The 72,089-nt window shown below is 41.8% G+C and overlaps 1 protein-coding gene across 1 annotated transcript; it reads left to right on the forward strand.

The window, feature by feature from the left end:
- The first annotated feature begins 11,392 nt into the window (after positions 1-11,392).
- ANKRD50 (ankyrin repeat domain containing 50) lies at positions 11,393-51,489 on the forward strand. The gene is made up of 5 exons (XM_084205255.1): positions 11,393-11,526; positions 12,311-13,595; positions 33,761-33,990; positions 42,762-46,309; positions 48,499-51,489. The coding sequence occupies exons 2-4, from the start codon at positions 13,117-13,119 to the stop codon at positions 46,304-46,306; spliced, it is 4,254 nt and encodes a 1,417-aa protein (XP_084061381.1). The 5' UTR covers positions 11,393-11,526; positions 12,311-13,116; the 3' UTR covers positions 46,307-46,309; positions 48,499-51,489.
- The last annotated feature ends 20,600 nt before the right edge of the window (positions 51,490-72,089 follow it).

The following is a 72,089-nucleotide window of genomic DNA, read 5'->3' on the forward strand; positions in this document are numbered from 1 at the left end:
GGCTCTATAATCAGAACATGAATGTAATTATAGACACACACACACTGCTCTGACTCCGTGCCCATGAGGGCTGCTGCTGCTGTGCTCTCCCTGCGGCACCTGGGGCCAGCTCCCACTTCATGCTGCTTCCTGGGCAGGGAATGGGTTTATCCTGGGATTTTGTCCCATTCTGGAGCTGGAAACACTTTCTGTTCAGCCATAAGCTAAAGAAAAGTCAGGGTTTCTGAAACATTCGGGTTGCATTTTCCTAACTCTGCTTGTGCTTGTCATCCCTGCTCCCTCCCAAAAGCTGTGTATAAAAGCAGGCATTGGATTCAGAGTATTTAGGAATCTGATTTCTGGAGTTGATTGTAATTCTAATAGAGTTAATAATGTCCCTCAGAAAGCCAAATTACCCAACTCATGATTATACATTTATAGGGAGATAACATTGGAGCTGTCAGTCAGCAGCCAGTGATGCTGTATTTATTAAAAATGAACACAGTTTCTGCACTCCTCTGCTTGCCTTTAAGTGGTGGCTGGTTTAGTTTTGTTTTGTTTTGTTTTAACTGCACAGCTTCTACTAATCTACTTCTCATTAACAGCACCAAGGCAAATCTTTTCTTTTCTGCTTTGGCTGGCAGTTTCAGAACTGTCTGTACATACAGTGCAAACAAATTTTGCCTCATTAATACCGACCGCCCACCTCCCGCACATCTGATGAATCCGCCTAATCCACGGCGTTTGAGAAACACCTATTGCCATGGTGTGCTTACATTTCCAGATTAAACAACATCTGATTCCACTGGGAGGGAATTACCTTTCGTGGCAAGGGTGGATCTCATGGAAGGTTTGGAAGAAGCTCCTTAATGAGCTGCTGGGGGATTTAGTGGTGGTAACTCTCTGCTGGGAAGGCAAAACGCCGAAGAACGTAACCAGCCCACGTTTATGGCTCGAAGAAGGAGAAAATGCAAGTGTGAAATTAGTGAAAGAAGATATTGATGGGAGTATGGAGCCTTGCTGGGACCACTGCTGCAGTGCCCACCATCCTTGTGTACTGCTCACACATGACTTGGGTTTATGTCAATAGGATTATAAAGCTGTTGATACACATGAATGCTATTACCTCCAGTAATAAGATGCCGAATTAGTAGTAAAATACTTAATCCTATTCCACTGAATTTAATGCTGTGAATACAATGCAAGAGAAAACACAGACAAGTCTGAACTTCCTTGGAAACAGACATTTAGATATTGACTTTCCTTAAAGGCACCTACTTGACTTCCAGGGATTTCTGAGATCTAGAACACTTGTCAAAGGAGGGAAATTATTATTTTCCTATGATGGCAGTGGCATTAATGAGTGTCTTAACATGGACAGTTAATACAGTGGCTTCATATAGGGCCATAATTCATCATTGTTAATTAGAAAATCGTTGAGTTTATTTTCTATTTTTCTGACAAAACCTGACGGAACTTCTGATAAACGCGGCTTGAATCTGTTTGGTTTGATTTACTGTAAGAATAATAGTGATTAGTGGTGAAAGGGGAAGAGAATAAATAGCTGCTAAAAACTGCAGAAAAACACAGCAGATATGATACTGGAGCCCCAGGCACCAAATGGATTCTTACCCCTTAGAAACACAGATTAATCTGAAAACAGTTGCAAAAGTATTTTAAAATGAGGCTCTCAGCAACGAGATGGAAAAGCTGTTGATGTCATGGATACACTCTGACTTCTAGTGCATGTCTATCTGCTGTACAGGCAGCTTCCTCAGTTATTTTCAGACTACTTTCAATCCTCTCCTTTATAGTAAGATTGTCTTTGCCATGGTGACTAATGACTTTTTCCTACGTTTGTCAAGGTTGATTTTTGCGCTGCCCTTCTGTCTCACTTCACCGAGCCTCTAGTGAGACACTAAAGGTTCCTTCTCACACTGAGAATTATTCCCCAGGCCTTGGATAATATGTGAGACACAGCTTCAAGCATTTCCACCACTGACTGTGTCACCTGAAGGGAAACTTAAACTGCACCAGCAAATACAAAAATCCCTTTAGTCCCAGCACTTCTCCAGCAATTCACACCTGACTCCCACCCAGATAATTTAATCTGTGGAGGCTTCAGAACTCTATTTATCATCTCTCCCTCTTCTCATTTACAAGACAGCTAAAGTTATCTCCACCTCCTTCTGCCTGGGTCCCATTACCCCTTTAATCCATTTAAATCCTTCCATTATTTTTTTTTTCTCTCTGCTAAATCCTCAGCTTCAAGGTCCTGTGTGCCACCCCTGAATGTTTCCAAGAATATTCAGCACTAAAGTACTGGAGTGGTTTTTGCCAAGAGTGAGTAGAAGCTTGCTGACAGTTTATCTTTGGCTTTTTTCCTGCTGCTTATGGCTATGCAGCAAAATGGACTTTGGGCTTTTTTTCCAGTCTTCTTGAAGGTTCAGAATCTCACCTATAAGGAAGTGAATAATGATTGGACTCAATGATCTTAAAGGCCTTTGCCAACCTAAATGAATCAATCTGTGACTGGGTCTAACTGGTAAATTTGTTTAGTTGAATACAGCATTTCAACAATAGACCAGTTTTTGTTTGGGTTTTTTTCCAGAGGAACTGTATCATCAAATTCATGCTTTTTACTCTTTTAACCTCAACTGCATTTGTATTTTTTAGACCTTTTTTCATGAGACTTGTTTCCAAGAGAAAGCTAAAATAGGAAGATCCGTGTTGCTCTACATCTAAATATCCTTTAATCCTTTTGGGCAGTGTACTCCACAAAACAATCTCATAAACCCTCTGCTCCCTCAGCCAGGCCTTTACCTCCTCTCCCAGGTTCCATTTCAATTGTCTGTGTTGTAAGAACCTTAAAAGGATTTTATGAAGATGACACACGCATGGAAACAGCCAGAACCCAAATCCTTTGATCTTGTGTCCTAGATTTTAGATCTCCACAGTTTGGATCTCCACAGCGTGCTCATGCCATAGAGAAAAGGCAGAGAAGGGTGTTGGGCAATGCAAGCCGAGTGGCAGGAGATCAGCTTGTGGAAGATGCTCAGGAATGCACCACCACACTCAGGGCTGATGAAGAGCTCTTCCAAAGCTGTCATCACGTTTGTCTTCCAGGTTCCCTGACACTGACTGGGCCAAACCAAATGCTACTGAAATCCAGACTCCTTTGGAAAAGTCTGCATCCGTCAGTTCAGGGGGGTTTTTCATCCATCACCGAAATATAGGAAATCTGAGGAAGCTGTTCCTGTTATTGATATTACTACTACTATTTTGGCTTATGACATTTCATAGGAACTGCCAACAAATATCCAAACTTAGTTTCTGCCCTGAATCAATTTTATGTACTTTCTGAATCACTCCTGAGTTACCTTTACCTTCTGAAGTGTCAGTAAATCACAAGGCTTATGTGTTTGGTAAGTGCAGAAATAACTGGTTTTCCCACTATGACACACCAAATTCTGTTTTACTCCAAAAACCCCTTTTTTTTCATGTGGGAAAATAGTAAGTGGAAAAGTTAGTTGCTTTGATGCAAGTATGTGTCGAAAGTTTTGAGTTATTTTGCTGTGTTGCATGAGAAAACATAATTTGATTCTTTCCTTTTCATTCCCTTTAAAAAGGGATTTTTTTGGATTCCTAAAAATCCATTAGAATAAACAGTCTGGATGATGAAAAACAGAGCAAGTTTCTTATTTCGGGGAAGGGAATGAAATTCTGCTTATCAAATGACACTAATGACCAAACTAAATTCCCTTCCACACAAAATGCACATGCTGTTTTTCAATCAACATTAATTTGTCTTTCTCATTCTATTTTCAAAGTCTAATGGGACATTTCTAAGGATATATTTTAGCTGCCTCTTCTAGATTCAGAAGATCTGCAATTAATCTAAGCAAACTTATCCAAAATATGCTCTAAAAATTCTTCATCTCACTATGTCTCATCTGTGTTTAGAAATGTGTTAGAAGGGGACTAATCAAGTGGTTTCATAGATGCAGTGAAACAGATTAAAAATCTTTCATATTTACCCCTGTTGATTACAATTTGTCATGAATAATTTTATTTTCTGAGTGTCTACAAGAGTTTAGTAGCCTCAGCCTGGGAAAAAATATGCATTTTATTTATACATAAAAATATAAAGTTTAGATTGCAATTTTTTTTTTAGGATTATGCTGATTACTTGTATTTACTAACTTTGGGAGCACAAAAATAATTCCACAAGCAATGGGGATGACTATTCAACTAGACCTTGGTGGAGCAGTGGAAGATGCTGAAACAGTTTTGCAAAGACCACAGCTGTCCTATGAGGAATTTTGGCAGCAAGGGCCACCAGGACAGCTCTGAACTTGCTCTTTCTGCTCCTGGCTCCTCCAGTGCTCCCACTGAGCTCCTGCAGGTGCTCCATGTTCCTTCAGCCTCCTCATAAGAAAGGAGGATCTGTATTTGCTATTTTGAGCACGCCTTATGCTAAGGAACAAAGATGGGCATGATTGCATTCCATATTATCTTCCAAAGTGCTGATAAGTCTGGGAGCTGAGCTGATAGATAACCCCAAATTTGCATTTGATAGATGTAGTACCCATAGAGGTAAGGTGATGGAAGGCAGAATGCTGCCCTGGCTTCACAGGAAACAGACTGGGTGGGTGAAGTTTGTTTAAAAGGATGGGCAAAATGAAATCAAATCTTCTCACTTCTGAAGTGATGATTTGCAGAGCACCCACAAACTGAGAAGAAAGCCAGCAGTCACTGCTAAGCGACCTGGGCAGCCTGCCTGCCTGCCTAAGGATTGCAGTGGAGTGCCTAAATGCACAAATTTCACAAATAACATGAAACTCTTGAGCCAGGGTAAACTAGATGGAGAGAAAATGTGTTAAAATGACTCATTAGAGTATCACAGTGTGCCTTCTTGCATAAAAGCTTTTGAGCTACTACAGGCCTAGGGCAGAAGTTTGTAAGAGCTTATACAGCAAAAAGTATTTTGGTTATTTATTACTCCTGGTTTAGCCTGAAGAGTTTATGCTGATTCAATAACATCAGTCAAACTTAGCTGGTTGGAGCAAGTTTATGCCTATCTTGTGTTACTGAAGTGGTACAAAATATTTTGGCAAACCTTACTTTAGCTTGCCATTTGACCAGGCATAAGAAAGGAGATAGGAAAGATTTACTATTTTTATTGTACTGATGGAGAAATAGAAGCAGGTAAGGTGACATGAGTTGCTCAAGATCACAGAGCAGGTCAGGGCAAGTGTTCAGACACTGCCTGTAACACAGACTGATGAAAACACTGAGATTATGTGAGAAACATACAACACACACACACACACGCACACACACACACACACACACACACACATATATATATATATATATATACACTTACTTATTTGTACACAAAATTGCCCAAAGTTCACAGCTTATTCATGTGTCACATAAAGCAAACATTTTGTTAGGTTTCACTAGGTTTATACAGAATCTTGTGCCAGCATAACATCCTTCATTATTGTAGTTATTTTGAATATTCACATGAGAATCAGTTGCCTAAGAATGTAACAATTTCTTTCATGCCTGGTCTGAGAATGTTACTGAATATACCTCTGGACCAACTCACATAAAAAGTCTCTTTCATGATTTAGTTTTCTCTTTTGACTTACTGCTATGGATTTTTTTTCTTTCTACTCCACAGACATTTTCATGCCATCACATAACAGCATCTAAATTCTTCCCTTCCCAAGGAACAGACAATTATATTTTCATCCAACAGGACAACTTATCAACTGCAACACCTGTTTTCAAGAATATCACTTGCTTTGGTGTTAATTTTGGCTGGCCTTCTGCATTGTCAACTGTTATTAAATGGAATGGTGATGCTATACCACAATTCATATTGCACAAATATTGGGTAACATGTTACTTCAAGGTAGGAGGAAGCTGAAGCAGATTCATGTTCCTGTACACACAGAAGTATTTAAAATTAGAATGACACAGGCTGGACAGACCCCAGCACTCCAGAGCACTATACCAACATGAATTTCTTGGATACTGAAAGCAGTTGTTTGGGATTTTTTGTTTTGTTTTTTGGTGGTTTTTTTTGTGTAGCTGGCTAAAAATTGCAATGCATTTTGCAGCCACCCAGCTAAACCCAGTAAGTATCAGAGGTTGAGCATCCATTATTAATCAGAAGATTCCTATCTTCCTCTGTGAAGATGCATATTTGTGTGTGTATAAATATTACACATACATATAAAAAAGATGCTGCAGCAAATCTTTAAAGCCAATGCCTGGGTTTTGCTCAAGAGGCATAAAAAGTGCCTTCAAGCCTATTGACTAAATTTAGTGTGCAATTGGGAGGATGGTGCTCTCACATCAGCACAGAGCAAGAAAAAAAAGCTACTCCTGAAGGAATTCAGAGTATTTAGGCTGATCCCCTATTTTGAACAGTCACCTGGCAGAGTGTTTTCCTTGACAGCATAGCAGTGAGGTGTAATGGTACCAACAGGATGATAGCCACACACAGCAGTAGACATAGGCACACCTATAACTATATGTGATACAAATTACACTTTCTAGGCATGGACAGCAGTTCTTTTGAGTGTATCTTAATTCTGTTATAAAGCTGCAAAATGAACATCCACCACTGCTGGGTATTCAATGCACACATGTATTTGTACAGAGGATGAGGATACGTGGATGCAAACCTCCTGCTTTCCCTTTTCTGTGGCTACAGGACAGACCCCAGTCCCTGTGTACCAAGAGACAGAGAATTGCTTTTTCTAAGCCAAAGCACAATAGCCATTCCTCAAACAAAATGCAACTAGATTGTGTTGTGGTGGCAGTTCTGTAATGACCTAGAAATGAATGCTGTCAGCCTGGAAACTGGAACTATTTCCTTTTCAGGGAAAATGTGAATTCAGCTCCCTCCTCTCCTGGCCAACTGTTCCAGCCACCACATGATCCTATCCCAGATCTTTTGTTTCATTTTGTTTCGACTTAGTAATTCTTGCATCCTTTGTTCACAGAGCTCCAGTTTCAATAGATGGGATAGATAGTACTCCTACCCAAATTACCTGGTAATGAGGAAGGGTGAGGAAAGAGCTGAAAGGAACTATTATGCTTCCTGGCTATATTCTTATGTAAAAGAACACTATTACCTTCATCTATTGAAAATCGAAATTGTGAGTGCAAGTCCCTGATAAGTAGGAAAAGAAGAAAAAAAAGCCAAACAAAACCAACCTGCATTATGCTCCTCTTTAAAAAAGGCAAGAAGGAACAAGATGGTCAGCCTCACTCAGTTCCCGAGGAGCTCAGGAAGCACAAAATCTTGGAGTCCATTCCCAAGTATGTGACTAAGTGACCAGGTGACTCTAAAGGATCTAATAATTGGGAATAGGAGCTAACCAACCCTTTGTGAGGCCTTTGACATCCATCCCCTGAAGCATCATTTAGGAGCTGAAGGATTCTGACCCGGGGCAATGGATGACCAGAGATGGATGGATGGATGGATGGATGGATGGATGGATGGATGGATGGATGGATGGATGGATGGATGGATCAGAGACTGAATGTGGCTGCCAGACTGGACACAGGCCACCCACGAACAGGACTTCCAGGTGGTTTTGTGGAGGCATCTTATATGATACTGACAGTCCCAAGTGCATCTCAGCTTAGAGAGACTTTAGGACCAAGACCTGAAACATCAGTATCAGAGGAAGGCTTTTGCCTGAATACTTCATGTGATAAGATTTCCACTATTTTCTTGGGAAATTATATTTTTTTTATGTTCATGTTCCTTTGTTATCCTAAGTCTGCACTATCTTTATTTATCATCAACCTCACTAATTTTACCTGTCAGAGAATGAAAGCATCTGAATTAAAAGATAATGATGCATGAAAATCAGTAACTCCAAAGTTACAAAAGCAGTTAAAATGACTACCCCGTGCTTAAGCAGATAACCACGCCTCGGGCCCACCCTTGCAAAACATTTCTTTCTGGATGTGAATCACTGCCTGCCCAAAGCTCTACCCAAGACAGGAGGAGCTCGGGAGGATGTGCAGCCCGGCTCCGAGCTGGCTGGGACGTGCGTGCACCCCGACCAGGGACTCGCACAGGCTGAGTCATGCACCAGCCACCAGAGAGGGAACAGCGCTCCCAGCTACACACAGAGCCAACCAAAGTTTGTGCTCACACGGGATAGCTCAGATCCTGATGACTCCAAGGATCAGCCTGCCGCTGCCTTTCTCATTGTGATCCTTTCACACCCGAGGAACATCATACTGAAACTGGCGAAATAATCGAAAAGCACGTAGCAGCCTTTCCTCATACTCTGCAAAAAATGTGGCAAATCATTTGGAAAGTACAAAAGATTTTTGCTTAACCCAGCCCCTCAGGTTTTTCCACTGTTACTGCAGACTTCTTAATGTTACAACTTTTTGTTCAATCTTTTCCCTCAAAGTTTCTTCTTTTGTTAGCCTTAAATAGAAAACTGTACTTAAAATCATGCACAACACAAACATCCCATCATTTAAAATCAGGTGCCTCCATGTGGCTCAGATTAACCAGGAAGTTTCCTACAGCTTCAGACCACTGAAACAAAAAGAGTGTTTTAGAGTTGTTGTTTTTTTTTTTCAAAATAGGAAATTTTGCTCTGTTTCATCTTCTTTTAGGCCTTATCTGTCAGCCCTGTAGCCTGCAAGGTTGCAGCCAATTAGATCACGGCTTGTTTGCTATCTGTGTCAAACGAAGTTATACAAAACCACAAAAATAAGGTTTGGTTCTTATCCTGATACTGTCTCATTAACTACAACGTTGCACAATTGTATCAGAAATATCTGACCCTCAGCTATAATAATTCACCAGGATGATGTCATCAGAGCTGTCACCTTAGGTATAGGAGGTACTACACAAATAATCTTGATAACAAAATGCCTCCCTTGCTTTTGAAGGTTGACTTCAGGGTCTTAGTTTCTTGTGTACAGATGAAAGATTGTGGCTGCTCCCCTTCATGACAACCTTGGGGTTTTGACCCTTTGAACTTATTTTTAAGGGTTTTTTTTCTTTTTTCTAAAAAAAAAAGATTTACCATTGAAGGTGTATATGCTGTTGGCTCCTAGTAGCAATTTGAGGGGAGGGTCAGTGCAAGGCCATTCACCTTTAGCTTGTACATAGAAAGTTTTTGAAAGGTCATGCTTTGGACTTTGCAAGATTTTGCCTAATTATACTTTAGGCCTGCCACATTTTTTCCCTAACTTCTGTTCCTCTCTCCTTTCCCCTCTCCTTCTTCCATTTGTAATTCCAGCAAGTATTTCAGACTCCTGATGTCAGCTGTAGGAGTGATTTCCTGAAGGGAAACTTAGCTCAGATGCAGTGCCCACCAGTCAGTTTTAGGGGGTCAATTATTTCGTGTGCTCTGTACCACACTAAAATCAAATTATTGTCATCTGGTTTGGGATGTATGTATTAGCACAGAAAGGTTAATTATATTCACAGTTATTCTCTATAACTCCATCATGCTAAATATCTGCTTTTAGCCAACCATGCTGCTATTCCACCTGCTTCACAATATGCATGCCGGATGTTGTGAAATCTGACAGCACCTTTTCACCCAAATTGGGTTCTCACTTGTGTCTTGGTCATAAGAAAGATGAAGTTGCACTTACCCCTGCATCTCATCATTGTCCAATCTCTTTTTTTTCCTCCTTGGGTCACCTACCAGTCTAATGCTTGTGCCAAGATCTGCTCCTTAACGTGTTGAATCTGCAATTATTTCTTGTGGGTTTTTAACCTTTTTTTCTCTCTGTCAGCTTCTGCTTTTTCTCTAGCCTGCTCAGCAGACTAGAGCTGCAATCCCACCACTCCAACCATTATCTGTCTCTATCCCTTCATTGTTTAAAGAAAAAAAAATGAAAAAAGAAAATATTTTACAGTTCAAAGTCTCTTGAACTTGTATTAGCATTAGTTTTGGAAGTCTTGAGTTTCCACAACATTTCGAAATGGAAAGGTGGTGCAGCTAAGAAGGAAAAAAAACAAGCCTAGAGAAGATTATTTGCCTAAAGTGTAGGGTTAAAAAAACCCAACCAAGTCAGAAAGCTTAAAAAACCCCAAAACAAAACAACCACACAGCATTTTCTTACTACTAATCTTATTTCTGTTTCTCCCCCACTCCCAATTGCTCTGCAAATTTGTAATTCACTGCTTCCAAAGGTTCTTCAAACTCGTTCTACTGGTTTTCAGAAGCAGACAGACTTGTTTTTCTAAGTACAGTTTCTCAGTACACCAACCGAATTTATTTAATTTTTCATTTTGCTCCTGCAAAGAACCCCAGGATGCTCCTTAAAGGGCCCTAAATCAATCATTCCGTTGTATCCTATGGATATATTCAGCGTGCTCTCCACAATGCCGTAATTACCTGGTGTACAAAACCATACAGAGCCGTGCTCAAATGAAGGCACTATTTAGCAACCGTATAGACCTTGACCCTCGATGGAAAAGTGCCTTATCATAACTAAAGCAGCCAGCTGCAAATTTTAATGAAAATCCTTCCCTTGCTCTATCACAGACAAAATACAGGAGGACAGTGGTTGCTTTGTTGTCATGGGTGGAAGGGGCTTCACAAGGGCCTCGTAAAGGTGTCCTGGAGTGAGATCCATTCTGTTTTCTTCCATATCAAAGTTGTCCTGGAGGAAGTTCTACCCTGGTTTCTCCCATATTAAGGTCCCTGGTTCCAAGGGTTTGCAGGGATCCACAAACTGTAAAGCTCAAGGGTCATTTTAACGTGGTCTAAGGGAAGGATGTGCGATGGCCCTTTGGAGCTCTTGGAAACATGATTTTGGGATGTGTGCAAACCCAGAAGCATGCTTGGCAAGGTGGAAAAGGTTCAGAATTGCTGCTACGATCTGGGGAGGCTGTCAGGGTACTGAATGCCAGTTCTGTCTGAAACGGGCCGGTCCGGGGCACGAGCAGGAAAGGCAGCGACAAGATCGAGCTCTGAGGTCCGTGCTTGCCTCGGAAAGCCGACCCAACCGCGGCGTTACTGCCAGGGCCCGTGCCAGCCCGGCGGGGGCAGGGGCTCTCCTCCAGGCAGGACCTTTTCCGCCCAAGCCCCGCGGCCGGGCCGGGCCGTGCCGGCGCCCCGGGCCCGCGGCGGGAGGCGCGGCCGCCCCCTGCAGGGCCGCGCCGGGAGGCGCCGCGGGAGCGGGCGGGACGGGGGCGGCCCCGGGGCCGGCACAAAGCCCGGGGCGGCGGCGAGGGGCACCGCCCGTCTCCCTCCGCCCCGCGCTACTTCGCCCCAGATGTCCCCGCCGCCGGAGGGGAAGGGGGGCGGGCCCAGGCGGGGCCGGGGCGGGCGGAGCGGGGAGCGAGGGAGGCGCCGAGCAGGGAGAGCACCGGGCGGGCTGAGGCAGCCGCGGAGCGGGGTGGCCGCGGCCCTGGCACGGCGGCGCCCGGGGGCGGGAGCCCAGGGGCCGGGCGGAGGAAGAGGAGGGGCGCGGGCAGCGGCGAGAGGAGCCGTCTGGAGCAGCCGCCGCGCCGAGGCGGCCACGGAGGTGAGCGAGCGGCGGGAGGAGGCCCCTGCCCGGCGGGGCTGACACCGGCCCCGGGGCTGGGGGTCCCCGCCGGGCGCGGAGCGGGTGCCCGGGTGGCCGTGCGGAGCCGGGTGTGAGGGCGGCGGGCACGGGGCGTGCGGAGCCGCGCCGGGGGCAGAGCTGAGGAAGGGCTGGGGCGCTCCCCAGCTGCTCGGGGGTTCCCCGGAGGGAGGGGGTCGCGCTGCCGGGCGGCTCCGAGCCGTGGCTGCCCGGGCGGGGCTGAGCCCGGGCCGGCTCAGGCGGTGGCCGGGGTGCGCGGTGCCGGCGGGGCACGGGGCGGCGGCGCGGGGTGTCACGGCGTGACCCCGGGGCTGCCGGGCGCCGCTGCCGCGAACAAAGAAGCGTGCGGGGAGCAGCGCTGCCCTGCTACACAAACTCCCGAAAACGCCCGCAGCCGGCAGGAGGGAAATGGGCTGAGGAGAGGATTCGCTGATGAAGCCTCGCTAGGAGGAATGTTTCTAGGATGGAAGGATGTAGTCGGTTCTCCTCGGGAGAAATGCAAGACTTGCTGTGGTTTTGAGGCCACTGTCATATCTGCTCATTGTTTATTGTTGGGGATTTTTTTTCATGTGGCTGATCACGCCTCGTAACAAATTTTCCGTAAAACGGCTCTCTTGATTAATTCAGCAGTATTAGGAAGAATAAGGAATACGAGCCCTTGACTTTGGTCTTTGTTGTCTGCGTTTGCAGCTGACTGAATTATGACTTGCATGTAGGGTTAAAAGTGCTGTCTCCTTTATTTCAGAGCTCTAGGGGAAGATGTTGTCTCTTCTGACATCTTGCGATTGAGATACCTGAGAACAGGTTCAGTAAGAATCAAGTTCCTGAAGAAGACGCTATGAATGTATTGAAATAAGAAGCTGTAAACATTTTTTTTTTCCCCTTGTCGCCTGTGCTGCATAAGAAACCGTAACGTGAAGCACTTCTCGGACACTCTCCCAGATGTATGAAGTCTGCAAAGCTCGCTGGCCAGACTGGCTGCTGTAGTCAGTGGTACTTGCCACGTTTGTGGTGTGTGTATAGTACTCTGAAGAGAAATCGCTTTTTTTATGAAATTCCCAGAAGGAACATTTTATTATGGACAGCTTTTTCTGTATGTATATCCAGAGAGATTAATGCCTAGAGTTGAAAGGCGTTTAGTATACACTGCAAAGTTGGCTTTCCCTCAGCTGTTCCAGATGTATTGTCTCCCCTGTACGCTGGGAACACACACAACTGCCTGAGCCACAGATGCAGCCATGGAGCTGCGTGAACTTGTGAGCCACACCAGGAGTCTCGCCGAGGGCTGGTCCCAGCCGCCGCTGCACGATGTCAGCTGAGCTGTGATTGAGCCGTGCTGATCCCAGCACAGCACGCAGATGGAGTGACACCCGTCCTGCAGAGGAGAGGCTCCTGAGCTTTACCCTGAGGAAAGGTGCCCGGTTGCCGTCGCCTCTGTCAAGTTCCGCGCGCGAGATTGTCCCGCGCCGGTTGAAGGCGCGTCTCCCCGTTCCTGAGATGCTGAAGATGTGCTGCAGCTTATGACACATCCGAGAGAAGAAGTGTTATAAAATGGCTCAAACCAGCTTGCTGCAGGGAAAGCAGTTCTACTGTAGGGAGTGGGTTTTCCACAAGCTTCAGCACTGCCTCCAGGAGAAAGCTAGCTGTGGCGGCAGTGCTGCCAACAAGCCATCTCTTGTAGCCAATCCTGGGAATAACAGCGGTGTTGTCTCTGGGAAAGGAGCTGCCTGGGGTGTGTTGTTGGTAGGAGGGCCCGGCAGTGGGAAGACAGCCCTGTGCACTGAGTTACTGTGGCCAAGCTCACCTGCAAACCTGCAAAGAGGCTTACATCGCCAGGCCCTGGCCTTCCATTTCTGCAGGGCCCAGGACTCTGACACGCTCTGTGTTGGAGGCTTCATTCGAGGTTTAGTCATACAGATATGCCGCAGTGGACTGATCCAGGGATATGAGGACAAGCTAAGAGATCCTGCCATTCAAAGTCTCTTGCAGCCTGGGGAATGTGAGAGGAACCCTGCTGAAGCGTTTAAAAGGTAAAAGCAAATTAAAAAAAACCCCAACAAAACAGCCCTATTGAAACAAACCCAAAATAAAACAAACAAGAAAAATCTGCTGTTTAGGTCTTCCTTCCAGGGAGCCTAAGATGCAGATAGTTTAAAACATGTTTGTTTCATGGCTTGTTATCTCTATCAGAGCGTGCAGGCTTACCATGGAAAAATCTAACTTTGTCATTATAGCTGACATAAATAAATATTTATTTTTAAAACAAAGTTTATTATTAATAGTAAATTTATTTACATTTGTATGTTAGTACCCTCAGATGTAACTGGAATTTTTGGAAAGACTTGAAAGTAATTGACTTCAGAGTGGAAAATATCTAGTCCATGGTCTCTGTGTGCCATAAAGGTAGAGCAGTTGTCCTTTACAGACCTGGAACAGACCTTACAGGACTCTTGGAAAAGCTTCCAATAACGTGCTCTGTCTAAGAGGAAACTGGGCTAATGGATCTCTGGGTCTGATCCAGCACATCGGTTTTATGTTTGTCTAAAAATATGTGGTAGGAAAATGTCAATTAACTCCTTATGTTTCTTCTCACAATATGCACAGATTGTGTCAAATCTTTATTGCTGTAAGTACTTCAAAGTGTTGATGGAATCAGAAATTGATCAAGAAATTGATCACCCTGCCCCTTAAGAGGTTTGTCAGCTGTCTAAGCTAAATGGAAAAGGAACAGACTTTTTTTCCTAGTGTTCCCTAACAAACCACAGTCTCCTGAGTATATCACTGGTAATTCTGTTTCTGTGAGGACAAGGGTATATGAAAGGATAAATTACATGTACATCCATAGATATACTTAGAACAATGTGCAGTCTTGAGCACAGCCTGTGTCTATTGGTCTTTATTCCTTTGGGTCACAATGAAGGAAAATTCATGAAGGGTAAGGCTTGTCTTCATCAACAGAGCTTCAGTTGAATGTGTTGCCAGCATAAAACTTCTCTGGAATATTGGTTAAACTGATTTTTTTTTTTTTTTGGTACTGTGTAGTGGTGTAACTTTTTGTGGTACTTGAGGGTTTATTGCCTGTTTCCAGTATAAAATTCCTCTCCTCTATTCTTTCTTTCCTGCCTACTAGGATTGTGGAGACAAGTACTGAGGTTGAACTGTGGGGCTTGCTCTCATTGTCATGGTGGTGTAAAAGAGCCTTCTAGTTCTGATGGCTGTTATGTCCTTGCCTGCTGAATAAACAGGATGCATGTCTACATTGTTCTCAGTGTAGTGTCTTAAAACAAATAGTCTAAACCGAGACTAGTTCTGGATTTTTTGTTTGCTGCTAAGTGAATATGCAACTTGTAACAGCTATTAGGGTCCTAATTTCAGAGGTATTAAGCCCTCTTAAATTCTAATGAATAAAAACTGGGTGCAATTAAGTGGCTATAAATGGAATAGCAGACTGGCCATCTAGCTTCAGGCAGTCTTTTAAAATCATGGAAGTGGATTAATCTGGTGTGTAAGAGCCTGTTTATGTTTAAAAGTCTGTTACAGGGAAATCTGACTAATTTAGTACAGCCAAGTTCTCAGTAAGAGCTGGAATCCTTCTTCTTGTGAAAGTGATTGCCTTACTGCACAGAAAAGGAGCTAGGTAAATGTCTTCAGACAAAAATGCAGCCTAGAAATATAAAATATAAGAGATATTTGTTTAGACTGATTTTTATAAACATAGGGTTTAATGATGGGCTGTTTTGAGTAGGTCAGTATACATGGTTCTTGGTTTTGTACTGGGAAAATAAAATAGGCACCAGATCCGGCAATGGTCTTTTCCCTCTCAAATTTTGCAGCACTGATTGTGAACTCCTGTTATTACATTACAAATACTTATGGGGTAGTACAGCAGCTTCAGTCAAGGAGATTTTTCTTTTCGCCCTTCATGTATTCCCTTGCTCCCACTTATCCTGATCTCCTGCTCTCAGAAGCAGCTGTGGTGGCTGGCGTTGGTTCTCCTGTTTCAGATTTAAGGGAGATGAGGTGTTGGAGACAAGGTGCTGTGCTGGGAATATAAGTTTTCAGCACTGTGGCAGGGGACCAGGAGGTGGCTGTTGACAGCGGCATCACGAGCTTGTTCTGCTGGGTGATACAATCTCTGTCCACAAACAAGAGGCACTTGGCCACCCCCTTCCCACCATCAGACACCTCAGTCATTTGTTTGATTGAGCCTTTGCTCCTTTGCTAGTGTATAAACCATGCAGGGAATGTTTTAACAAAACTACAATTTAGGATGTTCCATGGTTTCTAAGACTTGCCACTGAGCACTTCGATCCTCTGCCCCGGTGTGTTCAGAGTTTATGTTAAGTGAAGGTTGTTGTGACGTGAAATGAGTTCTAGGAAGACTTTTCTGTCAGATGATTGCATTTCTCATTGTGTAAAGGTACAGAAGAAACACAAAGTGCTTCATTGATTCTTGCCTTATTTTAGTTTATTCAGTAGAAGAGGAGAAAGATTTTTCTTTAAAGGCACTGTCAAATTTTTGCTCTGCTTTTCACAGCTGCTCCAGACCCAGCCATGTATTCATGGCCTAAAATGGAAAGACTTCTCTTCATAAGTGCTAAACAAGATGATACCACTCTATTTTTGTGCTGATTGTCCTGGAAATACTGAGAAAGAAAAGCTTCTTAATGTCTGGTAACATGCTAGTTTATAAACAATTTGTTTATAGTTTGTTAGCTAAAATGGTGACATGTTTCTCTGAAGGATGTTTCTTAAATAGATTTTCAGCAGTCCTGATGATCTTGATGTGCAATCAGTGACCCTCAGAGTAAAGATGTTTCTCATGCTGTTTAACTGTCGCCTCTTAAAAACTTCTTATGCATTTATAAGCTTTAAATGCCCTAAAAATTCTTTCAGGGGCAGGTCTTGAAATTTGGAAGAACCAGAAGGGCTGAATTATACAGATGTATTTGGAGTTTTGCATTTGTTGCTGCACTGACAGCTGAGAGAAAGAACAGCTACTTACAGCACTTTTCTTATCAGGCACTCAGTGCTGGAGCAGAAAGCAGCTTAAAATGTGAGGGAGAGTGCTGAACCCTCACACTCATATTTTCAGTGAAAGTAAAGCAGAAGGGAAGGAAAAGATATTATAGACACCAGAAGTTAAGAAATTATGTGATAAATAATTTAATTCAAAAGGTCCATTAAGCTCTTATTCCCTGTCAATAGAGAGAAGTTAAATTCTGAATAACCCAAGTTTTGAAATGCTATCTCTAGGGTTGTTTTGGTTTTGCTGCAGCAAGTTTGTGCTTCCAGTGATTTGTTAGGAATACAGGCAGATACCACTTATCCAAGGCCATGAGGGCATAGAGCAACTCTGATATAAGCTGTGGATAATGCTGAGATTTGTGTAAACCAGGCTGGAGAAAGGCATTTCCCTCATGTTCCTGGTTTATGTTTTCCAAACAGAGGAGATGACATGAAACACCTTCAGACAGTAAGGAAAGGCACAGAATTCCCATGTGTTGTGCTGCAGTTGGGATTATTGGTGGGAGGCAGAGCTTACTTCATTCACTGCCCAGAGAGTGTCTGTCACTAGAAGTGTGGGCATGGTTTACCCTGCAGAGCTGATTCTTTTTTGGAGCCATTGCTCTTGAGTTTGAAAAATACCCAAGACCAAGGCTCCTGGGACAGAGAATTTAGAGGTGGAAGGTCTTAAATAACATCATGTTTTTAAACTCCTAGCAAACTCACCTTCAGTGTGTGTTGGTTTGTTACAAACTTAAACCAAACTTTTGAATTTTGCTTGGGTGTGTTGCTGCAATTAATAAATCACCAAAAAAATGGTAAATTTTCACATCTCCCAGCAGGTTGGTACAGGTGGAGCTGCTTTGTTCTCACTCACAGGTGAAATTTCTTTACATCTTCTGGGTGTATTTTCAGGAAATTTCAAATCCTGTGAGACTTCTCACATCCTTAATTCTCACATACCGAATTTTGATCAGTGGTGTCCAAGTGGTTTTTTGCTTGTGAGGTATCCTAACATTTTATTACTAAAATATTTCTCATACAGCTACTTTGATGTAAGAGGATCTAACTGAAAAGGAATGGGAAATGGGAAAAAGAATGAAGCTGTGAATTCAGATTTCCACTTACTACATTGCTAAAGCTGCATTCCCATGCAAGTAGATGTCTCTGATCAATAGAGACCCAAAAGCCCCAGAAATTTAAAAGAAATAAAGCCACAAAACCAAACCAGAAAGAGCTGCTGAACAAATCTATTACTCTTTAAGAGCTTCACAGATGTTTTCTCAAGCTGATGTTACGTCCTCTTTACCAAAAGTGAATATAGGAAAGCAGTACCCCAGAGCTTAAGTATATATGTTATTTTTTTTTTTTCAGAAAGGACACCAGATTCTATGCATGCTGGTGCTAAATTCAGTGCAATGATTCCTTTTTCAGATTCCCAGACTATCAGAGCTTTTCTTCTGTTTCTAACTCCTCATCTCTTTGTGCACAACAGATTTGCCTTGTGATTTAATGTGACCAATAGTGTTCAGTGATGTAAAACGCCAAACAGTTTTATAATTCTTAGAATATGCAAATACCTGTAGACTTGAGTGTAAGAGGTGTGAGAGGTCATGTAAGGTTCTCTGCTGACTGCAAGTTTGAAGCAGGGGTTTATGTTGATTAAATTTGAAAGCCTTGTATGAGTTGTGTGAGTCACTCCCTTGGACAGCGTTAAAGTGCAGCAGGGCCTGTGCCAATTGCTGTTATCTATGTAAAGTTCCTTCTGCCTGCTTGGAGAGCTCCAAAGGGTTGAGCCTCTGGTGTTTTGTCTTTGGCAATGTAATGGAAACCTCATAAAGGGCAGAATTCAGAGGAAAAACCTCTGAGTTTCAGCCAGGGCTAACAAGCATTTCCTTCCCCCAGCGCTTCACCTGTATTGCCTTTCCATGCTACTAAGTTATTTATCTTTTTTTTTCCCTCTTCCCTCAAGAGTCATGTATCATCAGAAAGTTGCAAATGCTAGGTGATAAGAGTTTTTACTCCTATCTAAGTGGTATGGTGGTAACAAGTTTTATTCCAAGTTCTAGATTCTTTGTCTGACAATGTAGAAAAACAGTGGTTTGTTCAGCAAACCTTCTGTGACTTTTGTCTAGGGACTTCCATTCTGCAGTACTGAAATGCATTTTCCTGCTTAGATGAAGGAAAAGATTCAGACATTGAGTTGTAAACGATGACAGATGAAGTGTGAAGTAGCTGTTCATTTTTAGAACTCTTTGTACCATCTTTGAAGTCAGTAATATAATTAAAATTATAATGAATTGTGTAGGCTTTATTGAGCAATTAACTAGTGAGCTTTTTGCTGGTTTGGAGTAGCCTACTCTTAATTGCAAAAATCTGAGTGCATTTTGGAGTAAATTTGAGATGAATTAGGAGTATCCTGACTTTAGTGGGTTTTGATATTGCACCTACAAACTTGGGAATTAACCAAAGTGCTAATTGGGGTGCTTCTACTGCAGTTTGCAGCACCCCAATTCCAAGATTGCTGTGAAAAGGTGAGAGGCAGCACATTGGAGACAGTTAAGGATATCTGAGCTTGGGCTATTGGAAACCCAAAAGCTGCTGGGATTTCTATCAATTTACTCTAGAGGACATTAGTAATTCAGTATTAATCTTTCATAGACGATAAATGACTCAGTTTTTCTCACCCAGGTCTCAGACTGTCTGGGAGTGATCTACTTCTTTTTCTCTGATCTGCTTCCTTCTGGAAAGGGCTGCTGCAGAGCCTTTCCATCTTCTTCCAGAACTTCAGTACAGTTTTGGGAGCTGTAGCTCTCCAGTGGTTGCAAGAAGGGTGTGAGTATATAGATTTTGTCAGGCTGTCTTCATTTTGTAGAGTTATAAATGGTAGAAACAAAGGCAAGGACTAACTGTATCCTGTGTCATGCAAAGAAGGATCTGAATGCATAAGAAATTAATTTACAAGATTCTTTAAAGAAGTAAGTTAAACTTCCAGTGTGTTTGTTATACATTTACCACATGTAAAGTTCAAATGTGCAATTGTCAATTGAGATGGTTGGAAAGGGAGCTCAGAAAAATCAAGTCCAGCATCTCCTTCACCAGACACAAAAAGCTGAAGAAGCTGGCTTCATCTGCTCTTATGCTTCACAGTTCTTCTAGAAAAAAAAAAAATCCATGTGTTACTCTGAGTTGGCTTCTTCTTGCTATAATCCAAGTTTTTTACTACTTAGGGTGTTCTCCAGAAACATGAAGAATAAATTTTTTCTTTCCTTTTTGGGACTGCCTTTTACATCTCTAAATACAGCTTTATTCTCTTTCATCTCAGCCTGAAATTCAATAATTCATTTTGTTAGTGTGTCCTCAGAGGTCACACCTAAGAATGTGGCATTAAAAAATCCCTTACCAAAATAAAAGGGTTCGGTTTCTAAGGGGAATTTTTCTTATCAATGTTTTAGATGTGTAAATAGGCAGCATTCTACTTCTGTACTTGCTCAGATTTTTGTCCATTCATACATCTTTCACTTATGCTTGACTAGAGTCCTGAAGCTAGTTGGACCCTAGCCCAGAAGATCTTGATCGGATAGAAGATTGAATTCTCCTTTTAGTAGGAGTTTTCAGTTAAAAACTATCTCATTACGGTTAAAATCGTGTTGTTTTGTTTATCTGTGATTTATTTAATACTCAGAAATTATGGAGGCAAGATATCAACTGAAAACCATACCAGTTTATGGGTGAGATGAGAAACTATTTCTGTAAGATCATGGCACAAGAGAGTTAAAAAGAATCTGCAAACTCAGCTTGTCTTTCCAGTAGAGTTGCAGAAGGTAAATTTGTTTTTGTGAGAGCATCTTGACTCTGCTGGAACTTCGGAGTATTTATGTGTAACTGGGCCTTTAGACTTTTAACTGGTGCTGGGTTTTATAGGAAACTCTGTGTTCTGGTGTTCTCCAGCCCATTAGAACCGCTGAGCATTGCCTGAAGCTTAAGTACTTTGTGGCATGTTTCTCTTTAGGCTTTTCCCTTAAATCTGTGGAGTTAACGGGTCACATAGCAGCAGTCAGTGTTTCTGCAAGAGCAAGCTGTATGTTCCTCTTTCATAGGATGGAAGCACAGCCTACAGACTGAACATAATACCGTTTAAGGTTTTAACCTTTTCAGATTAAATTACCATAAGAAAGTTTCCCCGAGGCATTTTAATAATGACAACTTACATAGACCTTTTTGTCTTCTACTTCTATAGGCATTAACATTTTGGCTTTAATCAATGTGGCTCAGACTTAAACCTTACAGGTTTTCCTATAAGCTGTTTAGTTAGATGGACCTTCATAGCAATTCTTACTTGTTAATTATTTCCCTTCCCTTCAGTTTTCTGTGCACATGTTCATAGCTTGTGCAAGGGTTTAGGTTTCTTTTCCTGTCTTCTTTTTCAATGAAAAAATGAAAAGGATTTGGTGGATTGTGAAGTAGAAAGGATGTAGTGTCTTATATACTGGGAGAAGATAGTATTGAAATACTGCCTCCTGAAAGCCATGACTTGAAGAGGTTTCAGTTTCTTGTGTGTGATGATGTGTACAGTACACTGGGAATGGTGAGAAATCTTCTGTCTTTCTCCAGGAGCAGGAGTGTTTTCAATAGTTAATGCAAAGACATTTTGTGATTGAAGAATGACTGCTGAAAAAGAAATAATCAGGCAAAAAGGCAGGAGAATAATTGCATTGACCCAAGGGTTGAGTTGCACAGAGGTGTTCAAAGGTATTGCAGAGGAGGTGCTAGATAGAAGGAAGTGGGTAGATTCCTGGTCTGCTTGTTGACATCAAAATGTGAGAACATAGCATGAAAAAAGAACTGAAAATGAGATCATGAAGAGAAGGCAGCTGGGGAAATGTATGTAATGAAGAAATAAAAGGGGCAAAACTATTGCTATCAAATTCCTCTCTCTGTCACATTTGCAGATACCTTAGCACAGACTGAGCGCTGTGCAGGCAGGTAGGAGGTGTCAGACTTTTGGGCTCAGTTGTGGATGCTGCTGTTTAAATTGATGGGAGTGAGAGGAAGGATGGAATAAAGGATCATATGTGATGAGTGGACTTGGAGTCCACAGACCACCAGCAGTGTCTTTTCCTTGGGTTTTTTCCTTTGTCACATCCTAATAAGAGCTGATAGTGCTTATGTGGAGAAGGGAAGGTGGGCACCTTGCATAAGATGCAAGTTGTGTGCTACAGATCTGGGATATTTTAGAACATGAGAGAAGGAAGGGGCCCTGGCAGCACCTTATTTCAGGTTATTTGCAGCATCATGGAGTTGTCCTGGAAGAAAGAGAGCCCTGTTGAGGAGTTCTAGGTCATTTAAGGAAAATATCAGCAGTATAGAGATGACAGTAACAGGCCGGTAGGAATGAACCTCAAGAGGAAAAACTGTTCAGAATGGGATTGCAGCATGATCACCATCTTAGAGCATTAATTAACAAGTCTTGGTTTAACTACATCAGCTCTCCTGCAGTGATAGTGAGCATGATGCACTAAGCTGTCTATCCTTTCTCTACACTCTCCTGGAGCAAAGTTCAGCAGGACATTAGAAAAAAAGCTCAGTTTGTAGGTAAAGTGAAGCTGAACCATGATAAGAGAAATAGAGGATTTTGGATTACCTTAAATGATCAAAGTCTAACTGATGGAAACTTCAGCAGTCAGCAGCACACCACCAAATCTTTTTGTGTTTCTATACTTTTTTTATTAATACCTTCTTTAATTTTAAATTGTGGTTTTCATCCCCAGTAAACAATTTGTGTATGAATAATTGGACGAGAGGAAGAGGAAGTTGTAGTTTCTGTCACTTGTTGTATTGTAGCTAAGGCTAATAAATATGAGGCTACAAAAACAGTTCCAGAGCTAATTACAACAGTGCAGTAAGATTATAGAATCAGGGTTACACAGTGCTAACCTAACAATGTTTCTTGAGGGTGAACTATGGTGACAAGACAGAAAGCATCAATTGGAGTTTTGCAGGCAAAACAGAAAGACTGTATCTGCTTGGGGCTGGGGATGAAAAAACCCAAACCACAAGGTAGCTGATAAGGCCCCAGAGTGATGCATGAGGAACATATGCTGTGAACTGTGCTTTGGGGAGTGTGGGAGAATAATTTTGAATGGGACACACGAAAGCTGCTCCATCTGTTGCCTCTTCAACTAAGTGCAATAAACATTAGGATAGTCCTTTTTACTAAGATGGAAAATAAGATGGATAAAGATATGTGGTAACAAACAGAGTAGGAAAGTTGTCTTAACTGTGCTTGACTAGGAAGGTAAATTCTCAACAGCTTTTCATCTCATATTTGTGCAGAGGATTTTCTCAAGATGAGGTTGGACAGTATAATCCTGCAATCAGTTCAGCAGTGGAAGTGTGAAGTGCTTTATGATGGTGTGCAAGACATGAGGCAGGCAGGTGTGGAACAACTTGATTAGGGAATGATCAAGATTTTAAAATGTCAGTTGTTGATTAGCTTGGTTCTTCCAGGCTGGAAGTTCAAGAGCCCCCTGTTCTGAAGAAGGAGCAGCTTAGTGCTGAAACAGCCACTGCAGCTCCTCTTCTTCCCACTTTCCAATCAGTAATGTTGGGGTTTTTTCCCCCTTTGGAATGCCTGGGATAAATCTAGTTATTTTGGGGGTTGTCACACTAAACTGCAGTAAGGATGGTGACTCTTTATTGTGTGTATTAATCGACTGTATGCTCTTTTATGGTCATGGAATAATAGAACATAGTAAACAAGCATATAGCCTGACAACAGGCACACAATTGAATTTATTCAGTGCAGTTTTCTACCTGCCTCATCTGGGAGGTTTTAGGTTCCTTTTTGTGCTTAGCATTTCTCTCATGCCAGCAAATACAATCATATACCTGGAAAGAAATATCTGTTCCTTCAGTTGTGTTTATGCACTGCATAAATAGAAACAGAAAAAAAAAAGGGATTTTTGTCTATCTCAAATAGAATAGATTTCAGAATATTTGTAGAATAATACCTACAAATTCAAATGCCTGTAAAGCTACAAGAATTTCAACTCTGTTGTGTAGTAATGTATTTAGATGACACAGCTTATAGAAGTTACATTTTTGTTTAACAAAGAATTATTAGTTTTGCTACAACTAGGTAATCAGGTATTTAAGAAGGAAAGCTGAAAAGACTGAATCTATGTGTGTGTGTGTATACATATATATATATATATATATATATATCACTCACTCTATCTTTAATTTCATAAATGATTTAAAACTAACCTTGTAATTTTGATACATTCTGTTGTGTATATAAACTTGGTCATTTTCTTATTGTGGTGCCCCACTCTTGCATGTTGCGTTTCAACCACAGGCTTTTGAATATTTGCAAAGCAAGTTGTTATCTTAACTTTACCTGTATGCAAAATAAGGCAAAGTATAGGCAATTCTCTCATTTCTACTAATGATAGTTTTCAGTGAGTCTGATTTGATGCTTTCATCTCATGCATTTGATCTAAAGTGTACATTCTTTGGCACCTCCTACTTTTTTTTTAAAAAAGAGAGGGATGGATTTGCAGGAAAAAATACCATTGAGAACTTAACTGATGCTTAATAGAAAGAAAAACATTAATTTTTGACCCTAAGTAAAGAGCTTCAAAGCAAAACCTGGTAGATGACAAATTCCAGGAATGCATCTAAATAACAGCAACTTAGACAACAGCTCAAAAACTGGGGATGGAGGAGGAGGGGAGATAGGCTTAGTCATGTAGGTCATGGGACAGACAAAAGATAAGTCAGGGAGTAATCAAATGCCTTAGGTGTCTTCATACTAATGGAAAAAAGGTAAGGGGTGAACAAGTAGAACTGGAAATTTTAGTGTACAGTCAAGATTGAGTTCAGTGCTCTAAAAGATCTGTCAGGATAACTTGTATAACAGGTATGTGTTTAAAAAAAGTAGCTTGTTTTGTACATAACATGCTTGCTTGTAGTTCTAGACTAAAGTAAAGAAATTAAAGCCACTGGGAAATCTGAATAAAATACATGTATCACATGTGGTGATAGCCCTACATGTGGGATTTCTGTTTGAAGGTTTGTTGGTAAGCCTGATCTTCCATGGAGTGTAAATCTAACTATCTATCAGACCACCTTGTGTGTATAACGGTTTACCTGCTTTGTCCAAATAGGGTTTGTGGTAACTCAGAGAGATTCCCTCACCTCAAAACCATGTCTTTTGTAAAATTACAAGTGCTTTACCCTACCAAAGCAGCAAGCTCAAATAAGCTAAGGTGCTTTAAGATAACAAGTGGTGTCATCCATGGCATAGAATTTGGATGATAATGTCTGCAGAGTTAAAAATTTGAATAGCAGATAGGAGATAAGCATCAGCTGGGAAGGCATGGGACAAGCAGGAGTCTGCCAGTGACCATGCTTCTGATGTCAAAGAGGAGAGAATAGTTAGTGGGGAGACGCAAATTAGCTTCAGTCAGATTGGAAAAAATCAGCTGAGGAAGTGAAATCTTTTGGATATAGTGACTGTGAAATGATCTTAAATGCATGTGTTGGGTTAATGGTTGGACTCAAAAGTCTTTTCATAGAATGCTAAATGATTCTATGATTCTTTGCTTAGAAGGGGAGGAGGTAGACAAACTAAAAAGGATGGAGATGTTCACCATCTCAGATTTGTGAGTAAGATCTGATGAAGGCAAGTATAATGAAAGCAAGGAACTGGCTGGGAAGAGCACTGAGGTCTCAAAGCACTGTATTAAATGTCTGGTTCAGTGAAACTGAGCTCCTCCTCACTCATGTGTTACACTGCAGCAGGAAGGGGCAGGAAGAAAATAGAGCAGCCACTAAATGTGAAAGTGAAAGAGTCATGTAAAAATGAGAGCAAGACTGCAAGTTCAAGGTGCATTGATTATGTTTCCTGTGAGGTATGTTTTACAAGAAGTAACTCCACTTATGTTAGCAGAAAAAAAACAATATCCACCACGTGTTGGTCTGCTATTACCTGGGGAAAAAAAACTGATAACAGTGGGAAAGCTAAAATGTCAATGCTCCTATATATTGCCCTTTCTTTAAAAACAGTCATTTTGCAGTCAGCTAACATAATTAAAAGTAGCAAGAAATAGGTAAAATCAAAGAAAAATATAGCCCAGGCCAAAACCCTCAAACAGCTATCCGACACAGAATAGGTGAGATGTTCTCAAACTGTTACTGATTGTCTGCAAGGAGAGGTTTTCTTTATCAAGATTGCTGAAAATTCAGAGTTGAAAGAAAAATTTGTGTATTTAGTGCCTTGATTTAAGAAGGGTATAAAAGGTGTGGGGAATTAGAAATGTGTCAGTCGAGATGAAAAATGCCAGAAGAAATAATCAGACAAACTATTTGCAGACAGCTGGGAGATAACAAAGAGGTGAAAAACAACTAGCATGGTATGACATGGTTTGGTTTTGATAAATTTAATCTAATGTCTGTTTGGAAGAGTCACAAGACTGGTGGATAAGAGAGAACCATAAATGCCAACTTGTCTGCAGGAAGGCTTTACTTGCATGGGACTGGTGCAAACAGGCCATGTGCAAGGTAGAACTATATTTGACTACGTGGAATAAGAGATTAGCAACTGTACTTCATTATCAGTACTCCACTTTCAAACTGACACAGCACATCAAGTTGGTTTCATACCAACTTTTTCCTGTGGGGTTTTTTTTTTTTCTTTTCAATCTGTTCCTTCATTCTGTCAGGTGACTAGAGAGAAATGGTTTATAAATTTTGGGTACTACTGGCTTCCTTGTAATCACCCTGGTGTTATCTGTGGGGCAGAAATTATGGGGCAGGAAGTACAAGGTTTGAATTGCAGAAAAGCAGGTAAAGGTTAGACACAGGAGGAGAAAACTTCCCAGTTTCAAGAATATTGAAGCACTGGAATAGATTGCTTAGGGAGACTACTGATTTGTGAAAATTTTCAGGAGTGCCTAGGCTTGTATCTCAGGAATGGCAGATACAGAGCTGATCCTGCTGAAGGCGTGGCAGTGGACTAGGTGACCTCTCTATCACTGTAAAACAGAACTGAGAGTTTGTTTTGAATACATTGATTTGTTTTGTTTGTTTTTTCTTTATATTACATGTTTGGGGAAAATCATTTCATTGTCTTGTGTGCTGTTCCCCTCTTTGCCCTTGGGGACACAGATTTTTTGTATGTCAGACTCGGCATAATTTAGAATGTATATTCCATTTAAAATCCAGTCATCCTGCTCCTGGTAGCAGGGAATGATTTTCAGCCACAGTTGTCTGTCCTTTATAATAGCCAAGTTGTTTGCAAACTGTTATGGGCAGTCCACTATTACACCAAAATATTTGCTCTTAAGGCTTCTATTTTCTGAGGTCTCAGGTAAATTCCCAAGTAGATCTCCTGGCTGTGCTTTATAGCCAAAAATCACCTCTGTGTTTGTGTGAGACTGTAGGAGGGCTCTAATCAATTCCCAGGGTCCAGCATAGCCTGTTTCTGTGGGACCAGTGGCGCTGGTCCCACCATCAGCTCTGCTTTTGTCTGGCCTGATGCCCTAGAGCTGGCTTTTGTGCTCTCCTGCTGGGGCTGCAAGTCTGCCTTACAATTGCAGATAAAATCCAGGTTGCTACAAGACATTGCAAAATCAGGTATTGAGTTGCACAAGACTTGCCTGCTGTTTCTAATTCACCACTTCTGAAAAGGCCAGACCCTCGATTTACATCTGTGTACTTCACCTGGAGCTTTCCCAATAGGTGATTCTCAGGGTGGGTTTTGTTTGGTTTGTTTTTTTTCTCTTCTGCTTTCTGCCCCTTCCTTCATAGGATTAACCATGGTTCGGTAGAATTGTTAGAGCCAGTTTGTCTTCCTGTGCAACCTGCAAATAAATAATTTACTAGAAAGAATAATCTGTATTACACTGTAGCCCAGGAGTGTGCCTTAATTCCAGTATTACACTTAGTCAGAAAGTGATAATCAGCTGCAGTGCGCTTTATCTCGTTGAGAAAGTACAGAACAAGTACCTCGATAACCAGATCACATCTGTCAGTGTGTACACAGGTGTGGCCACATCCAACTGGGTCACTTCACTTTTGCCTTATGGGTTCTATTTTGCAGATTTGTTAAAGTGTGGAATTGTTCTGTGCTTCACAGCCCTTGTATTTCATCAATATTCCCAGTTAGTTAAGGGTCCCGTGTGTCTGTTTTTCTGGATGTTATTACCAGTATGAGCAGCTGGGCAATTAGTAAGAAGGAAAGGCCTGTATTCCACATGTATATAGTGCCAAGAGTTTGGGTGGTGATATACAGAAAGCAGCTATTGATTTGATCATTAATTTCCCTTTTAATCATTAGCCAGAATGCATTATAAGGCAGGTAAACAACCCGTTTACTGTAAGTCATCCATAAGATGTAAATGCCTTGTCACAGGACAAAATGAAACTCACTCTCTACAAACAGTGCTACAAGCAATTTGTAAGGATGCTCTGGTTTTTCTTTCTGTGTGAATACAGCTGCTAAAAGTACTTGGAAAGAGGGTAATATTTCATCAGCTGAACAGCAGGAATTGTCAATTCTATTAGAAGTTAAATTCACCTTTTCTTTTTTTATTGCGACCTGTGCCCCAAATGCAGTTTGGAAAACAAAAGAGAAAAATGCAGCTATTGGTGTAAGTCTGTCTTTGCTGAAGCTTCTAACAGTCTTTAACAGCTTTATCTTCACTGGCTCCGTGCTTTTACATGCAAATTGAGAACTGGGAGTGGTGGGGACAGACAGCTTTAATGGATTATGCTCCCTGCTAACCAACCCCTGGATTATTACAATATACAAATGAACATGTGTCTGTAAGCATAGAAGCAAGCTCTGGTGTTTGCCATCACTTGTGAGAATTTTACAAGTGGAGATGATTACAAAATACTTGGAGTTCTGCATTTTGTTTTCTATTTTTAGGCATTTAGAAGCTTTAGGTTTACTCCATGAGTGGTGGAAGTAGTGAAAACCCTACTGTATAGATCGGTGCCCTTGGGTACCTCTGTCCTGAGGCGTCCTGCAATGGCCTGAGCTCCCCTCTGTAGTGTCTGTACAGCAGAATTCCTTCCCCTTTCCCTGGCATGCAGCTCCTCCAGCTCTTAACTGCCCTACAGAGCCTTCTCCTTGCCTGCCTGTTCCCCAGCAGTGGCTGGGCACAGCAGAGCTTCTGCTGCATCTCATTTGGAGGCAGCAGCATCAGGTTTCCCCTCAGTGGTTAGGGTTTTTGCTAGGTCTCAGCGTGTGATTTTTAGGCAAAAATCCCACTGCTTCTTACGTTGCTGGCAAAAATTACTACAACATTATGTAAATATAGTTGGCTTATTTACAGTCTCACTGTGCACTTTAGTTTCAGTTTTTGCCAATGCAACATAAATGGAAGTAAGTTTCTTAAAAATCACATTGTGAAGGGCTGTGATATATCATTTTGTAAACCACTTAAAAGAAGGAAGATGCTTGTTAGCTTTTCTGAAGATTGAGATGAGTGCTTGGAGAATTATTTTGTTATACACCAGGTATTGTTAAGCTCTTTATATGTAAATACATAATCACAGAGAAATCGATCCAATATATATAGAGGGCATATTCCTGATCAATATGCAGGGTTTAGGAATATGACAAATAACTGGTGAATTTCTTCAAGGAATCTGGTGTAGAAAGATGGGAAAAAGCAGGGGGAGGCTGTGTGTGGAGTAACAATGTTGTCTGTTTTTTTACGAATTTTCTTTGGAAAGAACAGAGTTTGTAAATTCCTGATGCAGACCTCTGGGATGGTGCTTCTCAGGAATACAAATTGGAAATACTGAGATACAATCCCTTGGGAGGTGTCCCAAAAAGCACTTTGTTAAAACATTGTTACACTGTTTGGAAAAGGAAAGGGAAGGGCTCAGTACTAGTAGTAGTAGTAGTACAGCAGATTTCCAAGTATGTAATTTCTGTCATAAAATTTGAAGTGTGTCGTGCTTTGCTAAAAGTAGCAGCACTTGGAGTCTGACAAATCAGGGGTAGTGGTTGTGTTTTTCTTTGGTTGGTTTTGTTTTTTTGTTTTTTTAGCCCTGTGGCTTCTGGCCTGCTTAGGAGATGATTTTTGTACACTTGTTCTGTGTGTTTGTCAGCAGAGAATGCTGGCAGCTGGGTAGAGAAACAGGAGCCCTTCTAGGATGCTACGCTCCTAATTTAAGTTGGACATAGCTTTTTTTATACACCAGAGACAGTCAAATATGAGGAACACATTATGATTTCTTTTGCCCTTAGAGCCAGTCATTAATTGCTATTTGGCAATGTGTTTGTTTTATTCTTTTTTTCTCTTTTTTAAATAAGTATGTGCACTCCACTGTGACTCTTTTCAGCTTTTGTGGACAGAGCCACTGTCTTTCTCCTCTGTTCTGTTGTGTCTTTGTGTTTTTGTGGATCCAATCAAAATCTCAAGGCCAGCCATAAACAGAACTTCAGCATAGCCTGTATATATTCCTTCCATGTGTGGAAAATCATGTTTGCATGGGTTCAGTCAACTCAGTAGCAATCCTGAAGAATTCTATGGGATGGCTCATTGTTCTGAGGAATTCTTGTTTGCTGCAGAGCATGTAAAACATCTTTGCTGTGCATAAGTAAGTCATTAGGTTGCCATTAAAATGAATTCCATCTTTTAAAATACCTAATTGTGCTGTTTTCTCTGGAGATCTTGTATTTTTACAAATATCCAGGTTGACTTGGGGCTTTTCTGATGATCACCACTTCTATAAATATACTAAATATAAAAGTTGTAAAGATAAAGCTGTTACCCTTTGAGAAGGTAAAGAAAATCAACTTCCAATCTTTTGAGAGGCACTCTGCAATTAAGCAATCTGTTACAACAATCTGTAGATGAATCACCCTTGAGGGAAGTGCTTTAAAGACCTTGTTAATTCCGTGTTGATTTATGTTATTTTCCTGTGTAATCAAGAAATGGTAGGGGAGAGGAATTACTAAGTCATGTTTTGGAGGCAAACACAGACTCCTAGGATGGTGTAGAAAGACTTTTGAGACCACTGACCCAGTACTGCCCAGTCCACCACTAAACCATGTCTTGGGAGAAGGGACTGACTTGGGGCGGGTTCACTCAGCGCCCCCATCCAGATCAGCGATAAAGACGCGAAACAGAACGGGCCCCAAAGCTGAGCCCAGGTAATGCCACTTGTGACCTGCCCCCAGCTGGCTTTAACTCCCTTCCCCACCTCTCTTTAGACTCCACCATCTAGCCAGTTTGTCCAGGAGGGTGATGAGGGTGACGCTGGCAGAGGCTTTACTGAAGTCTGGGTAAACAACATCCGCAGCCTTGCCCTCATCCCCTGAGCAGGTCACCCTGTCCTAGAAGGAGATCAGGTTGGTCAGGCAGGACCTGCCTTTCCTAGCCCTGTGCTGTCTGGGGCTGATCCCCTGGCTGTCACATAATGGGACTTCTGGCACATCAGCACAGCACTTCCCAAAAAGTTTCACTGTTATGTTCCTTGGCATCCGCTCTGAACTCGTGATGTAAAGTGTCTCAGAAGAACAGAATTTTATCAAACAGTTTCAAAGGGCACTTAAAGAGAGAGCCTGATCAATATCTTGTTAATGCCACACTTTTATTAATATTGCTCTAAGCTGGGAGAAGTCATTGTGCCTCATTTCTTATGTGCATATATTTTTCCTAGTGGAATTTAAATTATGTTAAGATTCAGAAGTACAAGTTTTGTGAAGTGGAAAGAAGCAGAGCACAGGGAGACAAGGGGCTGTGGAATCACATTTTGTGGAGCAGTTCCAATATGCTAGGACTCGTCTGCCTGGGAAAAAAACAGCTCAGAGAGGCTGTGGTACAAATGGCATAGACAGTGGGAATATGACATTACTGCTCACTGCCCCTCCCAGTCAGAAGCTGAAGGATATCAAATGGAACAAGGACATTTTGGGTTTTAAACCACAAAAGGAAGGGTTATTTCATGCAGTGTGCAGCTAAGCTGTAGGCAGCCTTGCTGTTGTGAGTGCCAGAGCCTTAAACCAGTTCGTGCAAGACTTGGACAGACCCGTGGAAGGAAGTGTGGTCAGTTAAGGGATGTTAAATGCAAAGACTGAATCTCAGAAAGTCCCTGGAAGCAGTGGTGGCTGAGAATAATGGTAAAATTTGGTCTTCTAGTGCTTGCCCAGTGCTTACATTATTCCTTAGACATCTGCTTCCAGCCCTGTTTGGAGGCAGAGTGATTTGGGAATCCTTCCCAAACAAGACTGTTTGCTATTCTTGGTGGTGTTCCCAACAGGTAAAAACTGACACAAGAATGTTTCTAGATGCTTCTAAGGTATTTCGTAGGCATTTCGTTAGGGTCACGTGGATTTTAAGTGAGATTTTTAATTTAAGATAACCATTACCATTTCTTCATATCTTATAGTAAATAACCTTCATTCTCCAAAAGTAATTTCATACAGAGAACTATGTGAGAAGAAAATTAGTTTTGATAGGGAAAGAAGTGTTGCAGGAAAAATGCCTTGACACAAATAGCTGAGGGGGCAAGGCAGCATTTTGGTGGGGGAGGGGGTGGAAAATGTGATCATTTCCAACTGCCTCCTTTCATTGTGGGATTGGCATCACTTGGGAAAGTAATTTTAACCTCATGGCTACTTTGACTTCCTGTTCTGTAAATTGGTAGCTGCTTAACTTCCCAGCCTAGTGGGCAGTGATTTCAGTTGGAAGTCAGGCATCCTCTGAAGGAGTATCTAGCTGGGGAATTACCAGAGTTCCAGAAGTCTGTGCTTCTGAAAAAAAAGGGGGGGAGGCCCTGTTTTAAAATCCATGTAATACTGAATCTTTTTAGATCACAAGTATTCTGTACTTCCTTTTTATACCTCTGAAGAAATTTCCCCCCTAGTCTGTTCTGCTTGATTCTGCTGTTACTGTCAGACTGTGAAAAGTGCACCACTGTTTCCATTTTGCTTTTTTCTCTGTCAGAAAACCAGAAAATAACAAACCTTCCCCTAACAGGGCTTATGAATAATTTCTGAAGTGGGTTAAATTCTTGCATTAACAGGCAGGATTTTCCTGTATTCCCATTTGAATGCTTGGTAGGTCATAATGTGTTGACCAAAGTCTTCTGAAGGTAAATTTGTTCAGTAAAATAAATGAAAAAAGGTTATTATGGTCTTGAGTAAAACAAAAAATACATATGATGGGCATGCCTTCTGGACATGTGCAAACAGCAAATTTACAAGAGAGTAAACTGTCAGAAATGTACTTTTCTCACCTCATTTCATTTTCCAAATCCTTGTACTATAAAGTCAAAGTTTACTTGCCGAGTGTATTTAAAGATAATTTAGTCAGTGAAACTTACAGGCCTAAATCACTATGAAGTTTCCCACAAAATAGTAGTGTAGTGTGGAAATACTGAATGGATGCATGATGGTTATGTAGTGCTATTTAAAGATACATGTAAATGCAATGAGGTATATTTTTAAGAACCACCTGCTAAAGAGAGCAACAGTAGATGCAAATTTAAAATTTTTAGCCACACAATCAGAGATGTGTTGTTAGAGCTGCATCCCAAGGATGCAGATAATCCTTTCCCAGCAATAGGAGCTTGGCAACTTCAATATAAATAAAAGCTAATACATCAAAGTCACTACCGAATGCCTCCGTCTGCTACTGATTTGCATTTTATTTGTGAAGGTATGGCAGAAATTCTGTTCTTTGTAATTGTGTTATTCATTCTGACTTGAACTCTTTGAGCTTTGATATTTCATGTGTCTTTCAGATTTTTGTTTCATGACCAGCTATTGTTCACTATTGGTTTCTGATAAGCAGTAGCAACAGCTTTGGCGTAGACAAGAGTAGTGAAGTTCTTAAGCTTTAGGCCAAGTAGCTTCTTAGTGAAGCAACGTTTTTCCAAGTCTTCTAATTAGCCTTGAACACTATTACATAATTTTAAAGTATTGTTATAGATTAGAAGGTCATGAGAAAGTAATGGTGCCTAAGCAAGAACTACATCACTACCTGCCTGTTGAAAGTATTTCTTTTAGTTTAGTCTACTTCAATATTTTTCATGGTAACTATTTTTAAAAAGCAACTTTGCATTTTAAGTTGATCATAACTTAGTCCTGGATGCCTATGACAGTCAATGTATTGTTAAATGCATTTAAAACACCAATTTTGTGCTGTGTTCCTTCCAGGTGCATTCTGCTGCCTCTCTTGGGAATGAAGCCCCCTCAGCAGAGCCTCTTCATGCTGGTGGACTCGGTGGACGAGGGTTGTAACGTTTCTGAGGGTGAACAGACTTCCACAAGTTTGTCTGGGACAATAGCAGAGATTTTAGCCAGCCACTTCGAGTTCTTCCCTCCCTGGCTGCTCCTCCTGTGTTCTGCCCGCAAGCAGAGTAAAGCTGTTACAAAAATGTTTACAGGTGAGCACGGGAATTGTTTGGGACCTGTACCTAGGATGTTGTATTGACCAGGCCCTGGGGATGGTGGGAAGCACTCCTGCATGCTTAGTTTTAAAAAAAATGACAATAGCAAAAATAGTAATTGTAAAAAACACACATCCCTGTGTGGTATTTTCGGGGTCCTCCGTGGCAGGAAGGAAATGATGAATCTGAATGCATGTTATTAGAAGGCTAATTTACTATTTTATGATATGATGTTATATTAAAGAATGCTATACTAAAACTATACTAAAGAATAAAGGATACAGACAAAAGGCTAAACAATATACTAATTAAAAACTCGTGACTCTCCAGAGTCCTGACCCAGCTGGGCTGTGGTTGGTCATTAAGTCACAACAATTCACATATTGGATAAACAATCTCCAACCACATTCCAAAGCAGCAAAACACAGGAGAAGCAAATGAGATAATATTGTTTTCCTTTTTTTCTGAGGCTTCTCAGCTTCCCAGGAGAGAAATCCTGGCAAAGAGATTTTTCAGAAAATATGATGGTGACATCCCTGTTTCCCAAGGACTATGGAACGCTTAAATCAGCCAAGAATTTTAGAGTTAAATTTTATCTTTGCAAAGCATCCATGTTCTCTTCAGTGTCTTGAATTTTCCTCTTGCTTTGCTCGTTTTAGGAAGCTTCAAACAGCATAGGTGATGTGTAAGTGCAGAAGTATTTCAGCTGCATGCACCCATTCCTTACAAACTCAGAAGGTTTTCCTTTCATCTGCCATTAAAATCTCTCCCCATGTTTGCAGAAAGTGGGTAATAATCTCTGAGGGTGAAATTGGAGAGAGGAACAATGTAGATGTGGATTCTTGGACTGTGCTTTTGGCAAAGGTTGCACAGTAAAAAAACTTTCTACAGCTTCTTCATCCAGGCTTTACTGTGTCGTGAGAACATTTCTTCACTATAATGACATTGTTACTGGAAGTTCTCTGAAATTTAATAAAAGGCAATATCTGGACTGGATTCCAGGCCTATGTATAAAGCCTGTGTGTATTAAGAACACAATTAGGACAAAAAATGTGATTATAGAACTTAGACCCATAGGCTTGCTCGTTTCCACAGTGGCAGAAGGTCAATGGGATAATTGCACTTTGGAATGAAGTACTATATTAATCAGAGGCAGACATGAAGACTGGTATTTGGGAGTATGTGACAACTAAAAGAAACTTTGGGGTGGCTTCACAGGGTTCCTTCAGGCATTCATATGGGAATACTTTTGTCAGAGTTTGGCTGATTAGATATCTTGTTATTGCCAAAAAGCCAGACAAGACTTTCTCACAACAGTCCTTTTTCTTTCCCTTGGATCATACAATGTTTCAGGCTAGCCCTAAAAAATTGCTGTTGTCTTTTAAGTATATTTCCAGATGGAATTCCTGACAGGAAAAATCAGCAGAACTAATGGATATGCCTTTAAAATAAATTTAATTCCAGTGAGTTAATTTTTCATTTCCACAGAGTATGACTTGATGAATAGCATAAAGGAAATTGGGGTGTGATACTATAATCCCATCTTCACTATGGAAAAGGTACAGCAAAGAAAGAATTGGGTATAAATTGAGAAGAAATTTTAGGGTCTATTTGGAGGCAGTTGTGGTTTAGCCACTATGAAAGGAAAATGTGACATTACAGCCAATGTGCTGGCTGCCCATTTAATTCACTGTTGGAGGATTTTCCTGTTACCAGCCAATATTCAGGTTTGTAGAAGGTGTAGTGAGGATATGAGGAGCATGCTGAAGCTTCTGTTAACTTCAGAAACTATGCAACTTGGTGTTGTAAAACTGCAAATAATGTGGATTTCTTTTTGGGTTTTGGCCTGCAAAGGATTGACTGACATTAACTCTTCTACTGGGACAAACTCTTCTCCTCCTTTGTGATGTTTCATTGTTTACTTTTAGCTAAGCCAGTTTTTAAAGCTATTTATATTTAGTTGGTGGGCAGGCAGGAATGGAGATCAACAGTAAGTATTTGGACCAAATAAAAATTAGTTGCACTGTAACTTGGTGACAGATTGGGATCCTTTCAGAATTGATGAAGAAAATGTGTCCCATCTGTAGTTTTTACTGTTAAAAAAGTTTGGAGTTTGGTATGAAATATACACGGACCAGTGTTAATTTGTTTGCAGTGAGTTTGTACCTGTTTTGACTTAAAATTTTCATTCAGTGAAAAATTCTTCTGAATCTGTCTGACAAATAGGTTTAGCTCTCATGTCAGCAAAGTCTTCTCAATGACTGGAAGCAGGCTTGCTGCAGTGGCCTTCTCCTGATGATGCTCTTTTTTGGGTATGCAGTACAGATGGGAGTTGTGCAAGCAGCTCCTGAGCCAAAAATAGTGATGACATGGAAGAGAGAGTCCAGTCTTTCTCACCCACTGTCATCCTGAGGCTGCCAGTGATGAATAATCATCCCTAGCACTCTTAAGAATGAGAAAAGGAGGAGGGGTGTTTGTTCTGGTCCTCTTTGTTCTTTCACTTCTGGTGGCAACTTATTTATGACAACTGAATAGCCGTGCCTGCATCTGCTGCAGCTTGTGCTCTGGGCCCTTCTGTATTCCCAGATTCTGTAGTAGCACAATGTGCTATGGATTTTTTCCCCTTGCTCAGATTCTCAGCTTTCATTAATTAAAAAAAAAAAAAAGTAAAAAAAAAAAAGTTTTGCCTCTTGTGGCTACAGAGACAACCTCAGAAATATGAACCAAATGTGAGATGATGCCTGGCTGAGTCTGCAGTCACCCTCCACAGTGAGCAAATGCCAAAAAAGGAGTTTAAAAAGGAGAGGGACAGATAACTGCCTTCTCTTCATAGGCTCTGTCACCAACTGCCACATGCTGCCTGCTTGCTTTTCCTAATGGCTTTTCCCCTAAATTTAGCAATTCTGTCTTGCACCCATAGTTATCCACGTTGTCTCCCACATCATCATTTATTATTTGACTCCAAGTATGGGCCCTCAAGCAGCTACATCAACATAGCCTTTCCAACATGAAAGTGGCACAGAACAAAAAATGTACCCCCAAAAGAAAAATTTCTTTCATTTTTAGCTAATGAGTTAATTGTAATGCTTCTTCTAAAATGAGACTAAATCTTGAAAGCATAGGAGTCGTGCTTACAAAACTAATTTCCTGTTTTGAAAATCCCTCATATTAGTTGGAGAACTTGAGGCATTTTAAAATCAGGCAATTTTACATAGATAAGTTGGAGTGGACAGCAGATAATTTCTCATTAACAGCATAAAGGTAAATCGGTAAAAATGCATATGTGCAAATGGTTTTAAAAGGCTTCTTTTTAATAGGCATTTACCTAATTTCTTCCTTTTTTTGTTAGACACATAAATCAAGTATCTGTGGCATGTGGCTTGATTATACCCCTCAGTTCAACACTGACATTCTTCTGAAGAATTCCTTCTCATGCATGAGGCATGAGGGCACCAGTGCAGCACAACCTGTGCAGGGTCACATCTCAGGGAGCCATAGTTCTCATGAAGTTAATGGCAAATACCAGAAAGATGCTGGAAAATTCAATAAAAAAACAAAAGTGGAGGTGAAAGGGTTCAGTTAAGCCTCAGAGGCAACTTTTAAGTTCCATTCACCCACTTGTCCATAGGCAGGAACTGACAATGTCATCCATTTTTCACTCATCCTTTTATTCGTTATTCAGTTCCAGACAGACAGGAACTTTTAGGAGTTGGTGTTTTTCCGAATTTGTTCTTGATTGGAAGTCTCAGGAACATGTCTTTCTTATGTTTCTACTGTTTCCTGGTCTGAATAGATGTGGAGGGTTGTTTTCCTTACAGCCTTTCCAAAAAAAAAATTTAAAAATTAGCAAAATTGTGAATTTTTTAGAGAAATCTGTAAAAAATCACATTGCAGCGTCTCTCAGAAACCTCACTGTTTGGTGATTACAGCTACTAAGTTCATTCTATTGCTGAATCCCCAAACTAAATCAGTTGCCAGATTTGAAGCTGAGCCTTTCTGCCATTCCAGAAAACAAATGGCATGAGACTACTTCAGGAGAGATTGCTTACAAAATAAAAAAATCTAAGTTGTCCTCTAATTTTTCATTGTAGATTGGGATTTACTTGGGTGATTTCATGTTTCTTTGAAGTCTTTATGGGAGTTGTATTCTTACTGTAAAAGATAAACTATATATTTATGTGGTTGTAAAATTTACTTTTATAATATTGAAGCTTTGAAAAAGTTTATTTCTTGTTTAGGTTTGGGGTTTGGAAAGAAAAATTCTTTAGAATGCTTGGGAAAATACAGGGAGCTTTTAATTACTGTGTCCTTTCTTTTCATTACCACTTTGAAAGCATTGTACTAGGGAATTTCATATTTCCTTGTAAAAAGTTGTGTGTGAACTTGGAGTTTAATTGCCTTGTAATTAAAGAGGGAAGACTAAATTGTTTTAAATGGACTATTACCTGTAGATCTAATTAAATAAACTTCTGTGCAGTGACACAGACCAGTGAGAGCAGCAGATTTCAACCTCAGTGTCTCGTAGCACCTGCAGAAGAGGCAGAGGAATTTGTAATGCACAATATACTGCAAATGCACTAAAAGCTCAGTGTGCTGCCTGAGTCTCCAGGTGCCCTTTACTCTGCTGGATAAGTTATTCTTTTTGAGCAGGTGTGCTTAAATGGCCACAGAAGTACCTAATTCAGCAGCATAAATTATTAATGTCAAATTACTGCCATGTTTGTAATAATTTGGATTTCTCTAAAGCTTACAATTCAGTTAAATACATTAAAATGCATTTTAGACTTCTGTTATGTGCTTATGTAAATCCATTTCTAGATATGAAAGTGGAAGGATATTTTTAAGTATTGAAACTTGCTAGTTAATAGCTTTTTTACTATTAAAGTATGAAAAGGTTGACATGCTATAAAAGTATATATAACCAAGATACTTTTTTCCCCCTTTTGAATGGCCCTAGATCTTGCCAAGGAATACATTTGGAACAGATTTGTTTACAGAACTGCCAGAAATGTAATAAATTAGAACAATCCATATTAGAGCTCCCATTGGGTTTAAAGTGATGTTTGAAAAATTTTAACAATGCAAGAAGCAGGGTCGTGGGACTGCAAGTTCTGTCTACTGTAACTTCTGTTTTGCTGAGCTTAAGTAGTTCATGGGAATGCATCTGAAACAAAATGAGCTTTCTCTTAATATTTTGGTATTTCTTGTCCATGAAAGTGACTTATTGTATGGGGCAGGGTTGAAAAGCAAGTTTGCAGGAGCTTTGTTTGGAAATGTGAAATGACTTCATTTAGGCAGATATTTGGGGGATAAAACATAGCTTTGTTTTCCTTCTTCAAGCTAGCAACATAAAATTCAGACTTTAAAAAATTCAGTTCTATCTATAAGGCTTCTTTTGAATTGTTTGCTTATTATAGTATGGCCTGATGCAGTGGTTAAAATTAACATGCTGTTTTATGTCAAAAGTCTGTTACAATGGCAGTTTGTTAATCCCAGCCCTTAAAGGGGGTTTCATCCTGGGATGTGTGGAGGTCTGTATGAGTGTAGTGTGCTTCTTGCTATCCAAGCTTACTTTCAGATACAATTTATAGGATCTCATTAGCAATGAATGTATGGAAATACTGCAAAAAAGGGGGGGAAAAGCTATTTTTTGCTTCCATAAACATGTGGCAAATCAAATAGCTTAAAACTGCTCTGAAGCCTTCTGAAATTTATTTACCTGTCTGAAGTGCTTAGATATTTGGTGTATCTCAGGTAAGAACAGATCAGGGTAATATTTTTTAGCTCTAGTATGGAATAAAGTAATCAGAGCATCTTGGAATGTTTTGTGCTGGAAGAGACCTTAAAGACCATCTCATTCCAGCCCCTTGCCATGGGCAGGGACACCTTCCAGTGTCCCAGGTTATTCAAAGCCCCATCCAACCTGGCCTTGAACACTTCCAGGAATGGAGCATCCACAGCTTCTTTGGGTACTGATACCTCAATTAAAGGGGGAAAAAATGCAAAACACACAAACCCTTCCTTTTTTTATTTTTTTATTTGGAGGGCTTAGGGGTTTTTTTGTTCACTTTCCCACTCATTTTGGGAAGCAGAATGAAAATTGTTTTTCAAAGAATGCAAGACAGGCAAGAGGCTTGTTTTTGAAGCAGGGATACAGAGACTGAGACAGAGGCGCTTAAACAGTTATCACTGCAAGTTTTCTTGGGAAGGCTGGGAGTCAGGGGAGGTGAAGTGTAATCATTAGTCAGGCAACACTGAACATCAGCTGAAATCTCAGGATTGCTGTTGTGCCAGTCCATCGGGAGTTTTCTCATCACAGGGAAATGAAATCCACTACTGAAAAAACAAACAGTGTAAAAATAAAACTAGCTTACATTTGCAGGTATATATTGGAAGGCAGGATGTGGGCATGGGATTAATGTGAGAGGTTGGGGATTTTGTGAGCAGGGTCACTTAGGTCTAAAGACATAGAGAATGATTTTGCAGAGCTCCCTGCCTGTTCTTGTTCAGCCAAGAAAGAAGGGACAGATCTGTGTGAGGCAAAGCAGGGCAGTTCACAGGAAGGTGAGTGAGCAGGGTGGTTGTGTTTGCTCCAGATTGAGCAAAACAGAACTGTTCCCTCTGCACCCATGAGCCAGGCAAAGGGACACTTGTCCCTAATTACAGTTCCTGGGATGCATGTGACCGTGGGTCCATGCACCAAGCAATGGCTTTGGTGTTATTTTTTCACTTCTGTGTCTTCTGAAGAATCCTGACCTAGAAACAGCCTTTCACTTCAAGTGGGAGCTTGGGATCTGCAGAATCACAGGGCACTGTCTGCTCTTACTCAGCAAAGTTTTTTATTTGGGTTGCATACAAGAATTAAGGTTTCACAAAGTTACATGCAGAATATTTTAATAAAATACATAGTAAAGCAATGAATTATGCCATCCTACAGGTCAAGTAAGGACATCAGTTGAATTTGTGGCACATTATGGTGGATAAAGCTGTTTCTGTGTTTCCTTTTAGAGCCAAAAAAAAAAAAAAGTCTCTGGAATGGAGAAAGATTTTCTTCTTCCTGGCCTTTTGATTAAAAATCTTCAAGTAGTCAGTCTTGCTTGTGTAGTCTTATCCTCTGAACTGACGGTGCAAGCGTCCTCTCCAGTGATTTCATTTCATGGAGAAGCATGATTTTGTTTTAGGTATTCTATTGGTTCAGTCCTGTCTGTAGTGCTTCCATAATTACTAAGGGAAGCAGAAATATTTTAGTAACACTTCCATAGTTGGCCTCTCTGTTCTCATCTGTGGTGTTTGTATAGTGCTCATGTAGACTAAACAATTAACAGAGTGACCTTAACAGGATGTTCAGAACCTCTGCTGAAGCCAGTGGGTAGCAAAAACCACAGCTCTGTTACCAGCTGAATTTGCTGTCAGAACAACCTCACAGACTGAGCGGTTTGGTCCACAGAGTGTTTAAATACAATAAAAACACAGATCTAAAAGCAGCATCCTTCAGAGGCTCACTTAAAATTATTTTTTTCTGTGGAGATGGGGCCAGGATTGAATTGAACACATTGATCTATGGTTGCTTTTCCTTCAGTATAATTTAGAGATGAGTAACTTAGCTGTGGTTTGAAGAGCAGAGTTGTTTTGTGTCTGACTAGCTGAGCTGGCTGCAAGGAAGGGATCACAAGCTGTCCCTGCAGAAGTGAGGTGCAGCTCCTGCCTGAAACGCAGTCCCTGGAGCTGCTGCCTCCGTGACCTCTGTGGTTTTCCCGTAACTTCCGCAAGAGCAGCGTTCAAACACGCGGTGTGTCATTAATCAGGGGGAAGGTCCTCATCAAGTGCTTACCTTGGCCCTACCAGAGCAAATGTTTGAAATGGCAGAGGCAGCCCTGTATCCACACAGCTCTGCCTGGGTTCAGCCCCATTCCTGAGAGCCTTACAGCCGTTAAGGCAGCGCAGGGAACCTCCCTGCACGTGCTGCTGGGAATGGTGTCCCTTTCCTTGAGTGGGCAGGGGGCAGACACAGTCTGTGTGCATGAAATAATGTCCCTTTTTCCTCTAAAGAGTAAACTGGCTGGAAAAACAAAGAGATATGACTCTGAGAGAACCTATGTCTTTGTACAATGAGTCACCTACCAGAGAACCAGGGTGTCTATCTAGCACTCAGTCCTCACTTGCAAAAAGTAGGTAATTTCATTGTGGTCTAAAGATGTTTAAAACTATTTTTTAGTGTCTCTCCTGTATCATAAAAGCTTTTAAAAGAAGCTGTGATGGTCAAGTTAGTGATTTATATACATTTAATCATGCATATGCAGCAGGTGTGAATACCCACTTCTGTAATTAAATAAACATAATAATTGTCTTAAGCTAAATAGCTGAAAATTGCTTAGAATTCCATTGTTAACCACGCTGGAGAAGGCATTGTTCCTTTAATAATATAATAATACTTAACAATCTTATTTCAGTTGCAGTTTTGATGGTTTTGCTTAGGTGTTTAGTATTGTCCAAGGCAGACACACAATGCCTAATTCAGAGTGATTTTCAATATTATTTTTGTTAATAGCACATATTTTTTCTTATAGTAGATGATGATAACAGTGCATCTAATTACCAAAGTTTTCTGCTGTTATAATTAATTTATATTCACTGTATTTAGAGGGGAAATTATTTTATTGTGGGTGTTCCCCTCCCAAAAATGTCTTGGCTTTTATTTACTCTTCTTTCAACACTGAGTTAAGCAGAACTGGATCAGAAATAATTACAACTTTCTCTCCTCTCAACAGGTTTTCGAAAAATAAGCCTGGATGACCTCCGAAAGGCTTACATTGTGAAAGATGTGCAGCAATATATTCTGCATCGTTTGGACCAGGAAGAAGCCCTGAGACAGCACCTCACAAAGGAAACAGCAGAAATGCTGAATCAGCTTCACATCAAAAGCAGCGGTTGCTTTTTGTATTTGGAACGTGTCCTAGATGGAGTTGTGGAGAATTTTATCATGTTGCGGGAGATCCGTGATATTCCAGGAACATTAAATGGCCTCTACCTTTGGCTCTGTCAGAGACTTTTTGTGAGAAAACAGTTTGCAAAGATCCAGCCCATCCTTAATGTAATTCTTGCAGCCTGCAGGCCCTTGACCACCACGGAATTGTATCACGCGGTGTGGACCAAAAACATGACGCTGACGATGGAGGACTTTCAACGCAAATTGGATGTCCTGTCCAAAGTCCTTATCGATGGCCTTGGAAATACAAAAATCTTGTTCCATTACAGTTTTGCAGAGTGGTTGCTGGATGTAAAGCACTGTACACAGAAATACTTGTGTAACGCCGCAGAGGGACACAGAATGCTGGCCATGAGTTACACCTGCCGGGCAAAGGATTTAACGCCGTTAGAAGCTCAAGAGTTTGCGTTGCATCTCATTAATTCTAATTTACAGTTGGAGACTTCAGAGCTGGCTTTGTGGATGATCTGGAATGGCACACCTGTCAAAGACTCCCTGTCGACCTTAATTCCTAAAGAGCAAGAGGTGCTACAGCTACTGGTAAAGGCCGGTGCTCACGTCAACAGCGAAGACGACCGCACGTCTTGCATCGTCCGGCAGGCCCTGGAGAGGGAGGACTCCATCCGCACCTTGTTGGACAACGGAGCGTCCGTGAACCAGTGCGATTCTAACGGGAGAACGCTGCTGGCCAACGCGGCCTACAGCGGCAACCTCGACGTGGTCAACCTGCTGGTGTCGAGGGGAGCGGATCTGGAGATCGAAGACGCCCACGGGCAGACAGCGCTGACCTTGGCGTCTCGGCAGGGCCACACCAAGGTGGTCAACTGCCTCATCGGCTGCGGGGCCAACGTCAACCACACGGACCACGACGGCTGGACGGCGCTGCGCTCGGCGGCCTGGGGAGGGCACACGGAGGTGGTGTCCGCGCTCCTCTACGCCGGGGTCAAGGTGGACTGCGCCGATGCCGACAGCCGGACGGCGCTGAGAGCGGCGGCGTGGGGAGGGCACGAAGATATCGTGCTGAACCTGCTCCAGCACGGGGCCGAAGTGAATAAAGCCGACAACGAGGGCAGGACGGCTCTGATCGCGGCTGCCTACATGGGGCACAAGGAGATCGTGGAGCACCTGCTGGACCACGGCGCGGAGGTGAACCACGAGGACGTGGACGGGAGGACGGCGCTGTCCGTGGCCGCGCTCTGCGTGCCGGCCAGTAAGGGCCACGCCTCGGTGGTCAGCCTCCTCATCGACCGCGGCGCTGAAGTCGACCACTGCGACAAGGACGGCATGACTCCGCTGCTGGTGGCCGCCTATGAGGGACACGTGGATGTGGTTGATCTGCTCCTGGAAGGAGGAGCTGACGTTGATCACACGGACAACAACGGCCGGACGCCGCTTCTGGCGGCAGCCTCCATGGGCCACGCCTCAGTGGTGAATACTCTCCTGTTTTGGGGAGCAGCTGTTGACAGCATTGACAGTGAAGGTAGAACAGTCCTGAGCATAGCATCTGCGCAGGGCAATGTTGAAGTAGTACGGACTCTGCTGGACAGGGGGCTGGATGAAAATCACAGAGATGATGCAGGCTGGACGCCTTTGCACATGGCAGCTTTTGAAGGTCACAGGTTGATCTGTGAAGCTCTTATAGAACAAGGTGCTAGAACAAATGAAATTGATAATGATGGACGGATACCTTTCATATTAGCTGCGCAGGAAGGTCACTATGATTGTGTGCAGATGTTACTGGAAAATAAATCCAACATTGATCAGAGAGGCTATGATGGGAGAAATGCTCTCCGGGTTGCTGCCTTAGAAGGTCACAGAGATATAGTCGAGCTACTGCTCAGCCATGGAGCAGATGTGAACTACAAAGACGCTGATGGCCGGCCGACGCTTTATATCCTAGCATTAGAAAACCAGCTTACAATGGCTGAGTACTTTTTAGAAAATGGTGCAAACGTCGAAGCCAGCGATGCTGAAGGAAGAACAGCACTCCATGTTTCCTGCTGGCAGGGCCATTTGGAGATGGTGCAGGTGCTGATAACGTACCACGCTGACGTGAACGCTGCAGATAATGAGAAGAGATCCGCTTTGCAGTCTGCTGCATGGCAAGGCCACGTGAAGGTCGTGCAGCTTCTCATCGAGCATGGTGCTCTGGTTGACCACACTTGTAATCAAGGTGCTACTGGACTCTGCATTGCAGCCCAAGAGGGGCACATTGACGTTGTCCAGATCTTACTGGAGCATGGTGCTGATCCCAATCACGCTGACCAATTTGGGCGCACTGCTATGCGGGTTGCAGCCAAAAATGGACACTCCCAGATTATCAAATTACTGGAAAAATATGGTGCATCGACTCTGAATGGTTGTACTCCGTCTCCAGTCCACACAATGGAGCAGAAACCCTTACAATCAGTCTCCTCTAAAATGCAGTCCTTAACCATGAAGTCCAATAGTTCAGGGAGTACTGGAGGAGACATGCAGCCTGGGATGCGGGGATTATCCAATGGGCCTGCTCACGCCTTCAGTTCTCCTTCGGAGTCTCCCGATTCTACGGTTGACCGTCAGAAGTCATCTTTATCAAATAATTCCCTGAAAAGCTCCAAAAATTCCTCTCTCCGCACCACATCCTCGACAGCCACCGCTCAGACGGTGCCCATCGATAGTTTCCACAGCCTGTCGTTCACGGAGCAAATCCAGCAGCATTCCCTGCCACGCAGCAGAAGCAGGCAGTCCATTGTTTCCCCTTCTTCCACAACTCATTCCCTAAGTCAAAATCACAATTCACCCAGCAGCGAGTTTGAATGGAGCCAAGTGAAACCTAGCTTGAAATCAACTAAAGCGAACAAAGGGGGCAAAACAGACAACTCCAGCAAGTCTGGGTCAGCTGGAAAAAAAATGAAGCAGAGTAGTTCCTCCCAACCCAAAGTGCTAGAGTATGAAATGACTCAGTTTGATAAACGAGTACCTATTGCCAAGTCCGGCACAAGCATGCCACTGAAATCAATGCCTCCAGAGCCACAGTGCAAGATTTTGGTCCCTCCAGCTCAGCAAGAAGTTGGTCGATCTCAGCAGCAGTTCCTGATTCACCAACAGAGTGGGGAGCAGAAGAAGAGAAATGGCATCATGACAAATCCAAATTACCATCTTCAGAGCAATCAGGTTTTTCTCGGCAGGGTTTCTGTCCCACGAACGGTGCAGGACAGAGGGCATCAGGATGTGTTGGAAGGCTATCCCCCCGCAGAGACAGAACTCAGCCTTAAGCAAGCCTTAAAACTTCAGATTGAAGGTAGCGACCCAAGCTTCAACTACAAGAAGGAAACACCATTGTAAAAGGTAACTTACCCAGTCACAGAGGAGCCAAATGCCTGCATTTCATTTAAAATGTGCTAAAATTCCATTTTATTATCATTTACCATCGTAATTGCTTATGTGATGGATGTTAAAATCTTAACCTGTCAAGTATTTCCTTCGCTGTCATTTAAAAGCACCAGCCATAGAGGAATTGGATCACTGTCGTGTTGTCTGTTGAATTCAGTTGCTCAAATTGTGCCCCACTGTCTTTGATAATTGAGTTTCACATAGCACTGATTTGGAATTTCATCTTCAAATGTAAGGACAGATGAGAATTTCAGTTCATTATATTTTCAGATAGAGTCTTATTTCATTATTTACGAAAACGCTCCTCAGAAAGTTTCTGAAGGTTCTTAAAAGTTATGGGCAACCACTTTTCTGAATGTGGATTTCAATTATGAAGCATAAAATACCATTCTTTGATTTTATATTTCTGTTACTGTAAATGTAATCCTATAAAAGAGGTGGCTTTTCTTAGTGCAAGATAATGATCTATGTTATGCTACCAATTTTCTGACCACTCTATTGTTCTGAATCAGTGGAGGTCATTTAGATATCTCACCTCCTCTCCAATACTGAATTTTAAGCTGAAAAAGTAATAATAAGTCTGTTTTTCAAACATGAATTTTCAGTGAGTCAGCTAAAATAGTTCTATTTTTCTCCCTCTTCCTGTTGAGATGTATGTTTTTTAGGGTATTTGGAATGTGTTAATAGGTTTTCTATTGGAATTTCAGAGAAGCAGAATAAGGGGTTTGCCCACCTCTTATCACTTGCTCATTTATTTTTGAAAACATTTTTTTGTGTGTGAATGCAGCATTTTGGACAGCTCAGGCTGCTGCTCCTTAGAACAAAAATATTCTTGCCAGTTCTGACTCAGTTCTGTTGCAGGTCATCAGAGACAGAGTGTTTCTAGGACAGTTGCAGGTGGTGCAGAATCCACACATGGAAGGTTTTCAGCTGTCAAAAACACATAAACAAGTGTTTTCCCAAAATGTTCTGGAATTTGGTTTTAATGGAATATACCTGTAGATACAGCTGAGGTCCCTGGAGAATTGCAGAGCAATAGAATATTGTGCAGGACACTGTTGGGCTGGCATTTTGGTTCAGTTAAAATGTTTGAAACAATACAGTGTTTCAGAAACATCTGCGCTGCAGCCTGCACATTTGTAAAATGCAAATTTTACCAAAGGGTCAGATGAGCCGTGAGGCAGGACAGCAGGAAGAGGCATAGAGAGGAACCATCAGCTGGGAGAGAAAAGTCCTTAAATCTTCATAAAAATTACAAGGACTTCAGATTCCCACAGTAGTACATCATGCCCAAACAGGAGCAGAATTTATTTGTAATTTTTTTCTGCTTCTGTAAAACTTTAAAACGTGTAATTAAGGATTGTATTTCCTAACTCTTACGTGCCTCCACCTGACGTTCATCGCTTGCTTTCATGTTATACTTTATTGTAAATCCACTGCATGGTTCTGATGTGTTCATCTGACCTGACCTGTCATCAAAAGACTGGTTTTGGTGAATTTTTCCATCTTCCTTTATTTTAAAATATGAACAGCATATAAAGAAATCTGAACATTCCACATGTAATACTAAAATTTGGCTTTGCTTTGTGTGGAACAAATGGTGTGTTACTGAAAATTCAGGGTTTCTCTCAGTGAAGTTCTTGGTTTTGCAAATGGCTAAAAAATGAGGTGTGGATAGCCAAATGGTTCCTTTTGCTTTTCTCTTAACACTTTCCAGAGCGTCACTTTAAAGATGGGAGTTTAGAACAATTCTGTGTGGATTATGAATTGCTTGGTGCAGGCTATAATTTGCCTGCTCTTTAGCCAAATCTCAAGCAGAAAAATGGGTAATTTCTCTGACTGGTGTATAAATGAGTCACCTGTGGGGAATCACATCAGAAATACTCCATGGGAGCATCACAGAAATGGCTTTCCTTCCCTGGCTGCTGCTTCCCAGCCTTTCCAGGAAGCTTGTAGGGGCTTGGGATGGCAGAGGGCACGGGGAATCAATCACAGGACTGGGGTTAGGCAGGAAGCACTTTTCCTCATCAGGTTGTTGCTGTGTGCTTTTGACTTTAATTAGGGATGATACAGCTCCATTTCTGACAGTGCTCTTTGTGTTACAGACTATTTCAAAGCTCAGTGTTTTTATTTTATGCTTCCAGGCCAATTCCATGATGCTGTGAACAGAAGCGCTTCTGCTCCCGATGATTTATCAGCTGGCTGGGATGAAAGCAAACAGTGCTTGTTTAGTCCACCTAGAAATTAAAGAATGTGATTCCTACAGTTCAGTTACCTTAATTACTGTAACGTGCCTACATTTTCAGGCTGCCTTCTCAGTATAACCCTCTGTGCTTCGAAATTTTATTTTGTGTACTTTGTATTTAATACACAGAATGAGCACTTTTTTTAATTGCAGAAAGATATATGCTGTATTTCCCTGACCACAGCTGAAAATGGTAAGAACAAGGAATTGTGATTTCCTATTCCAGATCGCTTGGTAGAGGTGCATGTGCCACAGTAAACTGTGTTATGGAAAAGGCAGTGCTTTTTGTATTTATTTTTCTGTGGCTAAAGAAAACAAGCAACGAGTTTGTCACATTTGCATTGTTGTCACGTATTGTCAGTTCCCCATGTACTTCAAAAGGTTCCCTCCAGAATTACAAGTCTTGTAACAGTATTTTATAAATACTGTACTTGTGTGTTCTGTCTGTGTAATTGCTGTTCAGTGGTGGCAAAGAAGTTGGACTGCAACCACCCGCAGTGTCTTTGGGATTTTTAAGAGGCAAAAATCTACTCTCTGGTACTACAGCACCAAATCTGGATGGCAGACTGGGACCACTGAAAGCAATAGGCAAATTTTGGACACTTGGTCTTCAATAGGCTGTGTTATTGCTACGGTGATGAGGTAACTAATATGGGTATGTCCGAGGTGCTAAAAGGTCTGATCCTGCTTTCTCGTATATCTCAATACGTTAGGAACAGCTTTTTCTCTTTTCCAAGGTAAAGGACTATTTTTGGGAATGTCAGTAAAGCAAACCATGGGAAATACAGACCCTTTGTGAGCAAGGCTGAGAGAATACCCAGCAGGAGTGCAGTGGAAAAGCACAGCGACAGCGTTGCCTGGGGAGTACAGAGATGGCTGAGTTAGCCCTGTCCTGAGACAATAACTCCTTAAAGCACAAATTTGTATGAATGTGGTTACTGCTTCATGGGGATTAGGTAGAGCCAGCGTGTCTCTGTACCTGGAGCACGGTGAATCAGCAGTCAGGAGAGCCCATCCATGGATAGTGGAAAGCTGGTTTCCTGCTCTTACAGCAGAAGTACAATACTGTGTGAAAGAGAGCAAAGTCAAGGTCATTGTTGTGGAAGTGAGCAGTGTGAGTTTTCCCTTTGAATGTGCACATCTTACTTGCACAGTTCTGCAAGTGATAAAATGAAACAAGTGGGTTCTTTTCTCCTACAAATGCAAGCTATATTCTACTATATTCACCATTACACAGCCTTGCTCTTTAGAAAATAAGCCTATTTTTGTATGCAAGTGTTTCTTCTAAAGACTTGGGTTTCATCTTTTTCATACTCTAATTCTGATCATTCCAGAAATAAGATGATGGAGAGCTGAGGTTATTTTTCGTAGATGAATAATTAGATCCTTAAACTTTGATGAATGGCCCCTGGATGTAGATGTAGTGCATATTCTGAGGCACTGAAGGGCTCCATGTCTGGTTATTATGATCAACTGTCATCAGAATACTTTTTTGCTTTTAAATCTTGCACCTCCATTCTTACTTGCTTTTTCCTAAATGTCAGAAAAGAATCTTTTATAGTCAGGCATTCAGCATATAGTAAAATTAGATGTTAGAAGCTGACACACGGCAATATGGATTATTCTGAATGTTTCATGTATTGAATTTCTTGTCCCTGTGGGACAATTATAAAATAAACATAACAGGAGTCTGGCAGAATGGCCTTAAGAGGGTTAGTGGTTTAGAAAAGAGAAAGTACCAAAATGTTCTCAGCAAACTTGTTCCAAACCTCAAGTGTGGTACATTTGCAATACTGTGCAAGAATACGACTTTCCTTAGTGATTAGATGTATGTTTTGTTCTGTGGAAAGAGATCTCTGAATGCCAACATTTTTTCTACTGACCTTGACTGTCATTGGGATTATATTTATTTAATTTTATTGTGTTGTTATTAGTTGCACCTTGTGGACAGAGGACGTAAAAATATGGCAAATTTCACAAGGGGCCACAACTTACAGATAGTCTGGTGGGTTTTGTGTGAATAGTATTTACATTTGAAACAGTCACTGGGGAAACCCTCTCTCCAAATGAGCAGAAAGTAGACCTGTCAAAAATGTTTTCAGAATGACAATTCTGCCACATTTGAATATCCCTTTGGAACGGGGCAGGAATTGCTTTAAATCATCTATTTTCTCAGATGGTCTGTGTAATTCCACATTGCTGTTGCGTGCGATTTTTAGCTTCACCATTTGTGAGGGGTTTGTGTGCCAAGCAAAGTCGCTGTTCCCCCATTGTTCCCTCTGCCTGCCCTTTCCCATCTGTAAATGGAGTGGAGGTGAGCAGAGAGGTGCAGCTGTGACTCAGCACGGCTCCTTCTGCCAGGGCAGGAGTTCTCACCACCCAAAGAAACCTGAATAAAACAGGAATCCTGTTTCTCTTCATCCCATTTCGCTGGTCCCTCCAAGGTCATCTCCACGAGACATGCAAAATTCTTGATGGGAGAGCTGGGGAAAAAGACTGTTTTGTGGACCTGGATATCAATACTGTGTGCATGTGGAAAAACTCATCTGGAGAGAAATGCATTAAGAGATACACAATTGGCACAATTGATGCATTTTTGTCTTCTCTGTGATCAGTATTGAAAACATTACCATTTCTTTAAAACTAAAAAGGTGTTTTCCCTCCTCAGTTAATCTGCTATGCAAATGTCTGTTAGCTTAATATTTCCCATCTGAACTCCTCAGTTAACTTGGTTTGCAGATAGACTGTTTTTTCCTGGAGTGGGTTGTAAATAGCCTTTAATGTACATTGAATGAATTTCACATTGTAAAATTTTTATTTTATTCCTTGTATTATATTAAGCGAAAATCCCTGTGTATATTAAAGTGCATAATAAATATATTTGCTTTTCAGCAGACATCTAACTGTTTTAATTTTTCTACCTCATTTCCTGGGACATTTCAGAAAAAGGTTATTAAACTTGATTAACTTTCATGTAGTACTAAATGAAGCGTGATGTGTGTTTCCAGTAAGCAGCCCAGGCTAGCCAACCTCAGACCCTGGCATTAATTCCTATGGCTTTGAGCACATGCAGGAGAAGATTTGCTGCATGTCCTTCTGTTTAGAGTGACCATTATATACTGCAAATACCACAAGGGCCAATAAATTAACTATTTCAGTTGCTGTAAGTTCTTAACAAGTTCAAATGGGTTTGTTAATAATCACCTTGGTGAGTATTTCTCTATAGTACTTTCAGCTTAAGGAAGAGCTCTCTTACTTAGAGTGGCTACTCCTTTTTCATGAATGTATTAGTAGAAAAGATAGAGGAGGGAAGTTTTCTGGTCCCTGCAATAATGCCCTTTGTCTCTGTGATCTTGTTTCAGTTCTTCAGATTGTAGAGCCACCATGATTTCTCTGCAGAGGGTTTTGAGTGTGCAGGAGGAGTTTGGCAGTGCCTTCTGCAAATGATGCTTCAGCTTTACCCCCCAGGTATTCTGGTTCACACAGATCCCAGCAGCAGATACACACAGCTCAGCTGATTCCTAAGATTAGGTGAATGGCAAAATTGTCATTATCTGCTGACTTGTTTTTCTGTGGATTTCTGTTGTTTCTCACAGCAATTATAGACCCTGTTTTGTTAAGTTGTTAGTCTGAAATAACAAAGTATGAGATGCGTTAATTCAGTGGTTATTTTTCATTGAGGCAAAGAATTTTCACTGAATTAATCTTTGAATAAGTTTTATTATGTACTAGAGACAAACATTTTCTTCAGATAAGCACTGTAATAATATTTAAATAAAATTACTTAACACCTGTTTTAAATCTCTCATTCTATGGAATACACAGAATCACATTAAATAATGCTTCACCTCTTCTGAGATCCCTGCTACAATTTGGCTTGTGTATTACATGTATTTTCTGCAAGAAAGCTGAGATTGGTTGGCACAGCAAACTAAAGCCTTTCAGTTGGAGGCCCTTGGAGAGACAGCAATGAGAGTTTGGCCTTGATCTAAATCCTAATCATCTTGTGCTACAAAGACTCACAGAAACAGGGTATGGGGCTCCATATCCTGTTGGCAAAGATCTAGTAGGCAAATCATTTTGATAAAGAAGTCTCCAAATGTGTATGTAGGCAATATAAACAGATTGACCTTTAGAATTAAAATGTAATTTGCTGATTGTGGGGACAGAATAAGGCATTGGAGTCTGGTTGTTTGTTTGTTTTGGTTTTTTATTTCCCCCAATAACTTTTTTAATGTAGCAACTTTTAAGCCTGCATCTCCTAGGGAAAAAGTTGTTTTGAAATATTAAGATAAGTCATAAATTTCTCTCCTCTTAGAGTTAAGGCTGTGAGCAGAGCCATTGTGTGCTTGTTATGTCTTGGTAAACATTAGGGAATCTCAGAGGGGACTTTAAAACTCAAAACTTTATCCATAAATGACAAAGACAGAGTGGACATTTATTATGATTTATTCTGTCATTATCCATTATGCTGGCTATCCAGTTCACATTGTGTTTTCCCCAAGAAAAAAACATTCCAGTCTTGCTCCAGCTTTAATAATAGTGTGATAATTCTGTTGCTGTTTTTTTTTCATACTGCTCTCACGAAAGGTGTTACTATTCGCCAGTAAATCCCAAAGCACTTGACAGAAAACACAGAAGAAATACTGAGATGAGGATGCATTTGCTCTGTCAGTCACTGAACAGGCTCAAAACAACGTCAGGAAAAGCCCCTGGGCCTCTCCCAGCACTAGGCAATTCTGCTGCCTTGAATAACCTGTTGTCTGGCATTAACTCATCTCCTGCTTTTTTTCTTTTTTTCCTGTTGCTTTTTTTAGTTGCTTTTTGTGCATTTGCAGTGCAGCTCGCTGGAGGCTGTCCATGCAGCTGGGTGCTGCCAGCTCCAGCTCCTGGCTGGCGGCTGGAGCTGTGGGAGAGGAGTCAGCTCCACTCTGGATGGAGGCTGCTCTGCCAGCAGATTCCTGCCTGGTTGGGCTGGGGACCAGGGACCACCTCTCTGCGTCTGGCCCGTGCTGAGCAGCGTGGCACGGGGGGAGAGCCTGCCAAACTCTCTGGAGTTGAGCTCATTTCTCCTACTGCAATCAGAGCTTTCAAAAAAGAAAAAAAAAATAGGAAAAAACCAGGCTTGTCCAGGAGCCTTGTTGACAGGTGAGAGCTCTGTGCAAGGCAGTACTGAGCATGCATCCAAGCCTTTGTGTCCTTGTGCCAGTTTTCTGCTAAGGTAACACTCTGAATTGAAGGGGAGATAAAGCAGTCTGAATGTTTCTGTCTGTGCTAACGTTTCACATCTCCCCTGTGCCTTGGTTAGCTGTCAGTCTGCTGATGAATTAATGGGGATGCCTGCTTCTGAAGGCTGTCATTTGATGGTATTCATGGTGTGGAGAGACAAGATCCTTCTACAGGCACAGTGCTCAAAGCAGAGGAGTTTTTCAGAAGCTGAGTAGGACCGAGTTGTATACTTTCCCTTCCAGCTGGACTTTTCCCTACAGGAGCAGGAGCAAAAAGCACCTGGACCAGTGATGTACAAGGTTTAGTTGCATGAGAAGAAAGGGAGGAAAGGTTCACGTCATCTCTGAAGCCTTCAAAATGCAGCTCACTCTTTGCCACGTCTAAAAACTTCACTGCTAAAGCAAATCTTGAGATGATTAGAGGGTGTATAATTGAGAGTCCTCATTTGGCTGCCAGAGCTGTTCACTGCAGACCCAGAGCGAGGCCGAAGCGCATTCGCTCCAACTCGGTTGCAGTGTTGGCCCTGGTAACACCGTGGTTAATTCACTCTGCTTGTGCTGAGATTTCCCACAAGAGCACTGGATGCAGTTGTTTTCGAAATGCTTTTGCTAATTACTTTTTTTAACATGTGAAATTAATATGAACAGAATTATTCAGGGACATTCTTATTTACATGGGGTCGAGACTTCAGCAGTTCCAGTCCACTTCCGTAGTAGTATTTGAAGAGTGTGGTTCCCTTCACCTGAGGAAAGGTAGCAAAATCTGTGCCTAAATTGATACTAAAGCACTTCTTGGCTCACACTGCTGGCTCATTTCCATCCAGCCTATTTTCTAAAAAGGGTAAGTCTTTCCTCTTTGCCAGGATGGGATGATGGATTTAGGAACAGCCATTTCAGGACACACCAGAAATTCATCCAGCCCTGCAATCTCTCATTAGCAATGACCAATATCAGATGTGAATAGAAAAGTACAACAACAGGGTACGTTTTCAATGATTTATTTCCCCTGAATGTTCTCTAGCTGTTTGCGGTTCTGGGATTTCCCAAACCAGAGACAGTGTTTTCATCATTAATATTTTCTGTGTCAATCAGTGCTTACTAAACCAGGAACAATTGGCTGAGATTGAAAAAGTGCACTGTAATTTATAAATAATATTTGTTCTTTAAGGGTAAGACCACTGGACAATCAGCTACTGAACACAAGTTTTAAGCTGTGAGTAGATTGATACCTAGGTCTTTATATGTCCAAAAGAATTTGGTCTGGAATAAATGTGGAGCAGTTCATATGAGCATTATACAATGCAGAAATTGAAGATACTGTTTGAAGCATAAGGATTTCCTTGCATCTGCTGAAAACCTGTTTTGCAACAAACTAGAAGGAGCATTTCTATGCCCCAGATCCGTGTAGGGAAGTCAGTTGATCTTTTTGCATGGAGACAAGACGATCCCAAGAACGTCAGAGTTATTCTTCCCTTATTAACAACATGAACAAACTTGAATACTGATTCACCACTTCTCCAGCTCATAGCCAAAGCCATCAGATGCTGGTAATGGGGAATGCACACTCTCAAAAATGAGTGCTTTCCAGATTAACAGTGGGCACAAAGGAGAGCACAGGTGCAGGATGTATTTCCATGGTGCTGCTCGGCAGTGCCACTGTGCAGCACGGCAGGAACCAGGTGAAAAGGAAAATTACTGCAGCAGATGTACTCCCTCCTGTTTTTCCTAAGCTCCCAGGTTGCCAAACCCCCAGAATAAAGCACTTTCCCTGAAGAAATAATGACTGTGTTTGCCTTTTCAATCTGTTTTCATTTAACTCTGGGATTTTCACAGATCACATAGACAGTGACTAGAAGTTGCCAAGTAGTGTTGAGCTGCTTTAAACTTGATATTCCCCACACTCCTAATCTTCTCCTTCAGGAACAAAACAGGTTTCCACAACTTAGGTAACACCATGGTCGAAGTATTCCTTGGCTCCTCCAGTTTTCCCACTCTGGCAGGACCGCTAGGCTGTGGGCCCCGTGCCTCACATGGAAAAACCAGTCTCAATTAAGTCTGCTCTGTTCTCATTTAGGCATCCTAATTATCAGGGGGTGGGGTGGTGCTGAGCGTGGAGATGGACAGAGGACGGATGTGGAAAAGAGGCTTGGTCTGTACACGTATGTTTGTTACATCCCAGGGGAAAGCATGGAATGCCTGTCTGAACACCCAGCTCCACGGTGGGCAGCCCTGGCTAACCAGAGAGCTGCCCTTCCAGAGCCAGTGAGAGGTGAGACTGGGAATCAAAGCCTTCAAAATCACACCAGGGGTGTGTCATTTTTGGCACATCAGAAGAGGGGCTGTCAGGGCAAGAGCTATACTAGAAAGGCTGTCCTCGGGGTGGATACAGCACGGGATATGAGGAATGGAAGCTTCACCTTGTGAGAAGAGAGCCTTGCTCATCTGCCCAAGAGATTGCTACAGAAGAGGGCCTGCGAAGTTAGGCGTGATCTGAAGAGCAAGTTAGCAACAGAATGTATTCATCTTCCTCCTAATGCAGGCGGGGCTGTCCCCTGCTTGGGAACAGCTGGTAGGAGGACTTTGGATGTCAGGGCGCTGCCCTAGCCTCAGGGTGGAAAGCGGGCTGGCACAGCGTGACCCTCCCTTCAGAGGAGGCCTTTAATCCGTGCATGTATTAGTTTGGAATTACATAAGGCTATTTAAGCGTGTTTCTTCCATTCTGGGGACGTTTGCATTTGGGGTCTGTTGTGCAATTAAGGCAGCAGTAGCTGGTTGTGTGCAGCTCTGCTGGGGCTGCAGTGTGGCCGCTGCATCCAGAGCTGGAGCTTCCATGGGGATAACTCCAGCCACCACCCGGAATGACAGCTGCCAGCAGGCTTGGCTCCCCTGGGAACAAGCTGAGGGCTATTCAAACAGCTTGAATCTCTCTCCAAACATGAAATGCAGCCAGGTTATGACACACAGTTCATCCTCTGTTAGTTGAGATTAATCAGGGAGTCTCCAGGTACACTCCCTCTACCATCAGCGCTGCGGGATGTGCGTGGGAATGCCGAGCGCACACATCCACACAGAGGCAGCAGGATTATTGGCCCCAAGGCAGCGCTGGCTTTTCCTGACCTGTGCTGGCTCCTACAGGGCACATTCATGCAGGCAGCAGGAGGTGGTTAAAGCCAGCACTGCATCCTTGGAGGCAGCGCCAAGTGGAGAGACCCCGCGTGTCTCAGCCCAGAGCTGCGATCAGCACAGTGCCCATCTCCACCTTCTTCCCGAGGAGGTGGGCTCACCTTCTTGGCAGGATTCCCCCTCCAGCACCAGGTTCAGAACAACATCTCTGCTCATTTTCCATAACCTCTTTAATCCCCAAAAACTGTTCAGACTGAAGTTTACTGAAGTATAGTGAGAATTGGTTTAGTTTAAGGTAATCCAAATGGAGCATGATGGAATAAATAGTTCTTCACTCACTGTTGCTATTTCATCTGGCAGTGGGTGAACAACTGGCTAAAAGAGGAAACCTACTTCACACAGCAAGAATTTCCATATTGCTTTTAAAAATTAGTTAAATAAAATGAAAGAAAGCAACCCTGAGTCCCTTTCCTCCCAGCAGACTGCAGCATCTCAGAAAGAACAATGCAATATCATGTGTGAAAATGCAGGCATAACTCCCAAATGCCTTCCCTATCTCTGTTTTTATTGCTTCAATAGCAGCTTATGAAACATTAGTGCAAAAAGACTCAAAGCATGAGTCTGAAAAGAGGCAGAGAACAATAAAGTAAATCCCATGGGAACAACTGTCACTGTCCTTCAGCATTCCATTGTTCAGTGTATAGGACCAGAATGTCAGTCATTTATCACTTATTGATCACTTTAATGCTAGGCATTAGTATAAGAGTTCTGTGGCTGAAATTCCACTGAAAGAACAGTGTTTTATTGCCCAGTTCAAAACCCATGAAAAAACACTCCCAGAAACATTTATGATTGCATTTAATCTGTGACAAATCACAGCGGAATACGGTTTGGCCAGTCCTTGGCTTTAACCAGATGCAGAGGGATCCAGGCTTCTCCATTGTACAAGAAAATGACTCACTTATTCCTCTTTCATCCTAGGGGACAGATGAAAAACTGATTGCAGGCTTTCTTGCCACTATCCTTTTTTTGCTCTTGGACCAGTCCTGTGCTCAAGCTGGGTTTAAGAAAAATAAAAGATGTTTAGGTCTAAGAGATTAAATATGCTTTGGCTGTAGCCATGAGTTAGTCCCAGCTGTGGCAATGTGCTAAACTTGTGCTGTATCTCAATCCTGAGGCATGGTGACAGGGAAAAACCTTGAGCATTTGCCCCATCCCATTTTTATGCTGTTTTTCCTCCACTGGCTTTGCAGACTTTCATAACCACAAGACACTGGAGATTGTGCTGGCAAATTGCAATATAGATTTAAAACATATCTATATATATACACACTCTCTTTTCAAAATCCTTACTTCCAATGGAAGTTTGGCCCCGTGAAATGATGTTTATAGTACAGTATTTTGATGACTATAAATGCTGTTGAGACTCAGAGCCCAATACAGCTGCAGTCATTACAAACTCAGAGAAATTGTTTTCAGGCTCGTGCCAACAAATTGTGATTAATTTCTTTGTTGTGGTGCAAGCTGGTTTCTGAACACGTTCCCCATTAGCTCTGTGAGCAGCCTGTGCAGTCACTGGCACGCTCCACAGGGCTCATCCATCCCTCCCTTCCACATCACTGCCTGCAAAATGCAGTGGGCAAAGCCCTGCCTGCCTTCCTTCCCTCTGTCTTTACCTCCAAACTAGAAACTGCTTCTTTTTTAACTCCTCTGAGGAGGCATTTGGGACCAGCAAAGATGAGGGTACTGCTGTCTTTTATAGCAATTACATATATAATTATATACATAATATATACATTTTTTATTATACATTGCTGTATATATGAAAATAGCAGCAGTTCATCTAAATTGAAACTCTTCTGTGGAAAGAAGACTCAGTGTCAGCTCCAATTTAAATTTTCTGCAAAGTTTGAAATCACTGAAAGCGTTTTCTTTTGCAATTTTGTTACTTCCGTTTTTTAAAGTAAAACTTACAGAAGGAAAAGGCAGGCATAAAATGGGGGGCTTGAGATGAGCAGGCAGCATTTTTCAGCTGATTTGGTGCAGTCTCTGGGTCATGGTGGCTTTCAGGTGTTGAGACTAAAGTCTTTAAACACAAAAAGTTTAATCTTCACCCAGCTTTAATTCTCCAGTCTTTTCACCACAGGAGCTTGTGAATCTGCCATGTGCCAGGCTTTCCAAAGTGTAGGTTTTTGCCTGCTTTTAACTTGTTTTATTCATCAAAAACACTTGGAAGTATGAGCAAGCATATTCCAGTCTCTCATGCTCTGCTTCCTGGCTTCCCTCTGGCTGCCATCCCTCAGGGACATGGGAAGAGGCACAGACACGACTTGTCTTTGTGGGGAGCAGTGGTGAGGCTCAAAAGCAGGTGAGATGGCACCAGGGAGCGTGGGGGAGGAAGCTCATTTCCTCCTCTGGCATATTTTTCCCTTGATTTAATCATTCCAAGCACCCTATGGATCTAAAACCTGAGCACGGGCGTCTTATCTGCTGAGGTGTAACATTTCAGAGCTTCTGCTCAGAATAAACAAAATGAGGCATGTGTGCTTTCACAGAATATATTAGTTCATATTTTTGGAGCACTTTTGGTCCAACTGAAGGGAGTCAGGTTCATGGTCATAAAAAACACGTGGGCCTGGAATCTGGTATGTCCAACAGGCAGGGATCATAAATCCTGATGCCTTGTCCAGGAACAAAGCTACAAGGGGAGGTCATACACATTGAAGGGAGAGGTTTTTAGGATGAGGATGGTGAAACAGGTTGCCCAGAGTGGTGGTGGAGGCCTCGTCCCTGGAAACATTCAAGACTTGGTTAGATGGGGCCCTGAGCAACCTGAGCTAATTGAGGATGTTCCTCTCATTGCAGGGGGGTTAGTCCTTTCCAACCCACACCATTCTGTGATTCTGTAATCTCAGATTGCCCAGAAAACCCATCAGGTTTATAATCCTCAGGTATAACCAAATTTCCTTCACACTTAGAGTAGCTTCATTGATGTTAACTTTAGATTGGGGCAGTTGGAGTCACCAGGGGTGAGGAAAAGAAAGGTGATCTCTATTTGTAGGAAGATGTTATGGTGAACTGTGCTGAGCTGATTAATAGGAACAGAAAAAATGCCTTTGTTCTTCCATAAGAGTGGATAAATATGTTTCTTTTACTCACAGCAAACTGTTTGGAGCTGACTAGAGGAGATGAAGTAGCTGCTGTGTGATCTCACTCTCCGTGGGTCAGGACTTACACTCCACTGTCTTAAAACCTCCATCAGCAGCAGCTTCTGAACAGTTAACGAGCCTGGTAGAGGATCACACAAATTTGGCATCTAAGGCAGCTTTAATCAGCCTGAAAGTCATGTTGTACAGAGCTTTTGGTGCTGTTATTTACTGCACTACAGTCATTCCTCTCTTCCTTAGAGCCACAGCTCTGCCCAAAGTCATATCATCTACTGCTGTGATCAGATTTCACAAGTTAAGCAGAGTCACACCAGATCTGTAGGTGATGTAAAAAATCCCTTAAAAATACTTCTAGTGCTGCAGGCAAAGGCATCTGAGTCTCAGCTGGATGCCTGTGCTGCTTCTTGGGGGTCTCTCTTGAGGGATTAAAAGATATTTTTTGCACACAGCACGACTGCAATATGAAGGAAGAAGGGTGCAGGAAATGCTCCTTCTCTTTTCTGTCTTTTTAATCCCTTTCTACTTTTGTCCTCCTGTTGTCCCCATGCCTTGTGAATGAAAACTTTCTCCTGGGGGCAGGGGTTTGTGGTGGTGCTTCCCCAGAACTGATAAGGTGCTTCTCTACCTCCCTGCTGGTGCTTCTGCACTCCTCACCACCAGCTTTTTGACAGCCAGAAACGTCACTACTAAACCAAACCTAGTTGCTAATGATGTTGTTATTATTGTTGTTATTATTATTACTATTATTATTACTATTATTATTCTTGTTGTTAATATTTTAGCTAGGGGAACAAAAGTGTCTTTCTCCCTAGCAGAAGGAATCTAGCAGAGGTTCCTTGAGTACTCAGGACCTGCAGAAAATGATAGTTCACATCCTCCTGTATCCTTCTTTTATTAAAGCAAGTGTTAAAGCTAATTATATAGACCCCAGGGCAATTGCTGGCTCCATTCAGACACAATGAGTGTTAATGAGAACGATGCCTTTTTTTTTAATTCACCATAAAACAAGGCCTGTTGCCTCCAGCTCTCTGCTGCATAAACCCTGGGATGTATTTTTATATCTTTCCATTTGGTTTAGCATTGTCTTGCAGAGAGTGTTTGACAATAACCTTTAATTTGAGGAGATGCTGCTGCACACAGTAATTAAGGCAGCCAGTTGGGTGTTGGGGTTTTTTTTATTTTATTATTATTAAAAAAAAAAAAAGGGCAATAAACCATCAGCAGAATCTTTTTAAAGACCAGGAGACCTCCTCCTTGTTAAGGTGTTTAGAAAGGATGTCTCCTAGAGCTTTTTTCCTTGAGAAAATAACCTTCTTTTTAAAATCTATTAAATATATCAAGGTATTCTATACATTGTCTTCTTAAAGGTGACTTCCTAAGGTTTTGCTGATGTAACAAAAACAAAACTGGGAAGTGTTTTGATTGTAGCTGAGCTCAAATTTCATTTTGAAGGGGAAAGAAGCCTTTTAATTATTTCTGAAATAATTGCTTGTGATAATACAATCTCCTTTGTAATGTTTAGACAGACATAGTTTCTATATAAATAGAGACATTTAATGTAAGAGTAACCTAATCTTTGTTTTGAGCACTGTGATACTTCAAGCCCTATTATAGGATCAAAAGGTTTTCATATCAGCAGATAGCTGTTAAAAAAAACAATTTTCATGATAATTGAAGGCCTAATTAGTTAGTTTGTAATGCTTAACTAATATCTTTACTACTTCAAGACTTTCTAAGAGAGACAATTGCTATGCCAATTTAAGCTAAAGGAACTCATAAAATATGAATTTGAAAGGGCGGCTTAAAAACAAAAAGTAAAGGTTCTATTATTAAAAAAAAAAAGAAACCTTTTTAAATTGAGCTAAATTAGAATGTACTTTCAGCTTTAGAGGTTCTGAGAGTGGCAGTAACTGCATCAATGGATTTCCACACAAACCACAGAGGAGAGCAGTAATTGTGGCTCTTGTTTTACAGAGAGGAAAGTTAAAGAGGGGAGGAGGAGGTGCTGCAGAGGGCATCCCGTCCAGATGCCAAGGAATGGCCAAGTTCTCACCCTGTCAGTCTGGAAAAGAGGATATCAATGTGATACTTCCATTTATTTTGCAGCCAGGGGCTTGTTCCATCCCTGAGGATTATCAGTGGTTCTGACAAGAGCAAACAAATAAAAGGGATGACATTTGCTGTCACTAGGATGCTGTCGGGGTGGAGAACAAGGGAAGATGTGAGATTTATGGCATGGAAACCAAAATCCAGGCAAAGTTTTCAGCTTTGTTTTATCAGTGCTGCTCAACATTACACTCTCTACCGTGCATCACCTGCTTTCTCCAAAACAAGCTCATCCTCATGATGGAGATATGAACTTGTGGAAAACCACAAACCTTTTCTGCAAACACTTTTATTTGTAGGGTTCTCTAACAGAACCATGGAACATTTTGGGTTGGAAGGGACCTCAAACATCATCCAGTTCTGGGCGGGGAATGTGAGCTGCATAAGTACCAGGTGAAAAAATAAATCATCTTCAAACGTACTTCAAGAGGGCTTTGTGGACTGCTAGGAAAATGGTTTTAAGCCTTAAAGCTTCAGCTATCTTCAGGATTATACATCTCTGATGGGACTTCTGGTCAGTGGCTTAATGGTTACAGTGTACTCTGTCAGGGATTATGGACTCCCATGTGCATGGTGCTAAATTGCTTGTGCCTTGGTTTCGCAGAGGGAAAAAAGCTCTGACATTGCACCAGCTACTTTAGATAGAGTCATAACAGCTCATGCCAGCCAGCTCAGAGCCATTGTGCAGGAAAAATGGAAAATGGGATGGTTTAGATGGGATAGCAGAGCACTGAAGAGAACTAGGCACAGCAATTATGATATATGTATTTTTAATTAAATTTCATAGATTTTAAATGTCGTTCCAAGTGGGGAGAATTCCCAAGGCTACCAATCATTTTGCACCACTTATAATATCCGTAAAGTGCTGCTGCCTTTCATCAAGTCACTAAGAAAAAGAAAAAAAGAAAAAAAAATCCCTGAGCAAAATGTGGAAGATTTATAGCTCTGGAAAAGTTTGCAAGAATGACAGTGTTGATATCCAAACTTTTGGCACTGTTTGCTGCTCATTTAATCTTTCTGCTTTAATCTCAGCAAATGAAATCGACTTAAAACCTCTGATTTTTGTTACTCTCCAAGCTAATTCTAGGGCCAAAAAAAAAATATAAATCTGTGATGAATATGCCTGAAGGATAATGGAAATTGCTGTGCTTGGTGTTTGCATTAGTGTAGGGTGTGCTTTGTAGTATATATGCAAAAGTGCTACTGCTTTATCATCATATGTGATCTTCTGCTATAATACTTCCCTAGTGTTTCTGTTTGTATTTAATTTCTCCTTGATATCTGTAGACTACAACTTTCCAGTGGCAATATCCTGGTAAAGAAAAGCCCAGGGATATATTTCTACTGAGCAAAACCTCTGAAAAGAAAGAGAAAACAGGTAAAGTCCCCCCACAAGAAACAGCTCCTCTAGAAGGTTCTGCTATTGGAGATATATAATTACCTAATCACTCCCATCCTGGTATGAAGCATATAATTAGCTGATATCCTCCCTCCTCTTGAAAGAGAACAAATGCTGCATATATTCAATTAGAAAATTATTAAATAAAGTTTTGCTGGAGCTCAGTGCAAGGAGGAACCTGAAGGACTCAGATATTTCCTCTCAGTATCTCATCACCGAAGACAATCACATCCATTGTACCTTCTCAGTTGCTCAAAGCAAGGGCTCCAGCAACCCAGGGAGGCAAAATATGAATCAATAAAAATTGTTGTGTAAATAAGCTGGCAGACAATGCCAATGAGAATGCATTTTAAATAATAAAGGTAGGAATGACTCCTGTTCACCTCTGAACCTGAGCTTTGCTTTAACATGGCCAAGAAAAACTACCTGAGCAAGTTCCATGGCCTCTTTAACAACAGTCATTAGACAGTGTTGTTTGAATGGAGCTATGAGAGCATTGTGGGAAGGCTACAATAACTGTTAAAAGCTAATAATTAATGAATCATTATATACCTCAGATGTGCAGTAACTGTGACTCTGGCAAGTATCAATTTAGAACTTAACCGTAGCAAGATTGAACTTAATGGAAAAACTATTGAAGTAAGAATGTGAAATCTTCAGGAAAATAATGCTATCATGTGCAGTGAAGACTGCAGAGGCTCTAGCTTCTAACCTCTTCCCTGGCTTCCCCATATCTGAAAGAGATCTTTTGTTAAGTCAATTAGGGAAATTAAATTATAAGTTAAAGAGAACTGCAGGAGAAAATAGTCTTTGTAAGTCATTTATACATATGTGATAGACAAAAAAATATGAGAAAATTTGAGCAATTATAATTCCATGCACTTTGCTAAGCAGCTGCAGCTGTGGTGAGCTTCCATTCACTTATGGAGGTACAGCTAGTTAAAATGCCAGCTCCACACTGCATTTCCACGGATGAGCAAGCCTAGCCCTGGGTGTTTGTGCACAGCCCCTCTGTAGGTGCACAGGTGGTGCTAATTGGGAGCATCATCCCTAATTGGGCACAGCTGTGAGCAGCAGGTGAGCAGCATTGAAGGTAACGAGTGCCCAGGGCACTGACCAACCACCAAAGGGAGCAGAGGGCACACAGGTGCAGGGCATCAGCGTGAGGGGATAAAAGGCTGGGCTGAAGGACAAGAAGGGCGGATGCCTGCAGCCTTCTGATGTGGCAGGATGGTCTCTGTGTGGGCTGAAGCCTTCTGGAATTCTGTGGAACTCTGTGTGTTGTGGCCACCTCAAGTGTGCCATGTGCTGCCACTGACCAGCTGGGAATACTGGGAAGCCAAATCACCTCTTCCAGCCTTGGCTGCTCTTGGTACCAGACATGTAAGTCACAAGTGGCTTGATTTGTTTCAGGGGTCATTTGTGGGGAAGAGGAATGCAGAAGGGCTTGTGTTTCTAAAACTGTTATTTTATAATAGATAAAGTAATATATAATTCAAACCACTGCTTTGGGACTGCTCTTCTAGGCATGCATGTACATCCTGACCATTGGATTTGTTTAATTGCTGTGTATTTCTGTGAAAGTAATCTATGTTATGCGTTTTGTGACAAGTGCCTTTCTGTTCTGATCATTCTACCCTAAGTGCACAAGGGGCTTTCTTTACCACGTCTACATTACAATCTCAGTTGTAAAATAGAGTTTTGGGGTTTTTTTCTCCCATTCAGATTAGATAAATAAGGCAGAAGGAAGGAATGTTGTGACTGCACTATAGACTTTTTTCCCCCAGGCAGATGTATCCATTTCATGTTTTAGTAAGAGATACAGTAGTTTTCATGTGGATTATAATCTAGATGGTTTTATCTGGTCTTGAAGGCATCTGTTGGACTTTGTCAGCTGTGTGCCACAATTACTTGCTGTTTTATTTCTGTTAGCTGTTTTAAGATACAGATATTGCTCAGATGCTGTCTCTGAACCTTGGTGTAGGTTCACAGTTTGTGTGATTGGGAGTGGCTGATGGGCTGCAGGTGTGAGCAGCAGGTGAGCAGCATTGAAGGTAACGAGTGCCCAGGGCACTGACCAACCACCAAAGGGAGCAGAGGGCACACAGGTGCAGGGCATCAGCGTGAGGGGATAAAAGGCTGGGCTGAGGGGATCCAAGGTTGGGCTGAGGGGACGTGAGGGGATCCAAGGTTGGGCTGAGGGGACGTGAGGGGATCCAAGTGAGGGGATCCGAGGCTGGGCTGAAGGGATGTGAGGGGATCCAAGGTTGGGCTGAGGGGATCACTGCGAGGGGCTCCGAGGTTGGTCTGAGGGACGTGAGGGGATAAAAGGCTGGGCTGAGGGGACACGGGGCGTCAATGCTTGCGGCCTTCTGAAGCGACGGGATGTTTCTCCGTGAGGGCAGGTGCCCGGAGCCTTCTGAGGGGGTAAGTTGTGACTCTGGGTCAATGATGTGACTCTGTTTGGGTGAATGTTTGAAGCTTTTCTGAAACCCTGTGGTGACACTCTGCACGTCATGCCCATCTCGGCCGTGGTACGTGCCATGACGCAAATCCATCTCCGTAATCCTGAGTCGGCCATGTAGGCCGCAAGAGTTGTTTTTCCATGATCACGGTTATTTTTTTCCCTGAATCTGGCTTTGGTTTTCCTGGCTGTGTGCATGGAGTGTTATTGCTGACAAAAGCTGTCTCTCTGAATGGTTTGGGGCTTGCCCTGTGTCACCAGGACCCCTGTGGCCCACTGAGGGCTCAGTCCCTGGCCCGGCGGAGAACAACCCTTGGCCCTGTACAGCCTCTGTGGGAAATGCCAATTATTTTTACTCCCGTAGCACAGACATGGAGTTTTACAGGGAGACCAGCATATCTCCACGGGTTAGGCTTGTGTGGTACACAGTAAGGAGAGAAACTGGGAAAGGATTTGAGAATTCAGCCTTTCCTCCAAACTCAGGGATGCACCAGCCTGGCAGCTCTGTGTGACATGTGCTTATGGTGACAACTGTGGGATTTCTGCTGGCATTATGCTGATTTGCTAGGAAAAAACTACCCATATCTTTTAAAATGGGCTTATATTAACCCTGAACTTCAAAGAAATTGTTTCTAAGTTGGTAGACAGAGTTAACTGGGTTACATTGTGGAATTTCTGTAAATAGCATCCCATGCTGGCACAATGCTATCTGTTCTGCTGTAGGTTTAAAACAGACTTTGTCCTGCTGTAATTCCTGATTCTTCTCTGCTAGCATCCAGATTTTTTGCTTATGGCAATACACATTGGAGAGGTAGAGAAATATTAGCAGGAATGGAGTTTTATGGCAGCTGTAAAAATAGTTGATTCCATATACCTTTGTGCCTTGCAAAGCATTAGTAACTGGATCCTGGCTACAGCATGTAATTACATTGCTTGATGCATTGTTGGGCATTAGTAGGATTCCTTCCATCTGTCTAATATTTCCCATCCAAGAATGCTATCACATTTTATTACAGCCATTTAAAAATTCCTGATCCTTTTCCAGGCTCACTCTGGGTGTGATGATACAGAATTTCACCCAAAATATTTTAAAGGCAAACTAAGCACTAAAAACCAGGCATGGATAGTATTTTTTATTACCAATGTCTCAAATTTTTGCTTTTGCATTAGATATGACCCATTCTTTTATTTTCACAAAATCGTCAGTTAAATACAAAAATGCTTATCAGAGACTGAGGACTTCACAAAATAAAAAATTAATGAGTCCATGTTTTCTTATGTTAATTACCTATTAAATTGGCTCACTCTATAGGCAAATAACTTAAAATCAGATCTGAAGAGGTGTCAGTTGTATCTAAATATGAATTAATTTAACAGAGGAAGGCAAAAGCGCAGCCCCAGATCACTCACCCTCCCTCCTCCTTTGTTCCTCAGGCAGCAGCTGGAGGTACCACATGTGCACGAGATGAAAAGGAAAGATGCAGCCTTTGCTGCTGGTCTTTGAGGCATCCCTGCACTTTGCAGGGGAAACACAGGCTGGATTGGCCTTTAGGGCTGAAAGGCTCTGTGCTGCTCCCCCTTTGGCACCACTCCTCCTCTGCAGGTGCTTCCAGAGCATCTCTGCCCTGGCCCTGTCCCTCTGGCAGGGCTGGCAGGCACGCAGGGCACTTGGGGCTCGCCTGCTGCCAGCCTTGGGAAAGCCTGGGAGCTCCTGGGCAGGGGATGCCAGGGCTGGCTGTGTGCCCTCCCTCCCTGCCTGCCTGCAGTGCCAGTGTTGGTGTTGTCCTGATAAAAGCCTGCAGCGGTTTGGTCTGAGCTGCAAGGGATCTCAGATGGTTTTGTAAATCAGTTGAAGGTGTGGTTTTTTTGCTAATGTTTTGGCTTTAAATGTAATTATGGAATGTAAAGGAAAGAAACCTCACAGCCTATCAGTTTTCTGTTGATCTGGAGGAGATATGGCTCCTTAAAAAATCCCACATGCCAGCTCTTTAACGCCTCACTTTTGGGATAAACTTACCCATGACATCCCAGCACTAATTAATTTCAGGGTCAAATTCCTCTTTTTTCTTAATACACCCCCCCACACACACACACTTTTTTGTGGGCCATCACACTTGATGGCCCAGTTGAGAGAAAAAGGCAAAATACATTCCCCGTGCATTTTTGCCCTACCTGGACAAAACTGGCAAATATCCACAAACTAAAGGATTAGGCAGCCTAGTAAATTCTCTAATTACAATAGGCTGAAAAAACTCTCAGGAAATTCCAAGACAGAATCTGCATGTGGTCTGCAATTGGTTTTCAGATAGTGGGATGAAGATTTCATTAACATGTTGAAGTGGCACCTTTCTGCCCCAGATCAGGGAAGGTTGGAGTAAGAACTATCTGTTGCTATCTTCATGCATAAATTAAGCAGAAAAATTTCTTGGTAACTGGCAGAAAATATTGCATGTATATGGTGGTTTAGGGAGATGGAGGTGCTGAATTTCCTGCATATAATCTTTTTTATGGGCACCCATCTAGAAGTACCGCTGTGTGGCTCCATTGAAATCTGAGCAGGAATACTATTTCCTGCCCTTCTCCTCAGTACTTTTCCTATTGTTTCAGCTGTCTCCAGCATCTTGCTTTGAATCCTTGATTGTAAATGACCTAAATTCTCGAATTACCATTTTTGTGTTTTCTTCAGGAAGCTTCTGTCAGATTCCAGGACATAATATTTTAGGATGAAGAGCTTAAAATAGACACATATGATTTTGATAAATAAAAGCACTGCAGTCTGCTATCTGAATATAAAAGTGGTTTGTCTTTTGCCCACTCTAATTAGGCTATCAAAAATAGAAATATTGAGCCAGGCACATCCAATTAAGCTTGTCATTCACCAAGCTTGAGGCTTTCTTATGGAGACTTCTACCATAATGATAAGGAGGTGGAAAAAGAAAGCAGTCATTAGCAACGCTCAGGGAATTTGGTTTTCTTGATGTGACCAGCAGCCGTGGTGGATCTGGGAGGTGGCAGGACTTAGTGGCTTTTTCTTAGACAGTTCTCCTGGTGGTGCAGAGTATAATGATGGTCTTCTAGTGGCATCAAAGAATGCTGGTGCTGCTACTGAAATGGGTTTGCAGACTGGAGCAATCACCATGCTCACATTCACTAGGCTGTGTAAGATTATGGGGCTGGGAGGGACTGCTTTCCTTTGGTGGCTGCCAAAGAGCAAGGGTGTGGGGGGGTCCTGCAGCAGCTCAGAAGCCTTCCAAGGGCTTGGATTTTGTGTTTACATGGAGATGAGAGAGGGAGGGTTGACCAAATTCACTCACAAAGTCCCTTCTAGCTTAAACTCTTCCATGATATTTCTGTAAGATCTTGAGTTGATAAGGATTGCTTGGAGATAAGGGTGGAGGATTGCTTGGGCTTCATAATCATCCTCTCATTCCCATAAGATCGCTTTGCCCAATGGAGTTCATTCAGCACCAGTTTAAATGAGCAAGTATCACTTTCTGAATGGTGCTGGCTCATGCCAGAAAGCTGTCATTCCCTGGGGGAACCAGGGCTTTCTGAACAGGGTGGTTTTTGTAGTCACAATCTTCCAAGAAAGAAAACCAGTGTGACCCACATGTGAGTGAATGAAATGTTGTCACCCCCAAGACAGGTTGAGAATCGTTTTCTAGCGAGTGTCAGGAGGTTTTGGAAGACATGCCACTGAGAGATTAATTATTACACAGAGAGGAAAAAAAAATAAAATTTGGGAGGCCAGTGTACACACATTCCGGTGAAAACTCACCTGAAGTAACCTTGATAAGCTCTAAGACTAAACAATTCATCAGTGATCATTTGCTGAAGGGAACTGGTGAATTGGTAAATTATTGGGGTAATTTCTATCTGCAGAAGTAGTTCAGCAGTTCAGAAGAAGAATATATCATACTAAGGGCTGGCTCACATTTCCAGCTGTGGATTAATAACAACTGCATGCATGCTGGCACATAATTTAGATTCCAGCCATGAAGTCTCTGAATTGTGGGCTGGAAGCTGCAATAATGTATTTCATAAATACAGCTATTGTTTTTGCTGGCATGGTGTTGCATGTAGCAGTTAAGAGAGCACAGTGCAACATTTAGCAAACTGAAAGGCCAGGGAACTGTCTGAAAATCAAGTTTGCATTATTTGGGGGATCGAAAAGCTGTTCCAAATTGAACTGAAATGCACAGATCAAGTTGCTAAAATGGAAAGTGTGTGTCTATGGGTTTGAAGTGTTCTCTAATTTGGAACTTTGACTTATAAGGGAGTATTTTATTTTAAGAGTTATTCTTAAGATTGGATATTTATATAAATATCAGGCTGTAGTTCCTCCCTACCCCCAAAAGAAACATTTGCAGATCTTGAATACTTGGTATCAAGCACAAATTCAAAAGGAATCAAAACATACCAATAAAGTGAGCAATTGCTGAACCCAGGCAACTTCATTTGCCTCCTCCAATGGCATTCTCATGCACATCCCTACCAAATCACAGCTTTTAGAAATTAAGTAAATTTATGTTAGTTTGGGTTAGGGTTTTTTTTAGATCTGGGAACAGAATCACTGCCACTGAGCCTTAAAGCAGATTTTAATCTAAACACCAAGAATTCCCTTTTAATTGTAGGTTTTGTAGGTGTAATTATCTATTCTGACTAATGCAATTTCATTTTAGGTATAAGATATATCTGAATACTTATATAAACAAGTAGTCTTTTGTAAGAAAGTTTTGGAGCATGTTGTTCTCAAATTTTAAATCACATAAAATCATGAGGAGGTTGAAATTATTTTTCAGCTTTTTTCACAGCATGGTTCCCTATGGTTAAGCTTTTTCTTATTTAAGTGAATATAAAATGGGATTTTTAAAAAAATGTTTTGGTTTTACTCATCCATGTTCTGAAGCTGATGAAGGAGCTTAGGAGTGAATCAGATGTGCTTAATTCAGGGCAAACAGAGGTAAGGAGGAGCAGCAGTTCTGTCCCCTGAGCAGAGATTAAATCAAGATTAGCCTAGTAGGTGTTGTCCATCCTACTCAAAAAGTTTCTATTGATTTCTGAGGGATTTTCCAAAAAAAACAACACATGCTACAGGAATAGTGCCTCGACATTCATGAAGGGTATTAGGGGCTTAATGACTCAAATAAAACTCAGAAGCTTTGAGCAGCCACACTGCAGGCCCAAATTCACACAGCATTTATGTTATTGGTGGCTTTACCAAGAAACTGTGGAGTGAGGGGGTTAGATTGACACAAAAAAGAAGCTTTTAAATTCACATGGTTTATAAGTCAGGCTCAGGGATGCAGCAGGAACATGCAGAACTCCCCACTCCTGGAGCAGGTATGTGCCCATGTGTGGCCAACCACACCTGGGAAGAGTCAGATACCTGAGAAGGCAACTGAGCAGGAAAGGCCAAGATGAAAATTTTAGCTTGCAGTCCATCTTTCAAAGACACTTGGAAACCTCATTCCAGACTAAAGAGATGCATTTAACCCTAAAATGAAATGACAGCTCTGAATCCTTCTCTGCAGTTAATCACTGGAGATGGCCTTTCTCAGCATCCATCTCAGTATTCCAGGAGGGAGGAATGAACCCTGTTCAGCAGGGCCTTCCCTTGGGTTTAGATGCTGACTGATGAGAATACAAAAGCAAAATTGAAACAATTTTGTGTATCCATTTAGACATTCAACATAAGCAGATGCAATCTCCTGTGACCATACCAAAACTGTTAAATTTCCTTAGTTTGCCAGGGGGATTCCTGGCACAGGTCAGAGCTGTAACTTAAAGCAAGTTAGTTAGTTATGCTTGAATACTCAAGTGAACAACTGATAAACACATGTGGAAATATTTATCTCTCAGTAACCACTGATCTGCTCCTCCCAAGCATAAAACAATATTTGTTGCACTCTTGTTTATTGAGGTTTCTTACCAAATTCATATCACTGAGTCATGGGAGTGAAGTACTCGAGTATAAACTTCATTGCCTGTGTAAAGCCACAC

This window comes from Fringilla coelebs, assembly GCF_963513975.1.
Source record: "Fringilla coelebs genome assembly, chromosome: 4".
NCBI classification, from domain to species: domain Eukaryota; kingdom Metazoa; phylum Chordata; class Aves; order Passeriformes; family Fringillidae; genus Fringilla; species Fringilla coelebs.

Coding starts and splice junctions, on each gene's coding strand:
- ANKRD50 (XM_084205255.1), top strand. CDS start 13,117: ATGGCTCAAACCAGCTTGCTGCAGGGAAAGCAGTTCTACTGTAGGGAG. Junction 13,596..33,760: donor CCTGCTGAAGCGTTTAAAAG/GTAAAAGCAAAT, acceptor TGTTCCTTCCAG/GTGCATTCTGCTGCCTCTCT. Junction 33,991..42,761: donor TGTTACAAAAATGTTTACAG/GTGAGCACGGGA, acceptor TCCTCTCAACAG/GTTTTCGAAAAATAAGCCTG.